Raw genomic sequence first — 72,089 nt, forward strand, 5'->3', positions numbered from 1 at the left:
GGTGGGAGCCGCTGGGCTGGAGATGAGCATCTCTGACCTGGTGGTCCACAGAAGACTGCTGATGGTCTTAGGAGCCGCTTTTTCACCAGTGTTTCTGCGGCAGTAGCACAGCCACGAAAACCCTTTCGGAAAGGCTACAGCTGACAGGGAATTTCTTCTCTGTCACTGGTAGACGACTCCTCCACCCCCCCCAGCAAGCACTAAATCCTGCTCCCCTGCTCCAGGCACAGTTCCCCCAAACCCCTCCATATACAGCATCCCCTCCCCCACACCTTCCTCCACACACAGCGCCCCCTCCAGACACAGCACCCCTCTCCCCAGCATACATCTACACACACACAGACACCCACACACACCACTCATACACTCACATACAAGCAATCACTCACACGCATCCAAACACGCATACTCATACGCAGACAAACACATATACCCACACGCAGTCAAACACGCATTCACCACAACACTCATACTCACATTCACCACAACACTGAGACTTGCACACACACATGCATACACACTTATATGCATACACACACTCATGTCTATATTCAGGCACGCATACAACAACGCTTACACACATTCATGCACACATGCAGACTACATACACTCACACATGCACAAACAACATCCAGCCCTCATTGCCACCCTAGCGGTGAGTGATAAAGTGGCTGTAATACCACCAACAGGCTGGCAGTAAGTACTGCCAAATTATGACCATGGTGGTGATAACTCCCATAGAGAGCCAATGTACCACACCAACTGCCAGGGCGAAACAACACTCACCACGGCAGTAGCCGTCAACAGCCAGGTGGAAGACAAAGTACAACCCACCATATTGAGACATATCAATCCGCCACCTTTTCCGGGGCGGTACCAACGCCATCAAAGCCCTGGTGGAAACGCATCACAGAAGAGAAAGGACTCACCATTGGAGACACAGGAAAGAACAACACCGCCATGGAACCCGAACTGCAAGTCTTTCCAATGATCTTCTACATAATGCTCCACCTGGAACACCAACACCTATGAAGACAACAATAGTGAGTACAGCAGCCTAGCACACAAGGGAGGTTGGGAGCAAAACGAGAGTGACACACACACACACACACGCACGACACACACCAGACACACACATACCACACACATGTCCAGCTGCACATGAAAAACAATTTGTCCCTGAAAAACAGCAGAATAATGCAAGGACAACAGGAATGGATGAAAGTGATTGTAATCAAATCAACATCAAAATAACTAATTTGATTTGTCAATGAAACAGTTATGTACACAAAGGGACACTGCCCAGTCCAATGCTCATAGGGCCCACATGGCCACATGGCACAGTCTAAGGCCCAACTCGAATCCTGACAAGTGCAGGATCCTTTCCCTTCTTGTCTGGTGGTGCTGCCTCCTTCCCCTTCTTGCCTGGTGGTGAAGTCTCCTTCCTCTTCTTGCCAGGTGGTGCAGCCTCCTTCCCCTTCTTCGATGGAGGTGTGGTATCCTTACCTCCATGAGTAAGTGGTACTACCACAGTCCCCGTGGACTGTTTGGCTGAGGTGCTGGGCTGTGTCCTTGGTACCCTGCTCATACAGGCAGGACAGAGGGGAGGGAAGAGGTCAGTTGGGAAAGGAAAAGCTTTTTAGGGATGTTGGTTCGGGATGAGGGAGGAGTAATGGGAGTGAAGGTTAAGGGAGTGGTTGTTTGAGGTATATGTCAGCTGGATTTGGGTGCAGGTGCATGGGCTGTATGCTGATGTGAGTTGGATGGCTGTTGGGTGTGTGAGTGCTTGTGTTTATGTCCTTTTGGAGGGGGACAGACAGGGTGGGAGAGGACAGAGGGGACGCATGCATGTCTGCTGTGGAGGTGTCTCTCGCAGTGAGGTGTGTGTCCTGTTTGGTGTGGTGATGCTGATAGTGGATGTTGATGTAGTGCATGCAGGTGTGAGTGTGGACGTGACTCAGAGGGAGATGGAGGAGGAGGAGGAGGAGGAGACAGTGGAGGCAGTAGATGTTGCTGTGTCTGCAACTGTATGGTGTTTGCGTGAGTGCTTTCAAGATGAAGTGTGGTGCTTGTGTTTGCCTGTGACACTCTTGGATGTTGGCTTGTGTGCATGCTCATCTGTATGTGTGCCTGGGATGGGTTGGGGTTGAGGAGAATGGGACTGGGAAGTGGGAGTTGCAGGGGGGACGGTAGAAACAGGGACAATGGCTACCATCAGAGAGGAAGCCAGAGCCTGAATTGATCTCTGTTGGGCCGCCAATCCACTGTGAATGCTCTCCAGGAATGCATTGTATTGCTGCATCTGGGATGCCAACCACTGGATGGCATTCACAATGTTTGACTGCCCTACAGAGATGGATCTCAGGAGGTCAAAAGCCTCCTCACTCATGGCAGCAGGGCTCACTGGGGCAGGGCCTGAGGTGCCTGGGGCGAAGGAGATGCCCACCCTCCAGGGTGAGTGGGCACAGAAAACTCACTGAGGGGCTGCTGGGAGGGCAGTGCTGGTACGGGGAGTGGCGGGTGTAACTGCAGCTAGTGTGGTCACCGAGGTGTCCACTACCACCAGGGAGCTCCCATCGGAGGAGGTATCTGAGTCTGTGTTGTCTCCTCCGGTCTCCGCCATGGTGCTCCCCTCACCCTCCATCCCACTGGTTCCCTCGGCATCAGTGGACTCTGCTTCCTGGGTCTTGTGGGATGCAGCTCCCTCTGTCCCTGGTGCCCCTGCTCCTCCGCCAGATGATGCTAATGCACACAAGGACAGGATGACAAAACAAGAAAGGGGGGGAGACAAAGGGCACACTGGGTCAATGACTGCACCAACACCACAGCTGGCATACACATCACCGTCACACACAGGGAACAGGCTTAAGCACTATGCATTGCACTACCAGTGATATGGCTAGTCACTGAGGCAAGATGAGGACCACACACTGCCAACTGCAGCACTCCTGGAACCCATGATGCCCTGGCTGAAATAGACTGCTAACAAGCTAGGTCACCTGTATTTGCCATACACCCATTACCCTTCAGATGACCCACGCTGCAATGTCTGGCCCGGCCCTAAGAGAACCCACTAACACACATCTACCACCCAGATACCACCCCACCAGCCAAAATATGTATTGATACCCACTGTACTCACCCTCTTGTGGTTACTGTGATGCCCTCAACTGCCCATCCAGCTCAGGGTAGGCCACCGCCAGTATGCAGGCCATCAGGGGGGTCAGAGGCTGACGGGCACCCCTTCCTCATTGGGAGGCGAACCCCAACTGAGTCTCCGCGGTCTTCCGTGCCCAGCGTCTCAGGTCCTCCCACCGTTTCCAACAGTGGGTGCCCGCCTGCCATAGACCCCCAGGGTCCGCATGCCCTTGGAGATGGCACGCCATAGTCCCTTCTTTTGATGGGCGCTAACCTTCAGAGGCAATACAGACAAGAGAACACCATTCAAAAAACAGTCCAGCCTGTCACACTAATGGCCCACCATACCCGTTTCCATCACCATTGGCACACACATAGCCTATTGCAAAACATGTACACCGCCAACAGACAATCCCCCCAAACCCCTCTTACACAAGGCATGCACACATATCTCCATGCATCCTTACCACATGCATCTTGGCCAAAGTGTACTCACCTGTTGGTCTGGAGGCCCATACAGCTGTCCATACTAGGGTACGACCCCATCCACCACTCCAACTCCTCTGAAGTGAAGGTAGAGGCCCTTTCCCCGGTCACAAGGGCCATGGTAGGTTCCAGACACAGGTCACAGCAGCACACACAGTGTAGGTGTTTTCCTGTCGAAGGTCAGGAAAAAAGTGAGGATTGAGATAGAAAATGGCGGTCACGTCCGCAGCGGTGTACACTGTCACAGCCGGCGTGGATTCCCATTGGCCACTGTACTCCATAGAGCCCTATATTATCGAATGAGGAATTGCACCGTGGTGCAAAACCGCCTTCCGCCACGACGTCCAACATCGGCAGAGTTACCTCATTTCAGGGGGTGAAACAGGCATATCGCCAATTACTGCGTCACAGATTATATTGGCACATACTCCGCCATTAACACTGTCCCAATACATAAGTGCACCATGTGGACTGCTGTTGTGGTTTTGTTGTTCAAATTGTGACAGCCTACTCACTCTTGTGTCCCATAGATACCTACCGCCGAGGATGAATAGGAGGTGGAGACATACCCTTGTGTACAGAGCCCCCTGGTGGACTTAGCTACACTGGAGGACAGGCACATTATACTCACCTATAGACTGGACAGGGCCACAATCACAGAGCTGTGTGCCCAGTTGGAGCCAGACCTGATCTCATCTATCCATTATGCGACTGAGATCCCCCCTCTTGTGGAAATGCTATCAGTGCTCCATTTCCGGGTGACAGGTTCTTTCCAAGTGACTGTGGGCTTGGCATCAGGAATGTCACAGTCAATGTTCTCAGTCGTGCTGGCAAGAGTGTTGTCTGCCCTGATAAAACACATGTGAAGCTACATTTCTTTCCCCCGGGTGGAAGATTTGGCCTCCGTGAAGGCCTCATTCTATGCAATGGGACATATCCCCAATATTATTGGACACCTATTGCGTTTGTCCTCCCGCCAAAATGACCAGGTGTACAGGAATCGTAAGAGTTTCCACTCAATGAATGTGCAGATGGTGTGCCTGGCGTACCAGTACATCTCCCACATCAATGCTAAGGATCCTGGGTCGGTGCATGATGCCTTTGTCCTGAGGAATAGCAGCATCTCAAATGTGATGGCTCAACTACAGAGGCACAGGGCGTGGCTAATAGGTGAGCCATGGTCCCCACCCACTGTATGTTAGTGTATGCCTCTGCTGTTGACCCCATAGGATTGTTGTCCCTCAATACCTGCAGGTGACTCTGGCTACCCAAAGCTATCCTGGCTGCTGACCCCTGTGAGGAATGCCAGGACAAAGGCTGAAGAACGTTATCATGAGGCACATGGGCGAACCAGACGGATCATCGAAAGGACCTTCAGCCTCCTGAAGGCCAGGTTCAGATGCCTTCATCTCACTGGTTGATCCCTGTGCTCCTCACCTGAGAAGGTCTGCCAGATAGTAGTGGCATGCTGTATGTTGCACAACCTGGCCTTCAGACACCATGTACCTTTTCTGCAGGAGGAGGAGACTGGAGATGCCCCTGTGGCAGCAGTAGACCCTGATGACAGTGAGGATGAAGAGGATGATGATGAGGATGAGGACAACTTCCAATGACACACAGGTGAGAGTGCAACTTCAGATATCTATGACTATTGGTGTATTCTGTGTGGCTGTGGCATGATGGCATTAACTTCCGTTTACCTCTACTTACTGTCACATATGGTTTATCAATTTACAGATGTTGGTGCTATGACAACTGTGTAGTGATGTGCTGACTACAGCCAGCTACAGGTCATTATTCCTATGCTCTCACAATGTACAGTTCATTTGCAATGTGTGTTTCCATAAATACACATTTTCAACACATGACATACACGTAGTCGAGTTGTGTTCAAGGATGTTTATTTTAGTGCTAACAAACTCAGGGAAAAGTGAAATGGAATGGGGTGATGATGGAGGAAAGTCCAGGGTATTGTTCCGGTCTGTTTGTAGCACAGGTGCAGTGTCCAAATGGCAATAGGAAGGAGAGCAACGGCAGTTCAAAGTGGATAAGGTGACTGAGTTTGACACAAGAGGGACAATCAGGAGAGTCTTATTTCCTGGTGGTGGTCTTGGCTAGTGTCTCTGGCTTCTGTCTGGGTTGCAGGGAACGTTTGCAGGGTGATTCACCTTCTGCAGGGGGAGGGATGCTGGTGGCCTGTGGGTTCTGTGGTGGGGCCTCCTGCCCACTAACGGCAGCGGAAGTGGAGGGCTGGTCAATGGACTGGCTAGTGGAAGGGGCCCGCTGCTTTGCTGTAGCCTCCCTCATAATGTTGGCTATGTCTGCCAGCACCCCTACTATGGAGATCAGGGTGGTGTTAATGACCTGCAAGTCCTCCCTGATCCCCTGTTATTGTTTCTCCTGCAGCCACCTGTTCTCCTGCACATTGTCAAGGATCTGGCCCACCGTGTCCTGGGAATGTGGTAGTCTCCCAGGACTGCGGAGAGTGCCTCTGGGAGAGTCTGTTCCCTGGTCCTGTCCTCCCCTGGTGCACAGCAGTCTTCCCAGTGTCCCTGTTGGCCTGTGCCTATGTCCCCTGAACGGTGTGCCCACCACCACTGACCCCAGGTCCCTGATTGTCTTGGGGACGAGGTGTGGACTGAGGTCCCTGTACAGGTGGGCACACTGCTGATGGACATAGGTGTGGGTATGCTGGGTGGGTGTTGTGCTGCTGGATACTGATGGGGGAGGCTCTGTGGTGGTCTGGCTGTCAAGTGGTCCCTGATGGGCCAGGGAGGTCATCCAGATCCAGAAGTCCAGAGTTACTGTCATCACTGGGGCCATCTTCTGTTGGCGAACTGGATAGTCGTGGCACCTCCTCCCCACTGACATTGGCTGGGGTATCTGTGGGGATGTAAGTGATGTATTCCGCTTCATGTGTATGACATTTGTACATCCCTGGCTTTCCCTCTATTTTTGGTGTTGCCCTGCCACCTTTTGCTTGTGTAGGGTGATGTACTGTGGGATTTATTGTGAGATTGTTAGTTTCCCTATGCTGTGCATGCTTTAGTGATGGGTGTCCGTGCAGGACTGGGAGGGCTGTCCATGCATTGGTATGGCATGCAGGGCCTGGCATTGTGGTTCGTCATATGTGTAGGTGCAGAATGTGGGATGGAGTGGAGTGATGGGAGTGAGGGTGGGGTGCGAGATAGCATGTAGGTTTTGGGGGGTGATAAGTAGTAAATATTGACTTACCTGTGTCCAGTCCTCTGGCTACTCCAGCGAGTCCCTCAGGATGCAGTATTGCCCGTACTTGCTCCTTCCATGCTGTGAGCTGTGGGGGAGAAGTCGCGGTTAAATACAAAGTGGAGCTGTGGGGGACGAGCAAGGTCCAGGAGGACTCAGTCCATTGGGGGAGTCCTAGGGGAAGCCTCAGCAAGGCAGAGCGTCCATAGAAGAAGAGTCAGCCCCCACAGTAGACCCACTGGAAGAGGAATCAGGAGTCGCAGAGGAGCCCAGGCAGCACAACTGGAGAAGGGTCCCACGCTGCAGGAGAAGCACACAGAGGGCTGGCATCACAGGGAGGAGTGCTGTGGGTTGGGGCTACACGGAGCCTGAAGATCCCTTGGAGGAGATGCCAACAAGCCTTGGTAGCTGCAAGAGGTGCGGTGCATGGGGTACTATACTGAGTTTGAAGGCAAAGGCTTACCTCCACCAAAGTTAGACAGCTGGCAGAGAGGACCAAGAGGACTTCTCTGGACCACCACCCATGATGCAGGATTAATGCAGCTCAGGATGAGAGGAGATCCATGCAGCTGGTCATCATTGCAGTTGGTGTCTGTGGATCCCGAGGAGTGACTGCTTCACTCCAAGGGAGATTCCTTCTTCTTTCTCATGCAGACTGAAAACTTGCTGCTCTCTAAAAATGCACAGCCAGGGAAATGTTGCAGAAGCTGGAAGGAGCCGTGGAAAGAATGTTGCAAGCAGAGTCTTCATTGTGGATGCAGATTGTCAGTTCATGGAGGGTCGAGTTGTGGTTTCAGTGGCTAGAAGTCGAAGTAGAGGTTGCAGAGGAGTCCTGCTGAAATCTTGCATGCCAAATCTGAGGACCCACCCAAGAGAGAGACCTTAAATAGCCCTGAAAGGGGGATTGGTCACCAACCAGGTGATCACCTATCAGGAGGGGGCTCTGACGTTACCTGCCTGACATGGCCACTCAGATGCTCCCAGATGTCCCTGCTAACCTTGGATTCAAGATGGCAGAACACATAGGACCAATGTGGAATAGCTCTGGGCACCATTGCAGGGGTGGTGGTGGACAGGGGAGTGGTCACTCCCCTTTCCATTGCCCAGCTTCTGCCAGAGCAGGGACTGTGTGTCCCTGAACCGGTGTAGACTGGTTTATGCATGGAGGGCACCAAAAGTGCCCTTCAAAGCATATCAGTGGTTTGGGGAAGCTACCCTTCCCAAGCCATTTAACACCTAATTCCAAAGGGAGAGAGTGTTACCCCCCCCTCCCAAAACAAATCCTTTGTTCTGCCTTCCTGGGCTTTAGCTGTTCAAGCAGCAGAAAGCCAGAAACCTGTCTGAGGGGTGGCAGCTGCTTGGGGTTCCCAGATAACCCCAGAAGGCTGGTAGGAGCAATGCTGGGGGTCCTCGAAGGAGCCCGGGAGTGCATGGAATCATATTTCCAATACTGGCAACAGTATTAGGGTATGATTCTGACATGTTTGATACCAAACATGCCTAAGTTCAGAGATACCATTATGTAGCTGGACATAGGTAGTGACCTATGTCCAGTACATGCATAAAATGGCGTCCTCACTTTCATGAAGTTCAAGAAAATGGAACTGGAGTTTGTGTGGGCACCTCTCCTAGTGCAGGGGTGCCCTCATATACAGTTACTTGCACCCTGCCCTCTGGGCGGCTAAGAGGGCCTTTCATAGGGGAGACTTACACTTTCAGTACAGGTCACCTGGTGTAGTGACCTGTAGTGAAAAGGATGCATGCACCCTTTCACACAGGCTGCAATGGCAGACCTACAGATATACTTTGCATGGGCTCCCCAAGAGTGGCATAATACATGCTGCAGCCCATGGGGATCCCCTGGTAGGCCAATGCCCTGGGTACCATATACTAGGGACTTACATGGGGGCACCAGTATGCCAAATGTGGGGTGAAAGTTGTTGAAGTAACCATGTTTGAAGGGAGAGAGATAATCACTGGGGTCCTGGTTAGCAGGATCCCAATGAACGCAGTCACACACACCAGGCAGAAAATAGGGGTAACAATGTCAAGAAAGAGGGAACTTTCCTACAAGGAGTGTACCAAGAAGACTCAGAGGCAGAACAAAAACAAGAGGAGTTTCACATTTGCCAGGAGTGCAGCACACACACTCAGCAGCATTTCCCACATCAATGCACCTCTCTCCATTCCACATAGCTGAGTACTGGGCCTCAGAGCCCTTGTCATCAGGGTTTCCCTTTGAAGTTGATGATTTCTTTCTTTTATCTGTTGAGGTAGTCCTCCCCTCTTCCTTCCATCCTCCTCCTGACTCAGAGTAACTCCATCCCAGTCCCGACCAGAGCGAGATACCTATGGTGCACTGCTGTTGAAGAACAAGTAGAGAAACAGAATTTAAGTATTTTGTGTAGATTTATGTTTGTTTAATAAAGTGACTTGCCTGGTCTATGAGTAACCAAAAAAAATGGGTGGACCCTGCAGATAAACTTTCCCTAAGTTTGAAAGGGCCAATCACCTTAAGGAAAATTGATCACTTATCAGGCACCAAACATTGCAATTAATTGAAATCAAGTTCACTAATTAGTTAAACACCCTCCCTCACTGTCTGCTACCACATAAATCCTTAATCATCACTCACAATCACTCAATAGTATATCATCCCCCATTGGTGCAATAGTTGTAGTTACTTTTTCCAATCCAAGCATGGTGGTAGTTACACAACTGTATGTCCTCTTTGATGCAAGTCTTGTAAATCAATGATCTTCTGGGGCAGCCCTGCTAGGTGACACAAAATAAAGGAAAGGCATGCGAGTGAGGTAGGCATTGTCTCTAGTGTCCTGAAGGAATTGTGGGCTCTCCTTCTCTGCACACTGGTCCAACTCCAATCCGATAGGTTTGAAAAAACGCTTGGTCCTTTTTAGTTCTTTCTTGTTCTTTATGTTTATTTCAGGTATTACCATGTGTGTAAACTGTTAAGAAACTATTAAAGCCACAACATCCCAGTTCCCAAAACTGCAATTACAGGTATGGGGTATTAAAAGGGAGGGAGGGATCTCAAGTCCTGAGGAAGGCCAACCAACTTAAGGGGTATGTTGAATGTCCAAAACATGTCGACGAGTGAGCACATGACAGCGCAGGGATGTTGTAGCAAGCCCAATGATAAAGCATGGCAATACTAATAGGTGAGGGCAATTTTTATGAACTTTGCGTAGTTTCTAAATGGATGATACTCTGAAATTTATATGAATATAATTTGCTCCTCCTTTTCCTATGTTGTGTGTGCCAACTCCAATCCGGCCATACATGTGACTATAAATGGTGAAGAAGCATAAACCAGACACAAACATAATGTTCCACTAGCTATAATTCTCTTGTTTTGGGCAAAGAAAGAAGTTCAATAATAAATAATCAAAAAGTTCAATGGTAGCATTCTCAGTTAGGGAAGTAGAGTTCATTCTCATACTCAGCTTCGCCCAGAGGTAGGTCAGCTAACAGACTTGATTCTGATGGATCATCCTCCTTTTCCTTCTGTGCTGTTTCAGAAACGATGTAATTGTGTGGGCTGACATGTTGATTCATTTTGATCATGGTCAATCTCTCCACACTTTGAGGTGAGAGACTGGTCCTTCTCAAAGTGCCAACTGTGTTAGCTGCAGTGAACAACCGCTCAGCAGACACACTGACTACAGGACAGGCCTGATACCTTACTGCCAGCCTGCTGAGCTCTGACCACTGGCACATCTTCCCATACCAATACACACATGGGTTTTGATCAACATAGACCTATTTTGGGTCATCCAGATACTCCTGCAACATCCTCTAAATGGTCATTGGTGCTGCCACTTGCTCTACCTCTTTTGCCTTCGCCGCCTCTGCACTTGACATACGACTGGCCACTTGAAACCAAGTCAGTGCAGAGGTTGGGGCCAATTCTTCTGTTCTGGTTGTTGCTGGTGTTCTTGTTGCTGGTCCTGGCTGCTGTGAGACAAGACTGCCCTCTCTGGATGTTAAAAGTGTCACTCCAGAACTTCGAAGCGGGACTCTAATTTCCGGCTGTTCTTCTTCCTCGTCTCCGGCTTGCTCAACAATCCACTTCTTGTATTTTGCTACATCCTCTTCAGAGAAAGGTATAAAAGTGGACAGAATTGTTTTTATACCATGGATCAAGTAGTGTGGCACAGATGTATTCTTTGGACAACATGATGTCCTTTTGTAGCCTTGCATTACAAGGTAAGTGAAGGATTAAGCTCTCACCCAACACTGGAAACCTTTCAGACACCTTTAGCTGGTCCTGTAACAGATTCAACAAAGGGATAGCTTGGCCCATCGAACTGTCCTTCTTGCTGACTTCCTATATAAAAACCTCAAAAGGGAGTAGCATCTGTGTCAGGCATTTGGCTAGGACCCATTTGTCTGCAGCCAAGGTCATACCTTTCCCAATTGTATCCCCTCCTCTTTGAATGACACATCTGGTCTGTCTATACTGCTAAAACAGATGTTGCAACATGTAATAGGTTGAGTTCCAACGTGTTGGTACCTCCTGTATTAGGGCTTTAACTGGTACTCTCTTAGCACACTGAATAATCTACAACTGCTTCCGGGCTTCAAAAGAATGGCTGAAATGAGGGCAGATTCTTTTGCAGGTGGTCAGTATATTCCTAAAATATTTCTTTGTTTTTTTAGAATATCCTGCACAACCAGTTTGATGGAATGCTTCAAACAAAAGACCCTGAAATAGCTGCCATCTGCCATGGCCTTGATTATATTACTGCATTGTCCATGGCAACAAATCCAATTCTGGGACCTCTGGGTCACAGCAAATTTACACACCTTGCTGTTAAATGTGTCCAAGATGTTTGCAGCTGTACTTCGTTTCTCCATGGCAAACATGGCTACTGTTGTATGCCGCTGAATGCCCTTAAAATATTCATCAGAGCCACGAAAACGATCCAGTGTGCAGTAATCCACATGTAATCAGTCACTTGACAGCTGGTCTACGTGTCTGTCATCAGGTGGATAGTCTGAACAGTACTTTGCTGCAAAACTTGTCCAACCATTTGCAGACATCGTGCTGGAGCCTTGGAACAGCAACTCTAGAAAAATAGGGTTGACTTCAAACCTTCCATTTTGGGCTGATGGCTGTCACAAATTCTATAAATCCACTCCTTCCACAATTTAAAAAGGGAGGAGGTTCAGTGCTAACATTTTTGCTAGCTTCACATTGTACAAGCCTGCCGTTGGGTGGTTGCAGTCATAGGGGTCCTCACAACTAAACATGCCTGTAATAGTAGCATGGATTTTCTTCTTTTCTGGGAACACTGATGCATGTGACTTCCGAGAAGTAGGAGGTGGTAGACTCAGTGTATGTCGTGGTGTCTCCATCTGACTCCGAGCCTTGTACCATTTTGAAGTCACTGAGGTGGGTGATGCTGGCGCACTGCTGGGGACAGAGCTGCTTTGCATGAAGATGTCACCCTCTTCTTCCTCATGATCTCCCACTGTGATTGAAGCTGATGTTTCCTGGCTGTCCTCACCTTCACCACCACCATGTTCAGCAATGCTTTTAAGGTGCTCCTCCCACCGGATTGCGTGATGTTTTTTCGTATAGGTCGTTTGGCCTCCAGAGCCATAGTGTGAACCAGGCTTAACTCAACAAAAACTCATATGGCAAATGGAGCATATTGCAAAGTTCTGCTGCTTGGTAAGTGTAAAAAAGTCCCTAATTGGGGAGGAGTACTTTCTTAGAGTGCCAGTGCCAATGCCTGAAGAAGAACTGGAGGTAGGTTGGTGTGTTGTCGATTGCCTGTGCTGATGTGCATACTTCTACTGAGGTAGGCGGAGGTGCAGGTCTCAACTGGGGCTTTACAAAGATGGGAGCTGGTGGTGCTACCTGTGCCACATCCCTCAGAACAGGTTGAATAGGAGGATTAATGCCGGACTCCACTATGCCAGCTTCCATTACAATGACTGGATATTCATCATAATCCTCCTCATCATCCCTTTCATAATTCTAAGGCTTTCAGGAACTTTTCTTTTCCCTTGCCCCTTCTGGCATCTCTTGGACTTTGCCAGGGTCCAATCCATGTCCAGGTCATCATCATCAGAAGGGGTACTTGGAGAAGATGGTGGAGTACCCTTCCTTTTTATTGCTGGAGATCTGGGAACTAATTATTCTAAAAGAGGAGGTTATTGCTCAGAAGGAAGCTCAACCTCCTGTTCTGCTCCAACTTCAGGAAGATCTACTATTGCTGGCTGCGGCAGCAATACTGAGTACTACTTTGAAAAAAGGAATAAATCCAATTCAATGTTACTGCTCGTCGGCATTGCCATGATTGCAGTGGCTGCCACACTGACAGACATGGGCTTGGGATTAGGTTAGGGTGGTGCTGTTGATGTGGAAGTGCTGCTCCCAGCCCCTCCCCCCCGGAGGCCAGTGCATCTCTTAAAAAAGGTTGTGGTCGGCACACCACTGGCGAAAAGCTGCTTCTTCTCACTGGCCAATTTCCTGGCAGCACTTTTCTTTGGGACCATCATAATGCTATCATTTTGGCAATGACACTGAGCTGCACAAGCGGAAGAGATTGAAGGACTGATGTCATCTTGTGTCAGTATGTGTTTTGGACATGCCTTCCATTTGGCAGTAGTGTGGATGATGTCTCTTCTCTTGTGCAACAAGAAGCAAATAAGCAAGAAAAACATTTAGTTAAACTTGGCATTGCTGCAGTTTGAATTAGTGCAAACAAAGGCAATATAATTAAGTTTTGTTGGCTACTTATGTAATATTAAACACCAATTTATCCAACCATTTTAAAGTCAAACCAGACCACCTTAGCATAAAATTTCATTTCCAGTCAGGATAACACAACATATCGATAGCTCTTCTCTTTATATGCATCTATTCTAAAGAAGACACCTGTGGCAGTCAGGGAGATGCATGGGTAAATGGTAATCCTTAATAAAATGAAGGCTAGTGAGCACCTACAGCAGGCAAAGTGGTCCAAAAGGAAATGGAATAATAATTAAAAAAATGTATGATGCTGGTGTGTGTGCAGTGCAGCTAATTTATGGCAGGCAGTGTGTCCAGGAAGGAATGAAATTATACCTAAAAAAAAATAATGCTGTTGTGAGGCTATGCACCTATGGAAATCAGGGGTTGGAAAGAGCAAGGCAAAATGCTAAAAAAAGAAGAATAGAAAAAAGACTAAATTTAAAATGAAACAAAAAATTAAAATTAAAATTAAAAAATATAAAAAAGTAAATAAAACATTTAAACCACAACAGCGAGCAAGTTGGCATAGGGAACATAGAACACATGCAAGCCAATGGGAAAAGCACACTTGCTGGATGACCAAAATGGCTACCAGCCAAATGTTCAAAGAACAACAGCAAGCAAGGAGGCATGGAGAACAAAGAACACATGCAAGCCTATGGCAAAAGCATACTGGCTGGCTGCACAAAATCGCCTCTGACCACATGGTCAAACAACAACAGCAGGAAAGGAGGCATGGGGAGCAAAGAACACACACAAGCCTATTCCAAAAGCACAGCGGCTAGATGCACAAAATGGCTGCAGGGCAACATGGTCAAACAATAGCAGCAAGCATGAGTCATGAAGAACAAAGAACACATGCAAGCCTATGGCAAAAGCACATCGGCTGAGTACACAAGATAGATCCAGCCACATGGCCAAACAACACCTGCAAGCAAGGAGGCATGGAAAACAAAGAACGCATGCAAGCCTATGGCAAAATCATACTGGCTGGGTGTACAAAATGGCAGACAGCCACATGGGCAAACAACAACAACTAGCAAGGAAGCATGGAGAACAAAGAACACATTCAGGCCTATGGACACAGACAGGACAAAATGACCCCTGGTCACATGGCATAGAGAACAAAGACAAATAGTGGCCTATGGCAACACACACTCACACAAACAATGGCCAGACAAAGGAGGCATGGTAACACTGAAGAAAGCTCTACCATTACTTCAGCTATGCTAAACAAGAAAATTAGCTGAGCTTTCCAAATTTTAAAACAAGACACATCCTCCCAAATGTTTTTGCATGAAATACAAACAATAGCCAACATTTTTCATTTAATCCAATGCCATCCCTAACCTAAATGATGTATTTTTTAAAACCTATACCACAGAAGCATTTCTTTCATGCACTGATGACTAGTAATGGGCCTATTGGCTGGATGGCCCATTGGAAGAATAGCCCCATAGTAAAATAAATGAATTGCAAATGTAACAATCATGGAGAAAAGGTACTGAACTGCACATTATTTTCCTTTACAAAAGGTGAAAAATGAAATGGAAAAAAGTAACTAGGTGTCAGACTCCGCTGTTGGTGCGGTTTCAATCCCATGTTATCGGAGGATAAACTGTGTACTTGTTCCATTCTGTCTAAACACAAAGGGTTCTCCTCCCGCCCCCTTTGTGGCAAGGTTCATTGGCCAGGGGGAAGCACTAGGTGGTGGCTGACTTGCATTCACCCTTCACACATTGTATCTGGGACTACATATCCCAGCAACCCTCAAGGTTAGCCATTTTTAGGGTGTGGCTCTGCTATATAAACCAGCCACACCCAATCTCCAGTGCACACTATTCTGGAGCCTTCATCAAGCTGACTCAGTTTCCAGACTCTGCTAACGAGTGTTCCAACTCATTCACGGTGAGCCCGTTCCATTAGGGTTTTCCCTAATGGTGTTTGTGTCAGTTACCAGTTACCTGTTGCCTTGAATACAAAGTATCTAAATAGCTGCCACTTTGCTAAAGAATAACATTTGTTCTTGTTTATTGATTTTCCAAATAGCTGCCACTTTGTTAAAAAAATAACATTTGTTCTTGTTTATTGATTTTTCCAAAGAGCTGCTTTTGCTAAAGAATTTGTTCTTGTTTATTGATTTTTGGATTGCTTGTGCTATTTATTTAACACATGTTAAATAGAAAAAGAGAATTGACCTCGTAATAGTTTTTCCTTTGCAGCATCTCATTTGTTCTTGTAATCACTAAAAAGAAAAAGAGTGGACTTCTATTTAGAACAATTTTCTTGTGATATTAACCCTTGATTTCCTGGTTTCTATTTTGGGACTTACTATTTCTCTTGAGTTTCTGAGTTTTCTAACATATGCTCTCTGGTATCTTATGGTGTTGGTTTGGAGAGCCAATTATTAGATTGTCAAGTGAGAATAGGGAGTTTAGTTTATTTAAAATGTTTGATGGAAAACATATTTACAATTTTATATTGTTTGATTTATAAATACTGTGATTGTTGTTCTATGGTAGGCCTAACAGTTTTTCCTTTTAGGTCTCCCTCCTGGCTGTTCCCATCCCAATTCCCTTCCCCCCGCCTGGCCGCTCCAATCATCAGTGCTATTACAGCATTCTGAGTTGGTGCTGCCTGGAGGTGGGCCTCTAAATCATCAACGCACAGACTCCGAGGAATTGGACCTTGACAGAATAGTCAACAAGTTTTTACATTTCTCTTGGTCTGTGTGGTTGGTGTTTAAGATGGCCACCTTAGATACAGTGATGCAAGCTATTACACAATTACAAAAAGAACTCCAAGACTCTAAAAACACCACAGCGGCCTTAGTCACAAAGGTAACGCAGTTACAAGCCAAAGTAGACGGTGCCACACCCCAACCACGTGTACCTCGTAGTAATATATCTGTGAATGTTCCTACACAGATTCCTCTTGCGGCTCCCGAACGCTTTTCAGGAGACCCTTCAAAAGTGCAGGTTTTTCTTACTCAGGTGGAGTTGCATTTTACATGCCGCCCTACTGCTTTTCCGGATCCACAGTCCAGAATAGCCTTTCTCATTTCGTATTTGTCTGGTGATGCTGCTTCTTGGGCAGTCCCTCTGGTACGTCAAGACAGTCGATTATTATATAACTGGCATCTTTTTGTTGAAGAATTAGAAAAAGTATTTGATCGACGTGCTGTTACCATGTCGGCTGACAGAGAACTTCTTGAATTAAAACAAGGTAATAAATACCTTATCTCTTATCTATCTCATTTCAATCGTTTGGTAGTAGAGACTTCTTGGCCAGAGGAGAAGAGATCAGCCCTTTTTTATCAAGGACTTAAAGAGGAATTAAAAGACATTCTGGCACAAATAGATCCACAACCCAAAACATGTACGGATCTAATTAACCTCACTTTGAGATTAGACCATAGACTTACTGAACGTAAGGGAAACAAAAAACGCCCTGAGCGTAACACTTGTTATCAAGATAGATACAGAACTCCATTATCTTCAACATCATCGGGAAACATGGGAGAACCTATGGAGATAGGAACTCTCCGTCAACCATTAACCAAGGAAGAAAAGGATCTTCGTCGTCGCAATGGACAATGTCTTTATTGTGGAAAGAAAGGACATTTTGTAAGAGATTGTCTAGCCAAACCAAGAAATAAAACAGATTCTATAAACACTCCACAGAAAAAGATAGCCATGTTAGATAATCCAGAGGAAAACTAGGACACCCAAGAATCAAAGAAGGGGACCTCTTGGGTAGTTTAATGATCCCTTCAGTACATTCTGACTCTAAGTGCCATATCAGACATCTACGGATCTCCATGCAAATCCTGGTTTTGGGGAAATGGCAAAAAGTTCAAGCCTTAATAGATTCTGGTGCAACAGGAAATTTTGTAGATTCACAAACAGTCAAAAGCCTACAACTTCCTTGTGTACGAAAAAAGTTACCGGAAATTGTGCAAGCCGTGGATGGGAGCGAATTATCCGGAGGACCAGTAACTATGTCTACTTCTTCCATTCACACGATTTGTCAAGATATTGATGGTCATAATCATTCTGAGAAACTCCTTTTTGATATAATTCAAGCCCCTCAATATGGCTTTATACTTGGTATGCCTTGGTTAATACTGCACAATCCTTACATAGATTGGCAAAAACAAACTTTAAAGTTTTCCTATGCATTCTGTTTAGAGAATTGTTTGCATGATAGACAAGAAACATTACCCCAATACATAGCCACCGCAACAGAAAAAGATATTGATTTACCTGACATATATTCTGAGTATGCCGATGTTTTCTGTGAGAAAGCTGCAAGTACTTTACCTCCTCATAGGCCGTATGATTGCCAAATAGACCTTTTACCTGGTGCTGCCATACCAAATTGCAGAATATACGCCTTATCAGAAAAAGAAAACTCTTATCTGCGAGAATATCTTGATCAATGTTTAGAAAACAAATTAATCCGCCCCTTACGTTCACCTGCAGCTTCTCCTTTGTTTTTTGTACCAAAGGCAAATGGAGAGTTAAGACCATGTATAGACTACAGAGCGATAAATAAAATCACTGTCAAAAATAAATATCCTTTGCCGTTAATCCCCGTCTTGTTAGACCAAGTCAAAAGTGCAGTGATTTATACCAAATTGGATTTACGTGGAGCTTACCATTTGGTCCGTATACGCGAGGGAGATGAGTGGAAGACAGCGTTTAAAACTCGTTATGGGCTCTTTGAGTATCAAGTAATGCCTTTCGGACTGTGTAACGCTCCTGCTGCTTTCCAATATTTTCTTAATGATGTACTAAGAGAATATCTTGATATTTTTGTGATTGTCTACATTGATGACATCCTGATTTATTCCGATTCCGATGATCTTCATAGAAAACATGTAATACAAGTATTACGCACTTTACAAAACCATTGTTTATTCTGTAAATTGAGTAAATGTGAATTCCATGTCAGAACGGTAGAATTTCTAGGTGTAACTCTAACTCCTGATGGGATGCTAATGACAGAACGAAAAATTCAAGCAGTAGTTGATTGGCCTACACCTAAATCAGTAAAGGACGTGCAATGTTTTCTAGGTTTTGCAAATTTCTATTGCCGTTTTATAGACCATTTTTCTTTAAAAGTAGCTCCTATCACTAGATTGTTACGTAAAAACATTCCTTTCCAGTGGTCTTCTGAAGCCAATGAAGCTTTTATTGAACTCAAAAAGGCCTTCACTACTGCCCCAGTTCTAGCCCATCCTAGAGTCACAGAACCTTTTATTGTAGAAGCAGATGCCTCTGATGTAACAATAGGAGCTATATTATCACAGCGTTATCCCTATACAGGGCAGTTACATCCTGTAGCCTATATGTCACGAAAGTTAAATGATGCTGAACAAAACTACACTATTGCCGAAAAAGAATTATTAGCAATTCGAGACGCTTTTAAGGAATGGAGGCATTATTTATCTGGGACACAGCATAAAATCACAGTATACACTGATCACCGGAACTTACAGTTCATGAGCTCAGCTAGGGTGTTAACTCCTCGACAACTACGATGGATGTTATTCTTCTCAGAATATGATTTTATTGTAACCTTCAGACCTGGCACGGAGAATAGAAAAGCAGATGCCTTAACAAGACAAGACTCTTCTCTCTCGCACGAAAGAACAAAACCACAACCAATCATAGATCCTACAAAGGTTTTATGTTTTATAGCTGCAGAAGACTTTCTTGACCTCATTCGTTCAAACTTTCATATTACAGAATGGAAAAAATGGTTACAACAAGGTACCATGTATACCATCCAACAAGGCTTACCATTATATGCATCTCGAGTTTTCCTACCAACTTTAGATTTAAGACATACTGCCTTTCAGTGGTTACATACCCATCCAATAGCAGGACATCCAGGTCCTCAAAAGACTATAGATCTAATGAAACGACACTTCTGGTGGCCCTCCTTTTCTAAAGATATTAAATCTTTCATACAATCGTGTGAAGTTTGTGCTCGTTGTAAAAACACTCACAATAAACCAAAAGGATTATTAATCCCCTTGCCAACTCCAAGTCATCCTTGGGAACATATTAGCATGGACTTCATCACTGGACTTCCAGAAGCCTGTCATCAGAATACCATTTTAGTGGTCATAGACAGTTTCAGAAAATATGCACATTTTATCGCTTGTAAAGGTCTACCAACATCTAGCCATTTAGCCACCCTTATCCTCCACAATGTCGTCCGTCTTCATGGACTCCCCAAGACCATTCTCTCTGATAGAGGAACACAATTCTCTGCCCGTTTCTGGCAAGCATGGTGCAAAGGATTACAGATAAATTCTGCTCTATCCACCAGTTACCATCCACAGACTGATGGTCAAACAGAAAGGTTAAACCAAACTTTAAAACAGTACTTGCGCTGTTACGCTTCTGACGCCCCTACAACGTGGCCTGATCTTCTTTGGCTCGCTGAATTGGCATATAATAATTCGTACCATTCTTCCATTAAAGAAACCCCTTTCTATGGAGTATATGGCAGACATCCTAAAATATTGCCAATTGATTTGCCAATCACAGTTCAAACTCTACCCGCGGTCCAAGATGCATTATCTCACATGATCAAAATACATTCAAGATTAAAAACCAATTTGCAACAAGCAAAAGCAGATTACAAATTGCAATATGATAAGAAACATCAAACCGGTCCAATATATAAAGAAAAGGACAAAGTCTGGTTATCTACAAAAAGAATTATGTTCAAAGATCATAACATGTTTAATCCTAAATTCATCGGTCCGTATGAGGTGATTCGTCAAATCAACCCAGTGACATACAAATTGAAGCTACCACGCTCTTTAAAAATACATCCGGTCTTTCATACATCCTTATTGAAACCCGCCAATTCCTCTAGCATAACTCGTCCACCTCCAATATTGGTGAAAGGGCAATGGGAATATGAAGTGCGGGCCATTTTAGATTCTCGATTTCGAGGGTCCTCGTTATGGTATCTAGTGGCATGGAAAGGATATGGACCTGAAGAAAATTCCTGGGAGCCCGCCACTCAAGTACATGCTCCACAACTGATACGGCGGTTTCATCATCTTCACACCACTAAGCCTGGCTTTCAACCGCGCTCGGGGAGGGGGTGTACTGTCAGACTCCTCTGTTGGCACGGTTTCAATCCCATGTTATCAGAGGATAAACTGTGTACTTGTTCCATTCTGTCTAAACACAAAGGGTTCTCCTCCCGCCCCCTTTGTGGCAAGGTTCATTGGCCAGGGGGAAGCACTAGGTGGTGGCTGACTTGCATTCACCCTTCACACATTGTATCTGGGACTACATATCCCAGCAACCCTCAAGGTTAGCCATTTTTAGGGTGTGGCTCTGCTTTATAAACCAGCCGCACCCAATCTCCAGTGCACACTATTCTGGAGCCTTCATCAAGCTGACTCAGTTTCCAGACTCTGCTAACGAGTGTTCCAACTCATTCACGGTGAGCCCGTTCCATTAGGGTTTTCCCTAATGGTGTTTGTGTCAGTTACCAGTTACCTGTTGCCTTGAATACAAAGTATCTAAATAGCTGCCACTTTGCTAAAGAATAACATTTGTTCTTGTTTATTGATTTTCCAAATAGCTGCCACTTTGTTAAAAAAATAACATTTGTTCTTGTTTATTGATTTTTCCAAAGAGCTGCTTTTGCTAAAGAATTTGTTCTTGTTTATTGATTTTTGGATTGCTTGTGCTATTTATTTAACACATGTTAAATAGAAAAAGAGAATTGACCTTGTAATAGTTTTTCCTTTGCAGCATCTCATTTGTTCTTGTAATCACTAAAAAGAAAAAGAGTGGACTTCTATTTCGAACAATTTTCTTGTGATATTAACCCTTGATTTCCGGGTTTCTATTTTGGGACTTACTATTTCTCTTGAGTTTCTGAGTTTTCTAACATATGCTCTCTGGTATCTTATGGTGTTGGTTTGGAGTGCCAATTATTAGATTGTCAAGTGAGAATAGGGAGTTTAGTTTATTTAAAATGTTTGATGGAAAACATATTTACAATTTTATATTGTTTGATTTATAAATACTGTGATTGTTGTTCTATGGTAAGTCTAACAGTTTTTCCTTTTAGGTCTCCCTCCTGGCTGTTCCCATCCTAATTCCCTTCCCCCCGCCTGGCCACTCCAATCATCAGTGCTATTACAGCATTCTGAGTTGGTGCTGCCTGGAGGTGGGCCTCTAAATCATCAACGCACAGACTCCGAGGAATTGGGCCTTGACACTAGGCCTCTGCTGAAATTCCAGGCCACCCAGTACAATGACATTTTAAAATCAAATAAAAGTACAACGAAATACTGGTGCATGCCCTATCAAACAAACAACATCCTTATACAATAATTTTTTTACTTACTTGTGTGATATCACAAAAAGAAAGTTCTTAAATCCAAAGGTATATATTTAGCAGACAAAGAGAGTGATCCTTCCACCTCGACATCTATGTGTAAAGTGACCGTGAGATTGACAAAGCACTAGGAATAGCCTGCTGGACAGGAGCAGGAAGTTAGAGTCTCTGAGGCATTCCTTCCTGTTGGAAAAAAAGACAAAAAAGGCTTATTGTACTAAAAAACAACATGTATTTTCAAGTAGATTTAGCTGCTTCTCTATCACTCGCGAGCAGCACTTTAATGGCGCAGTCATGGCTGGAAGCCGTGCGAGCAAGAATAAAATCTCACATGAGCTCGCAAGCGGCCTGAGATTATCATGGCACAATCAGGTGCCTAAAACAATTCTCACACAAGCTAAGGGAAAGAAAGAATTCCGCTGCATGCCAAATGGTGGAATTTAGGAACTCTGTGTTACTCAGCATAGCACAGAGTGCCCGAATTCCCAAAAATTTGCGAGCAGTGCAGATTTTACTGCAATAATACATCCAGAATGTCAGCCCCCTGAATCACTTTCCAAGTATGATTTCTTTTAATTTTTTTCATCCTTATCTCCTTGGGCTTTTGTATTTTTCAGGTTCTCAGATTTCTCATGAGTAGTTTGCTGGATACAGTGTAGCTCCCTTAACTACAGCTTTCCTCCATCTCTGCTGTTGTTCTTCTCATTGCGCATCTGCATAATAATGCACTGTTCCCTTAGCCTTATTCATGTATTTCTCTCTCTCCTTAGCATGAGCAACCTTCTCCCAAGCATTTAATATTTTATACTGTGTAAATCTAGGGGGTGGCTTCATTTCATAAAGCTTTTCTCTCAACTTATCAATAATTCTCAATTCAAATGTACCATGTCTCAAGAAACTCAAAGGAGCTTCCTTGTCAGTGATATTGTACTATTGACAAACTCACAAACATGTATGTAACCCTGCATTCTTCACAACATAATGTACTGGTGTGCCCTCAGGAGGTGCCATTTCACTTTTGCATATTGGACCTGTCACATCACCTCTCACAATACTTTTAAAAGCTTTGAAACATTTCATGATTTCAGATTAATTCAACAAATGGCAAACAACATGAGGTCAAAGTTTTGATTCAATTCCGTGTACGCCAATTTCTTAGCAAGTCCATCCTCCAAACACAGTGTGGCTCGGCACACAGATCATCCAATCACTATGTGGCGTTTCACACTCATCAACCAATCCCAGCACAGCACAAATGATATGACAACTAACTTGTTGCAGCAGTTCACCGTTCTTTACAGTTTTCTCATACACACACAATGTTACAATTTTAAAACTCTCTACAAATATAAAATAGCAATCTTTGCCTGCTCTTCTAAAGAAACCAAAAAGGCTATTAGACAACTGGAAAATATAGTTTTTTACACCCTCTGACTTTTTTCATTTAAAAAGATTTTTCACACACACAAATGAAATCTCAACCAGAGGGAAATCACCTTAATCAAAGCAGCTTCACTTTTGAGCATTAGGTTCCACTAACATGAATCAATATTAGAATAATCCCAACAAATTATTATAGTCCCTGTCTCAATTGTGCAGTTGATTCTACCTCACAGCCTGCACCACAAAACGTTAGAATACAAGAAAACCATAAACAACTGTTATTTATCTTTATCTATCTCAGGATCTTGGACTACTTCTTAATCCGATAACCTCTTCATCTTCTTGACAATAAGTGCATGAAAATCATTAATTCATTCAACACACATACACCAATATTCAATAACTAAAGCAATTGCAGCACATGACCCCATTGATACTCACAACTCCAATTTTACAACCAGTTTCAGAACCACACTCCATCAGTCTTCGAAATTCGGGCTTGGGCTATTGTCCTACAATTTCAATTATATTCTTAGTCAATAATGAGAGTTAATGTGAGTCTAAAAGCTTTATTATTCAAATCTTTTAGTAGCTCATCGTTATTGAGTCAGTATCAAAAATTTCAATATCAATCATCAGTTTAGTCAACAATTAAAAATTAGCAACCAATAATTCATAATCAGTGCATAAAGCTCATTCCATAAAGGAAAGAATCACTACTTTAAGAATAAGGGTGGTTAGGGGATAAAAGAAAAAGTTGTCAGTCAGAACCCATAAAGAGCTCCAATTAGAGAGGTCAAAGCATAAAGCTTCAGTGTCAAATATCAGAATCAATTAAAGCAGAACTTCCCATAAAGCGAGGTTCAAGAAACTCAGTAGAGTCTCAGCATGAGTAAGCTAGATTCGGACAGGGAAAGTGGCATACAAGAGAATCTCTGACCTACTCTAGAAGCATACATTATTATAGGCAGTATAATCTGAAAATATTTGTTCTTCAGTCAGCCAATCAGCTTTTGATATCTTCATGGGAACATGAACACTCCTTTGTCTGCACACCAAGACTACAATAGTCCTCAGGCAGCAATCACAACAAAAACAATTTTATCAACTACATTGTATAAGCTCACAAGCCTTCTCAACATTTATTTGCCTTAATAAATTGCATTTTCATGTTTAAGCTTCTACATTGCCTCATTAAAATACAAGCTACTTATTCAGTCATTCTAGTTTCTTTGTGTAAGTAAAAATATTTGCAGGGTTAAACAACATTTTAATTCATATATTGTAATATTATGATAAATGTGCCCATGGGAAGGTCAGGAAACAAAGTTTCATATTCTTGAACCAGATCAGTTTGTCAGAAAATGCTGCTTCTGCTATTCAAGCTTACTATGTGTAACTATGGCTGCCTATTACGTTTCTCTGCAATTTAAGGCATTCTTTTTCTTCCAAGGCCTACATTTTAATTCTACACGTTATTTCATTACTGTCTAAATATAAAAAATGTGCTTGCACACACCTCCTGTACCTCCCCTCTGTCCTTTACCTGGTTGAGCACACCACCCCCATCTTGATACAATCATCTTAGCCCACTGACCTGGCCCTGCATCATATGTCTCTACTATGCCCATATTCCCACTGCTTCCTGGGTCCTTGTAGGTAGGTAGCCTCCATCTAGCATTGTTACCCCGACTTTTGGCCTGTTTGTGAGTATATGTCAGTGTGTTTTTACTGTCTCACTGTGATCCTGCTAGCCAGGACCCCAGTGCTCATAGTGAAAACACTATTTGTCAGTGTGTTTTATATGTCTCACTGGGATCCTGCTAGCCAGGACCCCAGTGCTCATAGTTGTGGCCTGAATGTGTGTTCCCTGTGTAGTGCCTAACTGTGTCATTGAGGCTCTGCTAATCATAACCTCAGTGCTTATGCTCTCTCTGCCTTTAACATTGTCACTGCAGGCTAGTGACCATTTTTACCAATTCTAATTGGCACACTGGAACACCCTTATAATAGCCTAGTTTATGGTGCCTAGGTACCCAGAGTATTGGGGTTCCAGGAGATCCCTATGGGCTGCAGCATTTCTTTTGCCGCCCATAGGGAGATCAGACAATTCTTATGCAGGACTGCCACTGCAGCCTGAGTGAAATAACACCCATGTTATTTCACAGCCATTTTACACTGCACTTAAGTAACTTATAAGTCACCTATATGTCTAACCCTCACTTGGTGATGGTTAGGTGCAAACTTAGTAAGTGTGATGGCACCCTGGCACTAGTCAAGGTGACCTCACATAGTTCAGGGCAATTTCCCCGGACTTTGTGAGTGCGGGGACCCCATTACAAGTGTGCACTACATATAGGTCAATACATATATGTAGCTTCACAATGGTAACTCCAAATATGGCCATGTAACATGTCTAAGATCATGGAATTGTCCCCCCATGCCAAATCTGGTATTGGGGTGCCAATCCCATGCATCCCCGGGGCTCCAGCATGGATCCCGGGTACTGCTAAACCAGCTCTCTGGGGTTTTCACTGCAGCTACCGCTGCTGCCAACCCACAGACAGTCTTCTGCCCTCCTGGGGTCTGGGCAGCCCAGTCCCAGGAAGGCAAAACAAAGGATTTCCTCTGAGAAAGGGTGTTACACCCTCTCCTTTTGGATATAGGTGTTAAGGGCCTGAGAGGAGTAGCCTCTCCTGGCCTCAGGGAATGCATTGAAGGGCACAGATGGTGCCCTCCTTGCATAAACAAGTCCACACCGGTTGAGAGATGACCCAGCCCCTGCTCTGGCGCGAAACTGGACAAAGGAAAGGGGAGTGACCACTCCCCTGTCCATCACCACCTGCAGAGGTGTGAGGGCACAATGGAGGACTCTGAGTGGCCAATGCCAGAAGGTGACATCAGAGACCCCTCCTGATAGGTGCTTACCTGACTAGGTGGCCAAACCTATTCTGAAGGCTATTTAGGGTCTCTCCTGTGGGCTTCTCTTCAGATAATGAATGCAAGAGCTCACCAGAGTTCCTCTGCATATCCCTCTTTGACTTCTGCCAAGGATCGACCGCTGACTGCTCCAGGACGCCTGCAAAACTGCAACAAAGTAGCAAGAAGACTACCAGCGACATTGTAGCGCCTAATCCTGCCAGCTTTCTCAACTGTTTCCTGGTGGTGCATGCTCTGGGGGCTGTCTGCCTTCACCCTGCACTGGAAGCCAAGAAGAAATCTCCAGTGGGTCAATGGAATCTTCCCCCCTGCTAACGCAGGCACCAAACTTCTGCTTCACCGGTCCTCTGGGTCCCCTCTCATCATGACGAGCATGGTCCCTGGAACACAGGAGCTGGATCCAAGTGACCCCGACAGTCCAGTGGTCCATCTGTCCAAATTTGGTGGAGGTAAGTCCTTGCCTCCCACGCCAGACAGTAATCCTGTGTACTGCGTGAACTGCAGCTGCTAGGGCTTCTGTGCACTTTTGCAAGGAATCCTTCATGCACAGCACAGTCAAGGTCCCCACCACTCCGTCCTGCATTGCTCAACTCGCTGAGTTGACCACCAGCTTCGTGGGACCCTCCTTTGGAGTGTTGAGACGACTGCCATGCTAATTTTTCTTGAACCCATGTTTAAGTACTTCTGTGGGTTCTGCCTGCTTCTGTGTGGGCTCTCTGTGTTGCTGAGTGGCCCCTCTGTCTCCTCCTCCAAGGGGCGACCTCCTGGTCCTTGCTGGGCCTGGCCAGCACCCATTTTCTTCATCCATGACCTTTGCAGCTGGCAAGACTTGTTTGTGGTCTTTCTGCATGGAAACAACTCTGCTTCCTTCAGCACACCGTGGGACCACTTCTGTGGAAAGGCGAAGTTCCTGGCATCTTTCGTTGTTGCAGAATCTTCAGCTTCTTCCACCCAGAGGCAGCCATTTTGCACCTTCATCCGGGGTTTAGTGGGCTCCTGGCCCCCCTGAACTCTTTCGTGACTCTTGGACTTGGTCCCCTTCCTTTACAAGCCCGCAGGTCCAGGAATCCGTCCTCAGTGCTTTGCAGTCAGTTGTGGTCTGCAGAATCTCCTATCACGACTTTAGTGTGTTTCTGGAGAAGTAGGGTCACTTTACTCCTACTTTTCTGGGTCTTGGACACCCATAGTGTTTTCTTACACTCCCAGTGACCCTCTACACACTACACTAGGCCTGGGGTCCCTACGTGGTTCGCATTCCACTTTCTTAGTATATGGTTTGTGTTGCCTCTAGGCCTGGTGCATCCTATTGTATTCTACAGTGTTTGCACTACTTTTCTAACTGTTTACTTACCTGATTTTGGTTTGTGTGTATATTTTTTGTATTTTACTTACCTCCTAAGGGAGTATATCCTCTGAGATATTTTTGGCACATTGTCACTAAAATAAAGTACCTTTATTTTTAGTAACTCTGAGTATTGTGATTCTTATGATATAAGTGCTATATGATACAAGTGGTATAGTAGGAGCTTTGCATGTCTCCTAGTTCAGCCTAAGCTGCTCTTCTATAGCTACCTCTATCAGCCTAAGCTGCTAGAACACTACTAATCTACTAATAAGGGATAACTGGACCTGGCGTAAGGTGTAAGTACCATCAGGTACCCACTATAAGCCAGACCAGCCTCCTACAGTCCTGGCATAATAAACACCTGATTCACCCCTCTAACATGCCTATGCTGCTACCTATATGCTAATCCTACCATTACATTCCACCTCATGTCTGCTTTTTGTTTGCCAGCCCTGCCAGCACAGATCATCGGTGCCCCTGATTTGTGCCGCAAATGTATGTTTTCTACCCATATTCATCACCCGTCAACACAAGAGGGGGTGGTAGTAGGAACACGGGCACAGCCTGCCATGGTTGATCATTGGTTAGATTTCCAGAATACGGCCTAGTCACTGGCTGTTGCTGATGTCTTTCATTCCATGATGAACTTCTATACAGAGGCCGAGTATAGCAGACTCCAGCACCTTTTCCCCTTGTTTCCTTTCCTCATCCTCTGTTCCAATTTATCTTCCCTACCCCGAGAGGCCATGATCAGCACCCACTAACCTGGTGCTAATGAAGGTCTATATTGGAATGACTTTTGCCTTGATGTACTTTATTTCTGTTGATCCACGACATTTTCAGATATTTTGTGCTTGTTCTTGGGCTTTTGCCCCACAGTGGAAACGAAAGCAAGGGGCGAGTCCAACTTTGTTTTGATGGGAAGACTGCTGTCAAATTTTATTTTTCCCCTTGGTTTGTGGGAAAAATCCTGCAACCAAGTACAATCATTCAGATTTCCCCAATGGCTTGCGCAGTGCTGATGCTGGAAAGTAGAATGCCAGAGAAAGAACGGTGCTGGGAAGAGGGCTGTATGTTGGGTGGAATATAGGGTAGAAAAACCCCAAGAAGGTACAAGTTCATATGTATGCACGTAAGGTGGAGAGTATAGAAAAGGAAGGGGGATCTGCTGAGGGGACCAAGAAGCGACGGGATTGATATATTGGACATGAAGGTGTCAGGTAGGGTAATTGGCTTTCTCATTACCTTTTCTCATTGGGCATGGATCTCAGTGGAGACAGTGTAGGGCATGGGATATTGACTGAGTGAACACAGAGGAAGCTGCAACAGAAGTAGCTCGCAGCTTGCAACATAAACCAAAACAAGAGAGAAACCTATTTGTGCAGAGCATAGGAACCAAGAGAATGCAAGACTAGGGTGGGGGTCTATGGTTGGATAGTGGGTGGATGAAGGAAGCTGACACGAACAGAGAGTGCTGTGCTAAGTGAAGAAACTGGGATATCATGTGGGGCAGGTAGTGCTTTTCAGGCAGGCCATGTGGATATTTGACACCCGAAGCACGGCATACTAAGTGGCTATTCAGGGGCTGTATAGCTGGAGTATGTGGCGCAGAACAAGTAGCAGCTGGAGTTAAAAGGTAGAGGACTCAGGGGCACCAGGAAGTACAGGTGGAAGGGCACGGGGAGACAAGGGAGGGAGGTGCAAACATGAGGTGACCACCTGGGGTAAAATGTACACAGGCAGATGAGGATGTGAAAGTCTCTCTCATGCTGCTTTCATTCCTCCATTATCAAACCTATACCTGCATCTGAAAAGCTTGACGTCTCTTTGGGTGCATGGTTTCAGAACCAACATATATCATACATTTGGCATGAAATGTTACTTTTTTCCATTATCATAGCATCACTGGATTCACATCAAAAGAGCATCTGGTGCTCATTATTACTGGATACCGAAAGAAGACTATCGATTTTAACAGAGAAACCCTTGAACTTCCCAACATATAGTTAAGCGAGAACTACTGAATCTTCGGAAATGCTTTGAAAACATGGCTCATTATTAAGGCAGAATGGCATGTTCATATCTCAAGACATACCCATATCCAGAATGTACAGCTGTAGGCATGTAATCTTCGCTGGAGCAATGAAGATTCATTTTTAATCATCTAACACTCACTAGGCAATTATTGCTATGTGTGACTATCTATGAGAGCCATTAGCGTGAATAACTAGATTCTAAATCCAAGAATTCACTGCGATGGCATCGCAATAATGGGTAACAGAAGTTGTTACCCACGTTGCTATGACATTAGGAAATTCTAGGCTGATCTGGCTGGGCTTTCTGAAATCCTGTCTGAGCAGTCCTGGAGAGCAGGGAGAGAAGCAACTAGAGGGGTGAAAAGGGAAGGCCCATAGAGTGGTGAGGGTGGTCGGTAGGAGGCCAAATTAGTTTTTACTTTAGATACTGGGAGAAGAGATAATGTTATGTATGGCTAAGCAATTACTTAGCTTCCTCTGTCTAACAATTGAAAGCAGGGGCAGATGAGTTTGGCAGCCATTGACACAACATAAAATTATAGGGGGGTAAAAAGAATCTTGGGGTTCTGAGTGACATCATAGACAGCTTGAGCTTCAGTGAAAAAAACGGTATTCACAGGTACCCTTCTATAATTCTATATATTATTTATAGTTTATAAGACACACAGTGGCCCTGAGGTGATTAACAAATAGCCAAGGTGTCAAAAGGTTCCTAATTTTTTGTGAAAATTAACTGATTTGATGGAACAATTAAGGTATTTGCAAGACTTAGCTATAGACACTGAAAAAGCTCTTCCTACAGATCTCAATTTTTTCAGTTCTTTGAATTTTCATTACATTAGCTCTGGACAATCTAAAGGCTTTGAATGGCACACATGAAACAAATTTCGATTTTCAAAAAGTTGGGCCTGGCTGATGTTCATCTTTTTGATAGACACCAAAGCATTTAAACCAAACTCTTTAGGATATGTGGTGAAACTGATTTGCTGTGCGTAAAACCCAAAATGAGCTTCACAGCCAAATCTTACATTGCCTGTTGTAAGAAATTAGGTTGTGGGTTGACTGAGGTGTGAGCCCTGGTCAATCAGCAACCATAATCCTTGTCACGGTGAAGCACAGACCAACAAAGGGGCTGGCTTTGCATATTCCGGCGTCGAGGACCCGGTTCGCAGTCAGAGTGATGATTTGGTTCCAAAGATCTATGAAGCTGCAATGTGGACTCTAGTGTCATTGTCAAGGCTTCAGTTGACGAGGGATGAGAGTGCCTACACAGATAATGTGTTGTGCAGTGGCATTTCTGACTGGCAGCATTAGCTGTCTTTGAGACAGGTCCAAACCAAGCAGGAGCAACAATGCTTTGGTTCTGCTCGGGTGTGCGCCACACATCAAAGGAGATGCATTGGCTCTGCTGGTTCCACAGAGACTGTCAGAGCATTTGAAGCCCAATTCCAAGAGTCCAGGACTGGGGTGGCAACACTTGGCAGGGTAGACTCACAGATGACAGAGTCCAGGTGCAGGTGTAGGTGTAAGGTTGTAATAAGCCAGTTGTCTCTAAGGCTTCAGATCAGGAGGCCAGCCATCTAGCCCATGTGGTCACCCCGGGTCCTGGGTTCAAGAGATACAGATCCAGTTCTTTTCACCCAGGCAAGAGGGCTTCAGACAGCGGTCCAGCACAGCAAGGCAGCAGTTAATTTAGATCAGCAGTCCAGTAGAGTGGCAATCCTTTAAGCAGCATAGCAGTCCTTCTCCCTGGCAGGGTATCCACAGATTCAGAGGTTTAACGAAGAGTTGATGTCTGAGGTTGAAAATGTATACCCAGTTGTGCCTTTGAAGTAGGGAAGGAGAAGTTTCTAGAGGCATGCCTTTGAAGTGTACAGGTGCCCAGCCTTCTTTGCTCAAGACAAATTACAGGGGGTATGCAGCCCTTTGTGTAGAGACAGGACACAGCCTATTCAAGTGTGAATGGGGCTGGGCCAAGCTCCTCTCTCCCATCCTAGCACTGATGGCCAATCAATCAATAAATCAATCAGGAATTTGTAAAGCGCACTACTCACCCGTGAGGGTCTCAAGGCGCTGAGGTTGGGGGGGGGGTGCTGCTGTTGCTCGAACAGCCAGGTCTTGAGAAGTTTCCTGAAGGTAAGGAGGTCTTTGGTTTGATTCAGGTGGGTGGGAAGAGTGTTCCACGTCTTGGAGGCGAGGTGCGAGATTGATCTGCCACCGGTTGTAGTTCTGTGGACACATGGGACGGTTGCGAGGTTGGCGGAGTGGAGATGCTGGGTCGGGGTGTAGCAGGAGAGCTGTCTGTTGAGGTATTCTGGTCCGGTGAAGTCATGCCTAAGCCCTCCTTGTGTGTCGCTGTCTAGGAGAAATACACAAAGCCCACCTGTAAACTACACCTAGTCATGTGACCCTGACACAGGCAGCAGACACAAAATCGCTAAGGCAAGAAAATGTCAACTTTCTAAAAGTGGCATTTTCAAAATTGTAATTTAAAATCTCAGTTCACCATGAGTTAAGATGTTCAAGAGACACCAAACATGGACTGCCTGTTCCCTTTTGAAAATGACACTTAGAAAATGTAATAGGATCATTATAATGTTATCCTATGGGAGAGGCAGGCCTTGCAGGAGTGAAAAATGAATTTTAGGGTTTTTCACTATTAGGACATATAAAACTTAAAAGTACTCCTCCTACTTTTTAAATACATTGCACCCTGCCCTCTGGGGTGTCCAGGGCCTACCCATAGGTTGACTTATATGTATAAAAATGGGAGAGTCAGACCTGGCATAAAGGTTGACATTGCCAGGATGAAACAGCAGTTTACAAGCTGCACATATAGGATGCAATGGGAGACCCAAGACCCAAGGTGGTACTGAAGTAGGTAGCACAATTAGTTCTACAGGCCCACTAGTAGCATTTAATTAATAGGTCCCGGGCAGACCCATGGAGTAGGGAATCTCCTTAGGTGGAAGACACCTGCACCTAGATTTGCTATCATTCACACCATAGATTGATGCATGATAAAATGGAGTGATATGTTGTGCAAGACGAAAAAAATAGTGCACTACAAGATTTAGAATTACTCACCCACTGCTTATGTCATCTTCGGTGCTCATGCTGAAAATGTTTGTTTTGTGTGACACTTAGCATTCTGCTGTGGAACAAAGAAGAAGCAGTGATGTCTAGTATAGGATTTATACTTGAGGTACACCTTCCAGTAGAGATTCCTGTATGTAGATATCCACACAGGGTTTAGATGTGGAACAAGTATGCTTTAGTGCAATGCACATGTTCCATGTACATAAACCAGGTGTTTTACCATTAGATCCCTTTCTTGCTTCTGGGTTAGTACGTATTAGGATTTGATGCAAAATCAGATCATGCTACCTTAGTAGAATCTGGCTTTGTGCCAAAACCTATGCTAGTTTGTAATGTTCCACCTCAGACATGCACCCTTTGTTTTAAATTAAAAGCCAAGAAAGGGAAGGATCCCACTCCACCAGCCAGGAAAGGGAAGGATCCCACTCCACCAGCCAGGAAGGGTAAGGTTCCCACTCAACCACCAATGACAGCAGTGGCTCCCACTCAACCACTAATGACAGAAGAGGTTCCCACTCAACCACCAATGACAAAAGAGGTTCCCACTCAACCACCAATGAGAGTAATAGTTCCCATTCAAAAACCTATGACAGGGTAATGGTTCCCACTGAAACACCAATGAAAGGCAAGAAGCCCCCACCGCCAGCTGAGACACAGCAGCCCTCACCTCCAGCAGAGACTGCCCAGGAGACACTCCCCTCCCCCCAGCAGAGACAATGCAGCCCTCACCTCCAGCAGAGGCTGCCCAGGAGACACCTCCCCCAGCAGTGACAATGCAGCCCTCACCTCCAGCAGGAGCTGCCCAGGAGAAAACTCCCCCAGCAGAGACAATGCAGCCCTCACCTCCAGCATACGCTGCCCAGGAGATGCCTTCCCCAGCAGAGACAATGCAGCCCTCACCTCCAGCAGAAGCTGCCCAGGCGATACCTCCCCCAGCAGTGACAATGCAGCCCTCACCTCCAGCAGAGGGCATGTAGCCCGCCCTCCAGGGACTGTTGTACAAGGAGCGCCCTCCAGAAACAGTGGGCGAGTTCCCCACTTTAGAGACTGTGACCTTGCACTCCCCAGCATTGGGAAATAGGCATGGAGCCCCCTCCAGAAGCAGTGGGAGAGTTCCCCACTTCAGAGACTGGGACCTTGCACTCCCCAGCATTGGGCAATGGGCACTGAGCCCCCTCCAGAAGCAGTGGGCAAGTTCCCCACTTCAGCTTAGGTGTACCCACCACCATCCCCCTGAGGTGCCTGCCCACTTTCAACATGTTGCCCCTGCAAAGTTTGGTGCGGTGAATGTCAAGATCAAGATGGACACTGCTCTGTGGCCTTGTGGGCCTTTTGTACTTTGGACTGGCATTGGCTCTTTCTGGACATCGGTTCATGTATAATATTTGTCACTTCGGTACTATTGGTGGTTGTTGTCATGCAAATACATTTTCAATTCTGCCTTACTGTTGTCCTTGCATTATTATGACGTGTGTCCTGTGACATTGTTTTTCGTCTGCAGCTGGTTGTGTGTATGGTGTGTGTGTGAATGGTGTGTGTTGTGCGTGTGTGTCACTCTCATTTTCCTCCCTTCCTCCCTCCCTTGTGTGCTAGGCGGCTGTACTCACCGTAGTCATTTTTGTTGGCGTTGGTGTTCGAGGTGGTGCATGGCATAAGAAAGCATCGGGAAGACCTGCAGTTCCGGTTCCATTGGGGCATTGATTTTCTCTGTGTCTCTAATGGTGAGTCTTCAGTCTTCTGTATTGTGTTTCCGCCAGGCTTTTGATGGTGGTGGTACCGCCCCGGAAATCATGGCGGTGTGCTGTGTCATGTGGTGGGCGGTACCTTGCCTTCCGCCTGGCTGTTGATAGCTACTGCCGTGGTCAGTGGTGTTTACCCCCTGGCGGTTGGTGTGGTACATTGGCTGTCTATGGGAGTTGTCACCGCCATGGTCATAATTTGGCAGTAATTACCACCAGCCTATCGGCGGTATTACCGCCACTTTATCACTCACCGCCAATGTCATAATGACCACCTAAATCTTTCAAGATACTGTTTTTCTTGTCTCTATGTGATCAGGGGTTTTGCTTGACATGGAGAAAAAGAACAAAGCAAGAGCATTACGGACTATGAACTTCAGAGAAAATTAACCCCAGAGATTTGGAAACGCAAGGAACCAAATTTAGAGACTAGACCCTTCGGATACATCCCAAATTGATGCATGTACCCCGTTAGGGCTCCATTTTAGATTCACCTTTTATCTTGACATAATTTTCAAATGGTGACTTTTCACATAGATTCCTACTAACATGAGAATGTGCTGCTTATGCATTTATTCCTGGTAGGCATTGTCGCCCTGTAATCTGCACATCCAGCCCAGGGATATACAATCGGTACGGAATGCCTTTGTTTTCATTTTCTGTGCTTAATAGGAGACAACTGTTTTTTGCTGGCCAAACCAAACTGGTTGTTTTGCACCTCTCCACACTGTTATAGGAAGAGAGTCCGTGCTACACTTGTTGAGAGGAGAACTTCATACCAGCTGATCATGGAGCCCCTGTGAACTGTGACTGAGATGCAGTGCTGCTAACTCCAACCTCCATTCCTAATGAAGATAACATGTGCAATTTGACTGGCTTCCTTACACATAAGACCAAGGTATGGGGTTTAGACTTTTCCACCTGATCTGGCAGAAGGACACTTCCGCTATGTTCTCAAGAATAGTATTAGACACAGATAGGAGTGAGACAATATTAGTAGCAAGTAACATGGTTGAAATGTTTATATTATTTACCATTCTAAGAATGCTGATTACAGTAATATGTGTAATATGTGTCATCCTTCTAATTATCCTAATCATCATGTCTTTTTTACAAGAATACGATCATTTCAGTAAATTTCAGTAAATGTTTCAAAATGCATTTTTATATCTTTCTTGTGTTTACCTTGGCATGCAAGAGTGACCAAATGAAAGGGTTAAATCTGTTTTTATAGATTCCTTGGAATCAGAGTATAATGTTCGAGGTTGCTGATAACATCTATTACTCTGGTAAGTTTGGGGGCTTGGATGTGATACTGTCATCTAGCCGAAACAAACCAACAATTACTGATTACATAGGTAGACTAAAGGCCTCATTATGAATGTGGCAGTTCCATGTCTGCCACACTAGTGCTGATGGTCAGACTGTCACACTCCAGGTGGTCCGACTGACACATTACAACCCTGGTGGGTGGACCCGCCAGGAGATCACCGTCATCACCAGGAACATCATTCCCTATGGGCTGACAACTCACAACTCAGCTTTCTGGCATGGGCAATGCAGTGCCCCCCCTGCTCAGCACCATCAGCATTGGCCTCAGCTGCCTTAAAAGAGCTGAGACCAATACCGTAGCACTGTTCCCGCAGGGCGTAATATAATTATTCTGCCGGTCAACCCGGCGGGAACACTGTAACAAACTTGTGGGAATGTCATCGCCACGGCGGTGGAGACCTTCCTATGAATTTGGCAGTTTGCTCATCTGATCGCCAAACTCATAATGGGGCCCGAAATCTCTATATTCCAAAGTTCTTGTTGTTATATACACAGTCCTACTAACTTGGTAGAAACCATATAACATCGTGCCACCAAGATTTTAGGTCAAATCCTTATTTAACCCCTTCTGTGCCGAAGACGTAGTGGTTACGTCCTTCGGCACAGTGCTGCTGTGCCGAGGACGTAACCACTACGTCCTCGGCACACAGCCCAGAGGGAGCGCTCTCGCTCCCTCTGTGTGCTTCCCCCCAACCCCCCAAAGTCAGGGATGGAAGGGGAAGCCCTTCCCCTCCCACCCCCAACCCCCCCATTAGTCACAGGGTCTCCCCCATCGCGCTGGAAGCTCTGCTTTTGCATTTCTCTTTCAATCCCATGGGGGAGGCCCCGAGAGGCTTCAAAGGGAAGGAAATGTATTTCCTTCCCTTTGAAGTCTCTCACAGGGTTTCAAAAGCCGGATTGCTTGCAAACCCCACTAGACACCAGGGATTTTTTTTTTTTTTTATGAAACTGTCAAATGGGAGTGAACCCTTGGGCAAGGGTGGCTCCCAGGGGGGGCATTTTTTTAGGAAGGCCTTTTCTGCCCCCCCTGGCCTATTATTAGGCCGATCTGCCCCCAGGGGGGGCAGAAACCTCTAGGCACGAGGGAGCTTTTTTTTTTCTTCTTTTTTTTTTTGTGATGTTTTCTTTTTTTTTAGGTGGGTAGCGACCCCTTAGGCAAGGGTCGCTCCCCTAGGGGGCAATATATATTTAGGCCATTTCTGCCCCCCTTGGGGGCAGATTGGCCTATTTTGATGAGGCCAATCCGCCCCCAAGGGGGGCAGAAACCATTAGACACCAGGGAGTTTTTTTGTTTCGCGAATTTCACGCAACAGGAGTGACCCCTTGGGCAAGGGTCGCTCCCAGGGGGGGCATTTTTTGGGGAAGGCATTTTATGCCCCCCCTGGGGGCAGATCGGCCTACTATTAGGCCGATCTGCCCCCAGGGGGGGCAGAAACCTCTAGGCACCAGGGATCATTTCTTTTTTTTTCTTTTTGTTATGTTTTCTTTTTTTTTTAGGTGGGGAGCGACCCCTTAGGCAAGGGTCGCTCCGCTAGGGGGCAAATTATATTTAGGCCATTTCTGCCCTATTTTGATGAGGCCAATCTGCCCCCAAGGGGGGCAGAAACCACTAGGCACCAGGGATTTTTTTGTTTTACAGATGGGGAGCGACCCCTTGGACAAGGGTCGCTCCCCTGGAGGGGCAAAATGTATTTAGGCCGGGGGGGGCAGAAACCTCTAGGCGCCAGGGCAATTTTTTTTTGTGTGTTTTTTTTTTTTTTTTTTTTTTTTTTTTTTAGAGATGGGGAGCGACCCATCAGGCAAGGGTCGATACCCTGGGGGGCAAATTGTATTTAGACCATTTCTGCCCCCCTTGGGGGCAGATTGGTCGATTTTAGGTCAATCTGCCCCAAGGGGGCAGAAACCACTAGGCACCAGGGATTTGTTTTTTGGCACCAATGTCACGCAGGGGGAGCGACCCCGTAGGCGAGGGTCGCTCCTGGTGGGGGGGTGGGGGTTGGGGATGCAAATTTATTTTAGGCCATTTCTGCCCCCCCTGGGGGCAGATCGGCCTATTATTAGGCCGATCTGCCACCAGGGGGGGCAGAAACCTCTAGGCGCTAGGGCAAATTTTTTTTGTGTGGTTTTTTTTTTTGTATGTTTGTTTTTTTAGAGATGGTGAGCGACCCATCAGGCAAGGGTCGCTCCCCTGGGGGGCAAACTGTATTTAGACCATTTGGTCGATTTGAGGTCAATCTGCCCCCAAGGGGGCAGAAACCACTAGGCACGGGGATTTGTTTTTTGGGGCCAATGTCATGCAGGGGGAGCGACCCCGTAGGCGAGGGTCGCTCCTGGTGGGGGGGTGGGGGTTGGGGATGCAAATTTATTTTAGGCCATTTCTGCCCCCCCTGGGGGCAGAAACCTCTAGGCGCCAGGGCAAATTTTTTTTGTGTGTTTTTTTTTTGTATGTTTGTTTTTTTAGAGATGGGGAGCGACCCATCAGGCAAGGGTCGCTCCCCTGGGGGGCAAACTGTATTTAGACCATTTCTGCCCCCCTTGGGGGCAGATTGGTCGATTTTAGGTCAATCTGCCCCCAAGGGGACAGAAACCACTAGGCACCGGGGATTTGTTTTTTGGCGCCAATGTCACGCAGGGGGAGCGACCCCGTAGGCGAGGGTCGCTCCTGGTGGGGGGGTGGGGGTTGGGATGCAAATTTATTTTAGGCCATTTCTGCCCCCCCTGGGGGCAGATCGTCCTATTATTAGGCCGATCTGCCACCAGGGGGGGGCAGAAACCTCTAGGCGCCAGGGCAACATTTTTTTGTGTGTTTTTTTTTTGTATGTTTGTTTTTTTAGAGATGGGGAGCGACCCATCAGGCAAGGGTCGCTCCCCTGGGGGGCAAACTGTATGTATTTAGGGGGCAGAAACCACTAGGCACCGGGGATTTGTTTTTTGGCGCCAATGTCACGCAGGGGGAGCGACCCCGTAGGAAAGGGTCGCTCCTGGGCAGGGGGGGTTTGGGGGGGTGGGGGGTCAAATTTATTTTAGGGCATTTCCCCCCCCTGGGGCCGGCTGAGCTAGAGGCCAAAATCCACAGGTAGGCACTTTGCAAAAAACACCTCTGTTTTCTGTGAAAAAATATGTTGTGTCCACGTTGTGTTTTGGGCCATTTCCTTTCGTGGGCGCTAGGCCTACCCACACAAGTGAGGTACCATTTTTATGGAGAGACTTAGGGGAACGCTGGGTGGAAGGAAATTTGTGGCTCCTCTCAGATTCCAGAACTTTCTGTCACCGAAATGAGAGGAAAAAGTGTTTTTTGGCCAAATGTTGATGTTTGCAAAGGATTCTGGGTAACAGAACCTGGTCAGAGCCCCGCAAATCACCCCATCTTGGATTACCCTAGGTCTCTAGTTTTCAAAAATGCGCTGGTTTGCTAGGTTTCCCCAGGTGCCGGCTGAGCTAGAGGCCAAAATCCACAGGTAGGCACTGTTTTCTATGAAAAAATGTGATGTGTCCACGTTGTGTTTTGGGCCATTTCCTGTCGCGAGCGCTAGGCATACCCACACAAGTGAGGTATCATTTTTTTCGGGAGACGTGGGGGAACGCTGGGTGGAAGGAAATTTGTGGCTCCTCTCAGATTCCACAACTTTCTGCCACAGAAATGTGAGGAACATGTGTTTTTTTAGCCAAATTTTGAGGTTTGCAAAGGATTCTGGGTAACAGAACCTGGTCCGGGCCACACAACTCTCACCCCATCTTGGATTCCCCTAGGTCTCTAGTTTTCAGAAATGCACAGGTTTGGTAGGTTTCCCTAGGTGGCGGCTGAGCTAGAGGCCAAAATCTACAGGTAGGCACTTTGCTAAAAACAGGTCTGTTTTCTGTGATGTGTCCACGTTGTGTTTTGGGGCATACCCTGTCGCGGGCGCTAGGCCTACCCACACAAGTGAGGTATCATTTTTATCGGGAGACATGGGGGAACCCTGGGTGGAAGGAAATTTGTGGCTCCTCTCAGATTCCAGAACTTTCTGCCACAGAAATGTGAGGAACATGTGTTTTTTTAGTCAAATTTTAAGGTTTGCAAAGGATTCTGGGTAACAGAACCTGGTCCGAGCCACACAAGTCACCCCATCTTAGATTCCCCTAGGTCTCTAGTTTTCAGAAATGCACAGGTTTGGTAGGTTTCCCTAGGTGGCGGCTGAGCTACAGGCCAAAATCTACAGGTAGGCACTTTGCAAAAAACACCTCTGTTTTCCTTCAAAAATTTGGCTGTGTCCACGTTGCGCTTTGGGGCGTTTCCTGTCGCGGGCGCTAGGCCTACCCACACAAGTGAGGTATCATTTTTTTCGGGAGATGTGGGGGAACGCTGGGTGGAAGGAAATTTGTGGCTCCTCTCAGATTCCAGAACTTTCTGCCACAGAAATGTGAGGAACATGTGTTTTTTTAGCCAAATTTTGAGGTTTGCAAAGTATTCTGGGTAACAGAACCTGGTCCGAGCCACACAAGTCACCCCATCTTGGATTCCCCTAGGTCTCTAGTTTTCAGAAATGCACAGGTTTGGTAGGTTTCCCTAGGTGGCGGCTGAGCTTCAGGCCAAAATCTACAGGTAGGCACTTTGCAAAAAACACCTCTGTTTTCCTTAAAAAATGTGGCTGTGTCCACGTTGCGCTTTGGGGCGTTTCCTGTCGCGGGCGCTAGGCCTACCCACACAAGTGAGGTATCATTTTTATCAGGAGACGTGGGGGAACGCTGGGTGGAAGGAAATTTGTGGCTCCTCTCAGATTCCAGAACTTTCTGCCACAGAAATGTGAGGAACATGTGTTTTTTTAGCCAAATTTTGAGGTTTGCAAAGGATTCTGGGTAACAGAACCTGGTCTGAGCCACACAAGTCACCCCATCTTGGATTCCCCTAGGTCTTTAGTTTTCAGAAATGCACAGGTTTGGTAGGTTTCCCTAGGTGGTGGCTGAGCTAGAAGCCAAAATCTACAGGTAGGCACTTTGCTAAAAACAGGTCTGTTTTCTGTGATGTGTCCACGTTGTGTTTTGGGGCATATCCTGTCGCGGGCGCTAGGCCTACCCACACAAGTGAGGTATCATTTTTATCGGGAGACGTGGGGAAACCCTGGGTGGAAGGAAATTTGTGGCTCCTCTCAGATTCCAGAACTTTCTGCCACAGAAATGTGAGGAACATGTGTTTTTTTAGCCAAATTGTGAGGTTTGCAAAGGATTCTGGGTAACAGAACCTGGTCCGAGCCACACAAGTCACCCCATCTTGGATTCCCCTAGGTCTCTAGTTTTCAGAAATGCACAGGTTTGGTAGGTTTCCCTAGGTGGCGGCTGAGCTACAGGCCAAAATCTACAGGTAGGCACTTTGCAAAAAACACCTCTGTTTTCCTTCAAAAATTTGGCTGTGTCCACGTTGCGCTTTGGGGCGTTTCCTGTCGCGGGCGCTAGGCCTACCCACACAAGTGAGGTATCATTTTTATCGGGAGACGAGGGGGAACGCTGGGTGGAAGGAAATTTGTGGCTCCTCTCAGATTCCAGAACTTTCTGCCACAGAAATGTGAGGAACATGTGTTTTTTTAGCCAAATTTTGAGGTTTGCAAAGGATTCTGGGTAACAGAACCTGGTCTGAGCCACACAAGTCACCCCATCTTGGATTCCCCTAGGTCTCTAGTTTTCAGAAATGCACAGGTTTGGTAGGTTTCCCTAGGTGGCGGCTGAGCTAGAGGCCAAAATCTACAGGTAGGCACTTTGCTAAAAACAGGTCTGTTTTCTGTGATGTGTCCACGTTGTGTTTTGGGGCATATCCTGTCGCGGGCGCTAGGCCTACCCACACAAGTGAGGTATCATTTTTATCGGGAGGCTTGGGGGAACATAGAATAGCAAAACAAGTGTTATTGCCCCTTTTCTTTCTCTACATTTTTCCCTTCCAAAAGTAAGACAGTATGTTAAAAAGACGTCTATTTGAGAAATGCCCTGTAATTCACATGCTAGTATGGGCACCGCGGAATTCAGAGATGTGCAAATAACCACTGCTTCTCAACACCTTATCTTGTGCCCATTTTGGAAATACAAGGGTTTTCTTGATAGCTATTTTTTACTCTTTATATTTCAGCAAATGAATTGCTGTATACCCGGCATAGAATGAAAACCCACTGCAGGGTGCAGGTCATTTATTGGCTTTGGGTACCTAGAGTTCTTGATGAACCTGCAAGCCCTATATATCCCCGCAACCAGAAGAGTCCAGCAGACGTAACGGTATATTGCTTTCGAAAATCTGACATTGCAGGAAAAAGTTACAGAGTAAAACTTAGAGAAAAATTTATGTTTTTTTCACCTCAATTTCAATATTTTTGTTTTTCAGTTGTTATTTTCTGTAGGAAACCCTTGTAGGATCTACACAAATTACCCCTTGCTGAATTCAGAATTTTGTCTACTTTTCAGAAATGTTGCGGTTTCTGGGATTCAGTGTTGGTTTCATGCCCATTTCTGTCACTGACTGGAAGGAGGCTGAAAGCACAAAAAATTGTAAAAATGGGGTATGTCCCAGTAAAATGCCAAAATTGTGTTGAAAAATTGGGTTTTCTGATTCAAGTCTGCCTGTTCCTGAAAGCTGGGAAGCTGGTGATTTTATCACCGCAAACCCTTTGTTGATGCCCTTTTCAGGGAAAAAACCACAAGCCTTCTTCTGCAGCCCATTTTTCCAATTTTTTTAAGAAAAACGAAATTTTCACTGTTTTTTGGCTAATTTCTTGGCCTCCTTCTGGGGAACCCACAAAGTCTGGGTACCTCTAGAATCCCTAGGATGTTGGAAAAAAAGGACGCAAATTTGGCGTGGGTAGCTTACTTGAACAAAATGTTATGAGGGCCTAAGCGCGAACTGCTCCAAATAGCCAAAAAAAGGCTCGGCACAGGAGGGGGAAAAGGCCTGGCAGCGAAGGGGTTAATGGGTCTCCTGAGTAATTTTCTTACGTGTGCCGAGGCTACTTTTTCACCTCTACACAGAGACATCCTCGGTGAAAAGGATTCAGCTTCCTCAGCTTCGTAGGAGGCATCTATTTATGTCTGTAAGTTGTTCAAGCTTGAACATTTTAAAAGGATTAACCCACCATAACTTTATCTTTCTTTGAACTCAATTAATTTAATATAGCGTAAGCAGTGAATGTTTCTGTTCATTTTAAACAGGCAGTACAGTAACTTCACATATGACTGCACATGGGCTTGTCAATGGTGGGGGAGATGTAACCTTCATGGCCAAAGCACACAAAGCTGTGAAGTTTTATATTCCTGGGTTACCTTTCCTGCAGTTGATGCCAATACAATGACATTTCACACATACACTGAGGAAGCAGTTCCAGCTGCATATAGATCTTATGAATATTTAGAAATACCACTAACATAGCAGGAACATCAAAATTGGTTCCAAGGCACCCTCCCTCATGCACTACAACATTTAAGACTGGGTCCCCTCAGCAATGATGAGGCAATCTGGCCAAATTTAGCTGGCTACACACCATATGTTATGTACTGCGCTGGACTTCTCACCTCTGGATACCGGGTTGACAAATACACCAAGGCCCTCATTACAACATTGGCGGTAAATGCTGCTTACCGCCGTGCAGAAGAGCTCCAACACACCGCCGCGGCCGCGGAATTCCACCACAGCTATTACGACCCACAGCTCAGAATCCGCCAAAATCTAGACACCCACACAAGTCCGCCACACCAAAGGTCAGTGATAAACTGGCGATAACAAAACCTCCACCGTCACGCCAACAGGAATACGACCACACTATCACGACCCACGAATCCACGCAGCGGTCTTTCAACCGCGGTATTCCATTGGCAGTACACGCCATCACGCTCAAAATACACATACATTTACAAAACACAACCACATTGGACAAATCGAAATACACACACCTGATACACATACACACACCACTCCCACATACCCAATATAATATAAAACACAGACCCACAAACCCTTACTACCAAACATTTTGAAGAAGGCCAGAGAGACAGCAAAGCAAACACAACACCAGCATACAGAGGCACACAACACCATCACACATACACATCCACGAACAAAACACCACACACACCTAAACATCACCCAACACATCACAACAAACACCACCTCACACATCACCCACACCACCCCATGGCACCGCAAAGACACCCCAGGTTTTCTGAGGAGGAGCTCAGGGTCATGGTGGAGGAAATCATCCGGGTAGAGCCACAGTTATTCGGATCACAGGTGCAGCACACCACCATAGCTAGGAAGATGGAGCTATGGTGCAGAATCGTGGACAGGGTCAACGCAGTGGGACAGCACCCAAGAACACGGGATGACATCAGGAAGAGGTGGAACGACCTACGGGGGAAGGTGCGTTCTGTGGTCTCAAGACACCACATTGCGGTTCAGAGGACTGGCGGCGGACCCCCACCTCCTCCCCCACAGCTAACAACATGGGAGGAGCAGGTCTTGGCTATACTGTATCCTGAGGGCCTCGCAGGAGTAGCTGGAGGAATGGACTCTGGTAAGTCAAATCTTAAGTACTTCATCCCCCACCCTACCTGCATGCAATCACATACCCCCACCCTTGCCCTCACCCCATCACTCCAACTCCTCACATATGTCCCACTATCACAAACCACACATCCCAACACCAAGCCCTGCATGCAACAACAAAGCATGGACACCCATCACCAATGCATGTCCACTACACATACCCACACAGACCCCTAAACAATTATCACACAAGGTCCTGCACAGGAATGGAAGCACTGGGGTACAAGGTTACCCACCCATTGCACACCATTGCACACACAGATGCAATAATCCTGCCTTTACACCCCTGCAGGACCCCCTACCCAACATCACCAAACAGGAGGGTCCAGACATGTCCACTCCACCCACAGAAGAGGCCCACAGTGATGACAGCAGGTCTGTCCAACTGGATCTAGATGACCAGCCCGACCCATCTGGGACCTCGGGACAGTCGGTTTCTCTGACACAGTCACAGGCCACCACAGAGCCTCCCCCCTCAGGAAAGACCAGCACAGCACCCACCCAGCGGGCCAATACTTCTGTCCCCAGGACACATCAAGCAGCAGTGTGTCCACCACTACAGGGAACCCAGGCTAACCCACCACCCCAAGAACAGCAGGGGGCAGTGGTAGTGGGCACACGGTTCAGGGGACAGAGGCCCAGAAAAAACGGGGAACTGGGAGGGCTGCTGTGCGACAGGGGGAGGACAGGCCCAGGGAACCCACTCTCCACGAGGCTCTCTCCAACATTATGGGAGCCTACCATCATTCCCAGTAGACGATGGCAACGGTACTGGCCAAGTTTCAGGAGACCCATCGGCTGCAGAAGGAACAGTATTTAAGGTTCAGGGAGGAACTCAAATCCATCAATACCAACCTGGGCATCATTGTAGGGGTGCTGAAGGACCTTGTGAACACCAGGAGAGACACTGTGGCACAACAAGGGGCCCCTGACACTAGCCTGGACGATGAACTGCCCACCACCTCCACCGGCGCTAGTGGACAGGAGGCACTGCCACAGGACCACAACGCCAGCACCCCACCCCCTGCAGATGGAGAACCACCCCGCAATCGGTCCCTGAGATCCAGGACAAAGACAGAGACCAATGCCAAGACCCCCGCCAAGAAATGAGACCACCCTGAATGTCATCCTTCTGTCCCACTTTGTCACCCTGTCCATTCTTAAACTGCCTAGCTCCACTTCCTATGCCCCTTTGGACATTGCACCTGTGAGACAAATAGACTGGACTCTGCCATGGACATTCCTCCACCATCACCCCTGACAATTTTACAACCCCCTCCACTATTTTTCACTTAAATAAACACCCTTAAATCACAAAACAATCTGGAGTCAGTCTGCTTTCACAATTGTGTATTTGCAATAACTGAGGGAAATAGCAATGTCCATTGTATTGTCAACATACCTATGTCACACAGCTCTAGTCCATGAGGTAACATAGCAGAGGTCACACAGTGAGACACACATCTGTGAAATCGAAAGGGAAAGTGACAAATCAGAGTCCATACACTGGGTGAAAGTGACAGACAGATGAGAGGTTGAACAATTTTATCAGATGTAGGAGGCAGTGATGTCTTCTTACCTGTGTCTCACTGGAAGTATTGATGGATCACAGTGTTTCTGTTGTCTATGTCCTCTTCTTCTGCCTCCTCTTCTTCACTGTCCACATGCTCCACAGCTGCCACAACAACTCCTTCAGGACCATCCTCCTGCAGAAAAGGCACCTGTTGTCACAAAGCAAAGTTGTACAGCGTAGAGCAGGCCATGATGATCTGGCACACCTTCTTTGGTGAGTAGTATAGGGAACCACCTGTCATATGGAGGCTTCAGAACCTGGACTTCAGGAGGCCGAAGGTCCTCTCTATAACCCTCCTAGTTCGCCCATGTGCCTCATTGTAGCGTTCCTCTGCCCTTGTCCTGTGATTCCTCACTGGGGTCAGTAGCCATGACAGGTTGGGGTAGCTAGAGTCTCCTGCAAATGTCGAAGGACAACTGTTAGACACACACTAACCCTTAGGGACAACCCCAGACAACTGTTCACACTGTATAGGGTCCATGTCCTCACCTAATAGCCACACACAGTGCCTCTGGAGTTGCCCCACACATAAGGGATGCTGCTATTCCTCAGAATGTAGGCATCATGCACTGAGCCAGGAAACTTGGCGGTCACATGGGAGATGTACTGGTCAGCCAAACACACCATCTGCACATTCATAGAATGGTAACTCTTCCGGTTTCTGTACACCTGTTCACTCCTGCGGGGGGACCAAGGCCACATGTGTCCCATCAATGGCACCTATGATGTTGGGGATATGTCCCAGGGCATAGAAGTCACCTTTCACTGTAGGCAAATCCTCCACCTGAGGGAAAACGATGTAGCTGCGCATGTGTTTCAGCAGGGCAGACAACACTCTGGTCAACACGTTAGAGAACATTGGCTGTGACATCCCTGATGCAATGGCCACTGTTGTTTGAAAGGACCCACTTTTCAGGAAATGGAGTACTGACAGGACCTGCACTAGAGGGGGATTCCTGTGGGATGGCGGATAGCTGACATCAGGTCTGGCTCCAACTGGGCACATAGTTCCTGGATTGTGGCACGATCAAGTCTGTAGGTGGCAATTACATGTCTCTCTTCCATTGTCGACAGGTCCACCAGCGGTCTGTACACAGGAGGATGCCGCCATCTCCTCACCTGCCCCAGCGGACGTGCTCTATGGATGAGAACAGCGATCAGAAGGTCAGCCAACACTGAGGTACGAAATAAACAACTTTATTGCACACATTTGTCAATCCGCTATGTGCCTGTCTTAGTGTGTATGCAAGGCCTATATATGTGTGACACATTTAAAATTAATGCCATGTGGCCCCCTGAAATGGCGGCTGCCTGACCTGTAATGTGAGACAAGGGGATATGAGGTAACTGCGCTGGCGTTGTACACCGTTGCGGTAGGCAGTCGAAGACCGTGGTGCAATCCTGCATTGGTTAACATTGCACCCTATGGGTCACAGGAGCCAATGACAATGTACGCCGGCGGTGACGGTACGCACCGCTGTGGACGTGACCGCCATTTTCTGTCTGTTCACTCACTTGATACCTGATCTTCGACAGGAGAGGACCTACACTGCAAGTGCTGCTGTGACCTCAGTCTGGAAGCGACAATGGCTTAAGTGTCTGGGGAAAGGGCCCCTGCCTTCACATAGGAGGAGTTGGAGAAACTAGTGGATGGGGTCCTCCCCCAGTACACGCTACTCTACGGTCCTCCAGACAAACATGTGAGTACACTGTGAGCATGCTGTATGGGCAATGCCTGTTTGGAGTGGTGTGGATGGGAGATGGGGCGGGAAATGAGGCGTGCATGAAACAACGGTGAGTGGATGTGCGTCAGGGCAAGGGTGGGAACGTGGGCCACTGACTGTGACGGTCCGGACGGTTAATGTTGTTCCTTTTCCCCTGTACTATTCCTGTAGGTCAGCACCCACCAGAAGAAGGATATTTGGCGTGCCAACGCCAAGGACGTCCAGGCCCTGGGGGTCCACCACAGACGGAGCACCCACTGCTGGAAAAGATGGGAGGACATTCGCCGCTGGAGCAAGAATACGGCGGAGGCCCAGCTGGGGATGGCCTCCCAATGTCGGAGGGGTGCCCATCGCACCATGACCCCCCTCATGTTCCGGTCCTGGCGATAGCGTATCCGGAGTAGGATGGGCGCTTGAGGGCATCACAGCAGCCACAAAGGGGTGGGTACACACACATCCATCTGATTCAGCGCGCATTGGAGGTGTCTGGGTGGGAGAGGCGGGCTGTGGGTTCCCCTAGGCTAGGGCGAGCCTTGTAGGCAAGGACCCTTTGTGAGGCAGGCTCAGTGGCACCCCATCCCCACCAGTGGTAAGAGCCATCTACACCTAGTCAGGCTCCTGTGACTTGCATGTGTGCAGCAATCGGGCATAGGCCTTGTACCTCATGTCCCTGTGATCAATTAGGGAACTCAAAGTGCATGGCGTAGTGCAGAGGGCTGCTGTGTCTGTAGTGTCTGCCAACGGCAGGGTATTGCATGCACTGAACATGTCTTTCTACTTCCTTCCCCCCCCTCTTTGTGGTCTCCCTGTTCTTGTGTGCATTAGCATCATCAGGCGGAGGAGCTGTTCCACCGGAGCAGGAGGGAGCTGCATCCCACATGGCCCTGGAGGGCGAGACTACGGACTCAGAATTCTCCAGTGGGACGGAGGGCGAGGGGAGCTCCACGGCGGGGACAAGAGCTGAGACCTGCAACACCGACTCCTCCTCTGATGGGAGCTCCCTTGTGGTGGCGGGCCCGTCTGTGCCCACCGCATCTACAGGTACAGCTGCCTCCCCCCTACCTGCACCGCCCTCCCAGCAGCCCCTCAGCCTGTGCCCCGTGGCCACTCACCCAGAAAGGTGGGCATCTCCTTTGCCCCAGGCACCTCAGGCCCTGCCCAAGTCAGCCCTGCTGCCCTCCGTGAGGAGGCCATTGACCTCCTCAGATCCCTCACTGTTGGCAGTCTACCATTCTGAATGCCATCCAGGGTGTAGAGAGGCAGTTGCAACAGACAAATGCATACCTGGAGGGCATTCATTCTGGCCAGGCAGCCCAACAGCGAGCATTTCTGACTCTGGCCTCAGCACTGATGGAAGCCATTGTCCCTGTGTCCAACCTCCCCCCTCCAAGTTCCTCCACACAGGCCCAATCCCCAGTACCTCAGCCTATCCCAAGCACACCCTCAGACCAGCATGCACATACCTCAACACACAAGGGTAGCTCTGGCAAACATAAGCACCACACATCCCACAGACACTCACACAAGCATCATACCCATGCACACATACCAACATCCACTGCCTCCACTGTGTCCCCCTCCTTGACGTCTCCCTCCTCCCTCTCTGTCACGTCTCCACTCACACCTGCATGCACTACATCTTCAGCCACTACCTCCATCACCAGCACGCCCATCACCACACACCGCTCATGTGCACTCACTACCCCACTACCATTCACACATCCCCAGTGTCCTCTCCCAGTGTGTCTGTGAGCCCTCCTCCCAAAGTGCACAAACGCAGTCACACATCCACCCAACAGCCATCCACCCCACGACAGCCTCCAGCCCATGCACATTCACCCAAAGTCAGCAAATGAACACCTCCTACAACCACTACCTCTTCCTCCACTCCCAAACCCCCTCCATCTACCCGTCCCACTGTGTCTAAAAAACTTTTCCTGTAAAACCTTGACCTCTTCCCTTCACCTCCCCCACCCCTTCCGTCCCCTAGGACCTGCCTTTCCAGGTCCCAACCCAGCACCTCAGCCACCACATCATCGGGAACAGTGGTGCCAGCACTAACTGGCTTCTGGAGTGCGCCAAGCAGCAGGGCAAGCAGTGTCCCAATGAGCGAGGCCAAGGACATTCCCCCACCTCCAAAACAAAAGAAGTTGCCCACAGCCCAGAGGGAGAAGGCCAAAACACTTGCCAACAAGGGCTCAGCCAGGACAACAGTTGGGAGTGACAAGACAGCTGCACCACCATCCAAGGTGGGGAAGGGCCAGAGAAAGAAAGGGAAGTCGCCGCCAACCTGTACGGTGGACAAGACCGCCACCGCCACATGCACCGCTGCCACGTGCACCGCCCCCAGCACCCAGGATACTGTGCCCTTCACCTGCACCGCAGACACTGTGCCCTTCAGCAGCAGCAAGCTCAGTGAGGCCGCCGCCAGCACTGCCGCTCAGGACACCGCCGCCAACAGCAAGCTCAGTGAGGCCCCCACCAGCACTGCTGCTCAGGAGACTGCCGCCTGCACCGAGGTCAGTGAGCCCCCCACCAGCACCGCCGCTCAGGACACCGCCACCAGCAGCAAGCTCAGTGAGCCCCCCACCAGCACCGCCGCTCAGGACACCACCGCCAGCAGCAAGATCAGTGAGTCCCCCACCAGCACCACCGCTCAGGACACCACCGCCAGCACCGAGGTCAGTGAGCCCCCACAAGCACCGCTGCCCAATGAGCACCACAGGCACCGCCGCTACTGAGCCCGCCACCAGCACCACCAGCGGCCACGCCACATCTTGTGCCAGTGGCACCACCGCAGACATGGCTGCCATCCCCAGTGGTCATTCGTACAAGGCTGGTGGTCAGTTCCAGGGGCCTGGACAGCTTCCATGTTGCCCCACCATCAGTGGAGTGTCATATCCACTACCTCAGTCCTTGGCAGGATGAAGCACTCTGGGCACAAAGCCCCCTCCAGAACCAGTGGAGTATCACATCCACTACCTCAGTCCTTGGCAGGATGAAGCACTCTGGGCACAAATCCCCCTCCAGAACCAGTGGAGACTGTTATCCACTTGAGAGACTGTGGCTTTGCACTCCCCAGGATGAAGCAGTGGGCAAACCACCCACTGTAAAAACTTGAGAGACCTTAGCTTTGCACTCCCAAGGATAAAGCAGTGGGCAAACCACCCACTGGAGAGACTTGAGAGACTGTGGCTTTGCACTCCCCAGGATAAAGCAGTGGGCAAACCACCCACTGTAGAGACTTGAGAGACTGTGGCTTTGCAGTTCCCAGGATAAAGCAGTGGGCAAACCACCCACTGTAGAGACTTGAGAGACTCTGGCTTTGCACTCCCCAGGATAAAGCAGTGGGCAAACCACCCACTGTAGAGACTTGTGAGAATGTGGCTTTGCACTCCCCAGGATACATCAATGGGCATGGAGCCCCCTTGGGGAGCTGGCGTCGTGCACTCATCCGGCTGAGGTGCCCCCCCTTCCCTTCCCCCTGAGGTGCCTGTTTTATTTCGATCTGATGCCCCTGGAGTATTCTCTCCGTTTAGATCGGGTATCTTGTATGGGCCTCGCCCATGCATTTGGGGCCCAGTGGTCCACGGACTATGTATGTGCAGTACATGGAGTTGAATTCTTGGTGTACATATTTGTTAATAGTGTATAAATATTTTGGACTAATGGATTTTTCATGATTACAATCGTTCAACTCATTTCCTTTTGTCCTTGCGTTCTTCCAGGGGGGACTGGGGGGGGGAATGTAACGTTTCAGCATGTATTGGTGTGTGTGTTGTTGTGTGCGAGGGTGGGGGTGTTGCGTGTTGCGTGTGTGTGTCACTCTCTTTTCCCTCCCCCCTCCCCTGTGTTCTAGGTGCAGTACTCACCATGGTCATTGCCGCCGTCGGTCGTGCTCCTGGTAGAGGAGCAGGAAGACTATTGCAGGGAGAATTTGGAGTTCAGGCTCCATGGCGTCCTGGTTCCTTGTGGGGTGTGTAGAGGTGAGAGTTTTCCCTTCCAAGTCCTGTTTCCGCTGTGTTTTTGTTCACGTTGAATCTGCCCCGGAAAAGGTGGCGGATTGGCCTCTCATAATGGTGTGGGCGGTACATTGTCTTCCGCCTGTCTGTTGGTGGTGACCGCCATGCTGTTTGTTTCTACCGCTGTGGCGGTTGGAGTGTTAAAGTGGCTGTCTATGTTGGCGGTTTCCACCGCAGTCATAATTCCATTTTTTTTACCGCCGGCCTGTTGGCGGTCTTACCGCCGCTTTAACACTGACCACCAGGGTTGTAATGAGGGCCCAAGTCTTCTGCAGGTTCTTGATACTCCCAGATAAGGGCAACCCTTTCTAGTAGCCACGGTGCTGCTTGACAGGCTACGCCAAAGCAGACTGTACCTTCCAGAAGGAGTCCCAGAGGGAAAAAACCCCAACACTGGGGGGAAAACCTCAAACAGGAACTACTGAAGAAAAACAAGAAAAAACAGGACTTGACAGCAGGAAACAAAAATAGGCAAATCTCCCAAGGCAAAAAGCAGGAACAAAGAACAGGCAAAAATCTCCCAAGGCAAAAAGCAGGAACAAAGAACAGGCAAAAATCTCCCACGCAAAAAGCAGGAACAAAGAACAGGAGAGACCAGCACAACTAGAAGGAAGTGTTTGCAGCGCAAGGTGGAACAAGACTGACTGACTTATATACTGAGAAAAGGGAAGTGACATCACAGGAAAAGGAAAGAACACCATCTTGAATTGGGAAGAGCCCATAGACCAGTATAGGAAAAAGAAAGTAGTATAAAAGAAAAAACAGAGCATGCTGAGACAGAAACACGATCAAGACAAGATGGACACAACATGGACAGAGACAGGCAAAAAGACCAGACAAACCCACCACCAACAACAAAAAGAAGAAAAAAGTGCTACAGGTAAGTGTAGCGTGACCGGGAGCGAAATATAAGCTTCCCAGAATGTGTAGTCAAAAAACGCGGGGAACGGCGCTCCAAGTATCGGTAGCGCGTTCCATCCTCGAGCACAGAAAGAGACGCCGCCCCTGAGTGCGGCGTTATACCATATCCAAATAATGTTGAAGTGTTTTGGTTTATAAACACATTTAGCTAGACTGTATCAAAGTCTAATGTAGGTTGTTATGCACACAATAACATCTATACCAGGAAAAGCTGTTTAAGCTGTGGAGTCACACTTAGCTGTGCCTGCTATGCTATGATGGGTAAAATACCCACAAAATGGGAGGAAGTTTAATTTTGGATTGCACAAAAAAGAAACTAGTTTGAAACAGGGTTTCCCCATACAGAAGCCCGAGACAAATTTGGAATTCTCACTATGTATCTTCCGCTTTGTATGGTTTCTCTGTGGAAGATTGTGCTACCTGAGTTCTGTTTTTGATGCTGTATATACCATATCACACAGTACCCAATCAATTGCTGTTTTGGCTGAAGTGCTAGAGCAAATTCAAAATAAACACAGGCCGCCTCTGCCCTAGATGTGGGGATGAAATGAATTAGCAACTTTGCCTTGGTATCCTCAATGAGTTTAAGTACATTGAAGGGGAGGCAGCATCTTTGGCAATATGCTGGTGTCTTGTGACTGTTCACGTTGCGGATCAGGAATGTGAGCTACCTAAAATTATTTCTGAGACCTATGTATCTTAGGTCATGACAATTTGGGAATCAGGTCTGGTAAGCCTTAACTTAAAGCAAAATCTGATACAGATACCACTAAACAGAAAAAAATAAAGCAAAGACACGGAGTAGATCTCTACAACTAAGTCAACTGAGAAACGTTACAACTTACTCACCTGTAATATAATTAAACAGCCTGATAGATGGCAGTATTCTGATACACATCCTTCTGGTTCCTTTCAGGACTCTTCAGGCAGAAAGTCAGAGAGAGGTGAACTCAGACTGAAAGAATATGTGAAACCGAAAAAGGACTCACAATGTTCTTCTGATCTCATCATAAACAAGGAAAGAAACTTCCTCATAGAAAACCCTGATTTAAAAAGGAGAAAGTGGCAGGGATTTCCACTAAATATGCCACGAATACTCAGAATACTTCTTCTGACCAAGACATGGGCAAAAACACTGCTCGACAGCGCAGCAGCAGTCATGAGTTCACCAGACTCTTCCAGAGTTTCTGACAGTGAGACTGATTATTGATTTGATTCAAGCTGAAACTCCAGACCAGCGGCTAAGCCCTCCTGATAGACTTTATGATTTAAATATCCAAATTGAGGATGACATAAAGGCCGTCAATATGACATTGGCAGTAAGTCCCACCTACTGCAGCGGCGACGGAAGCCAAAAGACCGTCGACGCGGCTAACTTCCGTATGCCATACTATGACCACAGCCGGATTTCCACCACAAGAAAGGCAGAAATCTGGCTGTTGCCATGCTGCCAGATGGTGTTATCACCAGCAGCGCCACGCCAGTAGACCGCCGCCAGCCGTATTATGATAAATAATTGTTCTGCTGGTGGGCACTGCTGGCGATAGCAGTGCGCCATCCCGTCCCCTGCCGGAAGACCCCATGGATTCAGGTAAGTCGGGTTTCCAACAGGGGAGGGGTGAAGGTGTTGTGTGTGGGTGTGTGCTTGTCTGTGTGAGTGTGTGCGTGCATGCGCATGAGTGTGTACTGTTGTGTGTGTGTGTGCCATGTGAGAGAATGTGTGAATTAATGGAGAAGTGAATGCGTGTCTGCATGTACGTTTGGATATATGTATAAATGTGTGCATGAATGAATGGATGCATGCGTGTATGAATACCTGTATGCCTGTGTGAGTGTGTGAATGCATGGTGTGTGCCTGCATGTGTGTGTGTATGGGTGAGTGGATTGGAAGGTGGAGAGCATGGATGGAGGGGGGAATTGGGGATTGTATGGGGGGTTTTGGGGGGGTGAGCATCCTACCAGTGACAGGGAAGGAATTCCCTGTCACTGGTAGGGCCTACCACCATGGTTTTCGTGGCGTTACAAATGCCACAAAAACCATTGTGGTAGGCAGGGTCATGATGCCGCAGGCGGGAGAGTAGCGGCCACCGGGTTGGAGATTGTTATCTCCAGCCCAGCGGCTGCTACCACCATGGCGGTCGGTGTGGTACATTGGCGGTTTATCTCCAGCCATCCCGCCAATGTCATAATGTGGCAGTATGTACCGCCAGCCTGTTGGCGGTACTACCGCCACATTGACACCGACCGCTGGGGTCATAATGGCCCCAAAAGTGTACTATTAAAGTAATATTGTGGCAGAACTTGTCTAACGCTTATAATATTCTCTTGGCTGAGGTAGTTTAGGCACCTAAGTTTATTAGAAAAGTCACACAGGGAGGATGTAATATTACCATCCTTTTCTGTTCTTATTCCCAAGAAAGTTAAAGAAGCGTATGCCACAGAATGGGCCCATCATTGTACCATAGTCAAGCACACTGGAATAAATACTCAACTTATCAGATTATACCTATAAGGTCCAGCCCACAAGTGCAATCACAATACCCCATTAAACATGAAGCTAAACTTCCTTTTAGGGAAATTATATCACTACTAGAATATCAAGGTGTCATTGAAACTTGTATCTCTCCTATGAATAATCCTTTATTTCCTGTATCATCCTAGATGATTCTTACCAAATAGTTTTAGACCATACACTTAAACAGTCATACCTGCACCTTTGCTATACAAAATTCACATAGCACACCTTTAATGAAGAACATTGTTTATAAAAAATTACAAAACCACATTGGACATTTCCAATGGCTTTACCTGTCAAAATGTAGTGCCTGAAAGCAGAAATTTGACAGTGTTTACCAATTTAGGGAGCCAGAGAGACTTCTGTAGGCTCCCTCAGGGGTGTTAGAACAGTCCAGGACTGTTTGTTGCCCGTGTAACGTCAATTTTATAAGAAATTGACTCAGATGCGTTATCTTATGTTGAAGGCATTTACCTTACAGATGATGATTTAAATGCAGATTTGGCCAATGTGGATCACATAATCCTAAAATTTGCAGATCATGCTATACATTCAAATTCCAATATGAAATTGTCTATCCTAGTGTCCTATTTCTCAGATACGAATTATCAAGTGAAGGCAGAAGGTTTGCTCCCCACTTTCTAGAGAAGTGTGTTCTCCTACAGCCTCCAAACACATAAAAAAAATACAATTACTTTTAGGCTTTCTGAACGTTTGTAGAGCAGCATGCCAGATTATGTGCAATGGATTAAACCATTGTGCAATTTAATTTGACCTGATTTTTTCAGTTAACTATAGGAAAACAGAGCATACCACAGTCATCAGAACATTGCATACAGCCATACATGCATCCAAACACTTACACACCTGTGTCAACACCACTAATATAGCTAACCGCATAACTGCAAGTTCCACTGGGTACACATATATCACCTTTAACGAAGGTGAGACAGTACTGATTGCATGTGAATTGCATTCATGATCCCGAGACGATCCCACCACGGAAAGGTAAAGATACAAGGCCAATGTGTTTCGTTCACTCTGTGAACTTCTTCAGGGCCTCAAAATTCTTGTAAGTCATAACTGTTTATATTAACACAAAGATGTGTGATTCCATTTTCCAAAATTGTTATACATATTTAAAGTCCCAGCTGTATTGCAACTCAATGTCCCACTCTATAATCTGTGTCAAAGTGTTAAGCTCTTAGCACCAGCACCACACCAATCATGAAAAAGAACATCTGAAGAAGTTCACTGAGTTAACAAAAAGTGTTGACTGTGTATCTTTGATGATACGTGGCGGAACCATGAAGTTGTAACTACTGTTTTCAAATGGAATAAAGATGGTGTGGAATAATATACGGCTTAATTCAACTCTCTCATATTTGATGCTTTTCTGTTGGTGCACCATTACATTAATGTTTATGTTTGATTTGCTTTTGCAGTGTACTATAGAGCTGCAGGTATTTGTAACCTGTGGACAACAGTTGTGAGACTTTATTTGAGGGTGGAGGGGAGTGCAGTTCATTTATACCTGCTGCTCAGAATTAGCATTTGTGATAAATCACATTCATATTCTAATACAGAAATGCGTTTTGCATCGACAGAAAGTATTTTGACCATAGTTCAAACAGCTGTCCTAAAGGAATATCCATTGGCTTAGAAGAAGCAAATTATTGTCGTTTCTCCCATTCCAGCCATAGAGGCTGTTACAAAAGTGAGCGTTCCTAACGCCAAAGCCTTACATCCACGATGGACCAGTGGGCTACTTCCTCGACAGCTACTGATGTAGATTATGGTGGTTATTATGACATTGGCGGTGAGTGATAAAGTGGTGGTACTACCGCCAACAGGCTGGCAGTAAATACTGCCAAATTATGACCATGACTGTGATACCTCCCATAGACAGCCAATGTACCACACCAACCGCCAGAACGTTAACACCACTGACCACGGCGGTAGCCATCAACAGCCAGGCGGCAGCCAAGGTACAGCCCACCATATTATGACATAGCAAACGGCCACAATTTCCAGGGTGGTACCAACGCCATCAAAAGCCTGGCGGAAACAGAACACAGAAAATGAAAGACTCACCAACAGGTGCACAGAGGACTCCGCCCCCACCATGGAACCAGAACTTCAAGTCTTCCCAATGCTATTCAACGCCATGGCCCTCCTGGAACACCAGTGCCGACGGTGAGTACAGCCACCTACCATACAAGGGAGGGAGGGAAGGAGGGAGGAAAAGGAGAGTAACACACACACACAGACACACAACATACACCAGACACACACAAACCATACACAGAACCAGCTGCAGAGTTGAACCCATGTCACAGGACGCACGTTAGAATAAAACAAGGACAACTATGAGAATCAGCAATCAGTGTAATTTGATGCCAACAGCCACCATATTGTCCATTCAATCCCAAATACAGGTGACAATGTTCAGAATGGGCCAATGACCATTACAAAGTACAAAAGGGCCACATGGCCACAGGGCACAGTCCAAGGCCCAACTTGACTCCTGACAACTTCCGGAATCCCCTGTTCAGGGGCATAATGTTGGAAATGGGCAGGCACCTCAGGTGGAAGGGAGAAGGGTAGGGGGCACCTCAGCTGAAGTGGCAAACTTGTCCACTGGTTCTGTAGGGGGCTCTATGGCCAATTTGTCTTTGCTGGGGAGTGCAAGGCCACAGTATCTGAAGTGGGGAACTTGCCCACTGGTTCTGGAGGGGGCTCCATGCCCATTTGTCTTTGCTGGGAAGTGCAAGGCCACATTCTCTGAAGTGGGGAACTTGCCCACTGGTTTTGGAGGGGGCTCCTTGTACAACAGTCCCTGAAGGGTGGCCTACATGCCCTTTGCTGGAGGTGAGTGCTGCTGTGTCTCTTCTGGAGGTGAGGGCTGCTGTGTCTTTGCTGGAGGTGGGGGCTGCTGTGCCTCTGCTGGAGGTGAGGGCTGCTGTGTCTCTGCTGGAGGTGAGGGCTGCCTTATCTCTGCTGGAGGTGGAGGCTCCTTGCCCTCTGCTTGTTGAGTGGGCCTCTTGCCTTTCATTGGTGGTTGAGTGGGAACCTTCACTTTCATTGGTGGTAGAGTGGGAACCTTCACTTTCAATGGTTGTTGAGTGGGAACCTTCAACTTTATTGGTGGTTGAGTGGGAACTTCACTTTCTTTGCTGATGGAGGGGGATCCATGTGTCCCCTCTTGTGATGGGTCCCCTTGGCCTTAGACATGTCACTTGTGTCCTTGCCTCCAGGACTAGAAGGTGCCTCCACTGCCCCCGTCTCACGTCTCTTGCTTTTCACCACCCTAGTCCTCCCTTTCTGAGCCAGAGGTGTGCCCTCAGTAGGAGTGGCAGCCATCACAATCTGGGGCCCCTTTGTGCCAGAAGCTGAGGATTTGATGGGAGCAGTGGCAGACTGTTTGGCTGAGGTGCTGGGCTGGGTCATTGGGACCCTCCTCTTATGGGCAGGACGAGGGGTGGGGGGAGGGAAGAGGACAAGACGTGCAAGGAAAAGCTTCTTAGAGGAATTGGGGTGGGATGTGGGAGGAGGGTTGGAAGTGGAGGTTGAGGGAGTGGTTGTCGGAGGTGTATGTCTGCTGGACTTGGGTGCAGGTGCATGGACAGTGTGCGTGTGTGAGGTGGATAGCTGTTGGGTGCCTGTGTGCGTGCGTTTATGTCTCTTAGGAGGTGTCAGACAGGGTGGTAGAGGACAAAGGGGACGCATGGATGGATGATGTGGAGGTGTCTGCAAGTGAGGTGTGTGTGCTGCATGATGTAGTGATGGTGGTGGTGGCTGTTGATGCAGTGCATACAGGTGTGAGTGCGGATGTGACTGTGAGGGAGGAGGAGGAGGAAGAGGAGGGGGAAACAGTGGAGGCAGTGGATGTGGTTGTGTGTGCAAGTGTCTGTTGTTTGTGTGAGTGCATGTGGCTTGACGTGTGCTGCCTGTGTTTGACTGCGCTACTTTTGTGTGATGTTTTGTGTGCATGCTTGTCTGTATCTGTGCCTTGGATAGGTTGGGATTGAGGAGACGGGAAGTGGTAGTTGGAGGGGGAACGGTAGGAACAGGGACACTGGCTGCAGTCAGAGAGGAGGCCAGAGCCTGAAATGATATCTGTAGGGCCGCCAACCCAGCGGGGATGCATTCCAGGCATGCATTGCATTGCTGCATCTGGGATGCCAGCCCCTGGATGGTATTCACAATGGTTGACTGCCCTACAGAGACAGACCTCAGGAAGTCAATAGCCTCCACACTGAAGGCAGCAGGGCTCACTGGGGCAGGGCCTGAGGTGCCTGGGGCGAAGGAGACGCCCACCCTCCTGGGTGAGCGAGCACGGACAACTCGGTGGGGGGCTACTGGGAGGGCGGTGCTGATACGGGGGTGGTGGCTGTACCTGTAGATGGGGTGGTTCCAGAGGTGTCCGCCACCACCAGGGAGCTACCATCGGAGGAAGAATCAGAGTTACTGTTGTCACCTCCTGTCTCCGCCGTGGTGGTCCCCTCGCCCTCCGTCCCACTGGTCCCCTTGGCGTTGGTGGACTGTGCCTCCTGGGTCCTGTAGGATGCAGCGCCCTCAATCGCTGGTGCCCCTGCTCCTCCGCCAGATGATGCTAATGCACACATGGACAGGATGACAGAAGAATAGGGGTGGAGAGAGAAAGGGAACACTGGGTTCATTACAGCAACAACACCACAGTTGGCATACACATTACCATCACACACAGGGATCAGGATTAAGAACCATACATCACACTGGCATTACATTGTCTAAGTGCCACAGCAAGATGAGAGCCAACCACCGCCAACTGCACCCCTCCTGGGACCCACTAAGCCCTGTCTGACATGGAATTCTACCTATCTAGGTTACTGGCATTAAGGGGCACCCACTAACTGAAACCCACCACCAGGATCCCATGTCACCCAAAAATAATTGTTGTCATGCTCACTATACTCACCCCCTTGTGGCTGCTGTCCTGCACTCAAGCACCCATCCATCTCTGGGTAGGCCACTGCCAGAATGCGGGCCATCAGGGGGGTCAGGTTCCAATGGGCATCCTGCCCTCGTTGGGAGTCCATCACCAGCTAGGCCTCTGCGGTCTTCAGGGCCCAGCGTCTCAGGCTCTCTCACCTTTTCCTACAGTGGGTGCTCCGACTGTTATAGAGCCCCAGGGTCCGAACGTCTTTGGCGATGGCACAACACAATCCCTACTTCTGATGGGCACTGTTCTTCATAGGTAATACAGACTGGAGGACACCATTAACCATACAATCCAGCCAGTGACACATATGGCTCAAAATACCATTTCCATCTCCATTGGCACACACATCACCCGTAGCACTGCATGTACACTACCACCAGACATACCTGCACCCAAATTATACACTGCTAGCACACACATCTCCATGGAACCTTGTCACATGCATCATGCCCATGGTGTACTCACCGGTTGGTCTGGAGGCCCATGCAGCTGTGTATACAGGGGTAGGACCCCATCCACCAGGCGCCTTAACTCCTCCTGTAGGAAAGTCCTCCTTTTTGCCCTGGTCACCCCCACACTTTTTGGACAGGTACTGGTGGTTACTGACTCTTTGCTGTGCCCTGGGTACTACTTACCGGTCCCAGGGCCAGTGCTCTGTGTAAAATGAATATGCAAATTAGGCTAATTATAATTGGCTAAGTTAACCTACCTATAAGTCCCTAGTATATGGTAGGGCATGTAGGTTTAGGGACCACAGCATAGGTAATGCACCCATTGGTACACTGCTGAGATGCCCAGTGTCATATTAAAGGCAGGCCTGCCTTGCTGGCTGCTTTTAAATTAAAGTTATATGGAAATTCGACTTTGGAATGAAAAGTAATTCCAAAGTCTTAAACTACCTTATTTTTACATATAAGTCACCCCTAAGGTGTGCCCTATGTGCCCCTAGGGCTGGGTGCCATGTAACTATAACCAGGGACCTTATAAAAATAGTTTTATAAGCCCTGGTGAGGTAAAAACAGCCAAATTCCCTTTTCCCTCATTGTAGTGAATGGCCTCCATAGGCTAGAATGGGGAGACTTTATTTTAATTTTTAAATTCCCCTTAAATGATGGATACCCAGAGTTTGGTATCAAATTAATTGTTATAATAAACCCCACAACTTCCAGTCGTTGGATTTAATATAACTTGTTCAGGTAAAGAGTTTTAAACTTTACCTGAAAAGTTGCAAATTTCAGCTCTGCATTGTTTTTGCTGCTGTGCTCTGATTGGCCAGCCTCTAGCAGCCTGACCAGGCTGCCTTGATGAGGTGCGAAGTGGCCTGGCTTCACACAAAGGAATGTGCCTGTGGGTGGGAATCTCCCCTCAGCAGATGGTGAGGCAGGAAGGGGGAGGGCTGCCAAACTTGTCTTCAAAGGCAGAGAAGGACATTTGGAGCAACCAGCAACACCCCCACATCCTGCAACCCCAGACAACTGGGTGCCCCCTTGATTAGATTAGGAGAGGGCAGGAGAACGGTGTGTTTATGATTTTTAGCCACACCAGTGGGTGGGCTCAGCCAGATGTAACCTCCAAAAAATCAGATTCAGCCATGATGGATTTTTGAAGAATGTTGCCTCCTGGGATTGATTTTTGCCACACTTCCCAGGAAGTGGTCATCACAGGGGGAAGGACTCTGCACCTGATTGGAGAACCAGGAACCCCCTGCTTTTAACCCAGGAGCAAGGATAAAACTGGCAGACCTCCATCCACATCTCAGATCCCCATCAGATTCCAACAAGGAAGAACCAAAGGAGAAGAAGGACTGCCCTGCTGGACCCCTGCCCTGCACCTGGAACCTAAACTCAGAAGGACTGCACCAGCTGCACACTTGGGCTTCACCACAAGAAGAACTTTGCCTGGCTTCAACTGGTTCAAGGAGGGACTCCCTGTTTGCTACAGGTGAAAAATTGCTAACCAGAGTCCCCTGCACCAACTCCTGAAGAAATCAACCAGCTGGCTCCTGCCCAGTGGCCAAAAAGGAGTTTGCACCAGGTGCATTCTGGGAGTTGTAGTCCGCACCCCCAAGGATCATCTCAGAGCTTCTGGACCCTTGGTGTGAGCTGTGGACCCCAACAGAACCTTAAAAGGACATCTGGGAGAAGCCCCAGAAGTTTGGAGAAGTTTTGAGAAGTTTTGAAAAAAAGCTCCATAGAGGGACCGACCCGCCGCGGCAACTCTAGCCGTCTTGCCTCAACCGCGACCTGGTCTGATTTGCAGGTTCGTCCCGGTAAAGAACATCTCCAGAAAAAGAGACAAAGGGGGTCATTACAACATTGGTGGTAAAAGCTGCTTACCGCCGTGCAGAAGACCGCCAACACACCGCTGCGGCCGTGGAATTCCGCCACAGTTACTATGACCCACATCTCGGAATCCGACAAAATTCAGACACCCACACAAGCCCGCCACACCAAAGGTCAGTGATAAACTGGCGAAAACAAAACAGACACCGTCACGCCAACAGAAATACGGCCACACTATCACGACACACGAATCCACGCGGCGGTCTTTCAACCGTGGTATTCCATTGGCGGTACACACCGCCGCGCTCAAAATACACACACATCTCCAAAACACCACCACATTGGACAATTCGAAATACACACACCTGATACACATACACCCATCACTCCCACACACCCAATACAATATAAAACACACACCCACAAACCCCTACGACCACAATTCACGACCGAAGGCCAGAGAGAGACACCACCATCCACAAACTAGCATCCACAGGCACAAAACACCATCACCCACACAACTTCCACGCACCTCACACAACACACCACTACATATCACCACACTTATCACCACACACTCCACCCCACACATCACCTACACCACCCCATGGCACGGCAAAGACACCCCAGGTTCTCAGAGGAGGAGCTCAGGGTCATGGTGGAGGAAATAGTCCGGGTAGAGCCACAGCTATTTGGAGCACAGGTGCAGCACACCTCAATTGCAAGGAAGATGGAGCTATGGCGAAGAATAGTCGACAGGGTCAACGCAGTGGGACAACACCCAAGAAATCGGGAGGACATCAGAAGGAGGTGGAACGACCTACGGGGGAAGGTGTGTTTCGTGGTCTCAAGACACCACCAGGCGGTACAGCGGACTGGCGGCGGACCCCCACCTCCTTCCCCACAACTTACAACATGGGAGGAGCAGGTCTTGGCGATTCTGCATCCTGAGGGCCTCGCAGGAGTCGGTGGAGGAATGGACTCTGGTAAGTCAAACCTTTAACTACCATATCCCCCACCCTACCTGCATGCTATCACATACCCCCACCCTCGCCCCCACCCCTATCACTCCAACTCCTCACAAATGTACCAATATCACAAACCACACATCCCAACACCAAGCCCTGCATGCAACACCAATGCATGGACACCCATCACTAAAGCATGCCCACTGGACATACCCATACACCCCCCTAAACCATCATCACACAAGCCCCCACACAGGAATGTCAGCTCTGGGGTACACGGTCACCCACCCATTGCACACCATGACACACACAGATGCAATAATCATGCCTTTACACCCCTGCAGGACCACTACCAAACGTCACCAGACAGGAGGGTCTAGACATCTCCACTCCACCCACAGAAGAGGCCCACAGTGATGACAGCAGCTCTGTCCACCTGGATCTAGATGACCAGCCCGGACCATCAGGGGCCTCGGGACAGTCGGTTTCCCTCACACAGGCACAGGCCAGCACAGACTTTCCCCCCTCTGGAAACACCAGCACAGCACACACCCAGTGGGACCATACCTCTGTCCCCAGGACACGTCAATCAGCTGTGTGTCTACCACTACAGGGAACCCAGGATAACCCACCACCCCAACAACAACAGGGACCTGGGGGCAGTGGGCACACGGTCCAGGGGACGGAGGCCAAGGAACACAGGGGAACTGGGAGGGCTGCCATGCGACAGGGGGCGGACAGGCCAAGGGAACCCACTCTCCACGAGGCCCTCTCCTCCATAATGGGAGCATATCACCGCTCCCAGGAGACAATGGCAACGGTACTGGCCAAGTTTCATGAGACCCAGCGCATGCAGGAGGAACAGTATTTGGGGTTCAGGGAGGAACTCAGAACCATCAGCTCTGCCCTGGGCACCATTGTAGGGGTGCTGAAGGAAGTACTGAACACCAGGAGGGACACTGTGGCAGTACAAGGGGCCCCTGACACTAGCATGGAAGATGAACTGCCCACCACCTCCGCCGGCGCTAGTGGACAGGAGGCACCACCACAGGACCACCACACCAGCACCCCACCCCCTGCAGACAGAGAACCACCCTGCAAACGGTCCCTGAGATCCAGGAACAAGACAGAGCACGATGCCAAGACCCCCGCCAAGAAATGAGACCACCCTGATTGTCATCCCACTGTCCCACTTTGTCACCCTGTCCATATTGAAACTGCCCCACTTCCACTTCCTATGCCCATATGGGCAATGCACCTGTGAGACTAATAGACTGGACTCTGCCATGGACACTCCTCTGCCATCACCCCTCACCATTTCACTACCCCCTCCAATATTGAGCACTTAAATAAACACATTGAAAGCACAAAACAATCTGGAGTCTGTGTGTGATTTCGATATAGTGTATTAGCAATTACAGTGACAAAATGCTCTTTCAATTGTAATACCAACATACCTATGTCACACAGCTCTAGTCCATGAGGAATCTCAGCAGATGACACACGTTGGGACCCACATCTGTGAAACCGTAAGGGAAAGTGACAACTCAGTGACGATACACTGGGTGAAATCGACAGACAGGATAGAGGTAGAAGTGTAAAAGTACATGTAGTAGGCAGGAATGTATTCTCACCTGTGTTTCACTGGAAGTATTGCTGGATGACTGAGTCCCTGTTCTGCATGTCTTCTTCCTCTACTTCCTCCTCATCACTGTCCACAGGCTCCACAGCTGCCACAACACCGCCATCTGGACCATCCTCCTGCAGAAAAGGCACCTGTCGTCGCAAAGCCAAGTTGTGAAGCATACAGCAGGCCACGATGATCTGGCACACCTTCTTTGGTGAGTAGAATAGGGATCCACCTGTCATATGGAGGCACCTGAACCTAGCCTTCAGGAGGCCGAAACTCTGTTCGATCACCCTCCTAGTTTGCCCAAGGGCCTCATTGTAGCGTTCCTCTGCCCTTGTCCTGGGATTCCTCACTGGGGTCAGGAGCCATAACAGGTTGGGGTACCCAGAGTCACCTAATAGCCACACACAGTGCCTCTGTAGTTGACCCATCACATAAAGGATGCTGCTATTCCGTATGATGTAGGCGTCATGCACTGAGCCTGGGAACATGGCATTCACATGGGAGATGTACTGGTCTGCCAAACATACCATCTGTACATTCATGGAATGATAACTCTTCCGGTTCCTGTACACCTGTTCACTCCTGTGGGGGGGAACCAAAGCCACATGGGTCACATCAATGGCACCTATGATGTTGGGGATATGTCCCAGGGCATAGAAGTCACCTTTCACTGCAGGCAAATCCTCCACCTGAGGGAAAACGATGTAGCTCCGCATGTGTTTCAGCAGGGCAGACAACACTTTGGACAATACGTTGGAAAACATAGGCTGGGACATCCCTGATGCCATGGCCACAGTTGTTTGAAAAGACCCACTTGCAAGGAAATGGAGCACTGATAGCACCTGCACTTGAGGGGGGATTCCTGTGGGATGGCAGATTGCTGACATCAGGTCTGGCTCCAACTGGGTACACAGTTCCTGGATTGTGGCACGGTCAAACCTGTAGGTGATTATCAAATTCCTTTCCTCCATTGTCAACAGGTCCACCAGCGGTCGGTACACCAAAGGATTCCGCCATCTCCTCACATGTCCCAGCGGGCGGTGCCTATGAAGGACAACAGCGAGCACAGAGTCAAACAACTCAGAGGTATGTACCCACAGTCTACACAGAACACCATTCATACACAAAACCTGTATGTGTGTTGAGACTAGGCCTAGGTATGTGTGACGCAGTTGGTAATTAGGCCATGTGGGCCCCTGAAATGGCGGCTGCCTGACCTGTAAAGTGGGACAATGGGATGTGAGGTAACTGCGCTGGCGTTGTACACCGTCGCGGTAGGCGGTCGAAGACCGCGGCGCAATGCTGCATTGGTTAACATTGGACCCTATGGGTCCCAGGAGCCAATGACGATGTACGCCGGCGGTGACGGTACGCACCGCCGCGGACGTGACCGCTGCAGACGTGACCGCCATTTTCTATCTGTTGAATCACACGATACCTGATCTTTGACAGTAGAGGACCTACACTGCAAGTGCTGCTGTGACCTCGGTCTGGAAGATAAAATGGCTTGTGCGTCTGGGGAAAGGGCCCCTGCCTTCACATCGGAGGAGTTGGAGAAGCTCGTGGATGGGGTCCTCCCCCAGTACATGCTACTCTACGGTCCTCCAGATCAACAGGTAAGTACACAGGGAGCATGTTGTATGGGCTATGCCTGTGTGGAGAGGGCTGGTTGTAAGAAGGAAGGGGGCAGAGTTCTGCGTGCATGAAAGACGGTGGGTGCATGTGCCACATGGCAGGGGTAGGGATGGGGGCCACTACCTTCGACGGCGCAGTTGGTAATGACTTCTCTTCTTCCCCTGTACATTTCATGTAGGTCAGCGCCCACCAGAAGAAGGATATTTGGCGTGCCATCGCCAAGGACGTCCGGACCCTGGGGGTCCACCACAGACGGAGCACCCACTGCGGTAAAAGATGGGAGGACATTCGCCGCTGGAGCAAAAAGACGGCGGAGGCTCAGCTGGGGATGGCCTCCCAACGTGGAAGGGGTGACCTTCGCACCATGACCCCCCTGATGTACTGGATCCTGGCGGTGGCATTTCCTAAGTTGGATGGGCGCTTGAGGGCATCACAGCAGCCACAAGGGGGTGAGTACACTCTCATTCAGCTGACTTTGTGCGCAGTGGAGGGGTCTGGGTGGGGGAGGAGGGCTGTGGGTTTCCCTAGGCCAGGGCGAGTTCCGTAGGCTAGGCCCCTTCGTAAGGCATGGCCCTGTTGCCCCCCAGCCCACCTCTGTAGAGTGCCAAGTACAGCTATTCATGCACCTGTGTCATCTATGTGTGCATATGTCGTCCATAGCCTTGTAGGCCATTTCCCAGGAATTGCACTGTAGAGCCCAACAGCGCGACGTAGTGCAGGGGGCTTCTGTGTCTGTCATGTCCACCAATGGTAGCGGTAAACCATGCACTCAACATGTCTTTCTTCTGTCCCCCCCCCTTTTTTGCGGTCTCCCTGTTCTTGTGTGCATCAGCATCATCAGGCGAAGGAGCGGTGGCACTGGAGCACGAGGGAGCTGCATCCCACATGGCCATGGAGGGCCACACTACGGACTCTGAATACACCAGTGGGACGGAGGGCGAGGGGAGCACCACGGCGGGGACAGGAGCTGAAACCAGCGACACGGACTCGTTCTCCGATTTGAGCTCCCTTGTGGTGGCGGCAACATCAGTGCCCCCCACTTCTAAAGGTACAGCCGCCACCCCCCATACCAGCACCGCCCTCCCAGCAGCCCCTCTGCCTTTGCTCCGTGCCCGCTCACCCAGGAGGGTGGGCATCTCCTTTGCCCCAGGCACCTCAGCCTCTGCCCCTGTCACCTCTGCTGCCCTCAGTGAGGAGGCCAATGACCTCCTCAGGTCACTCACTGTTGGGCAGTCTACCATTTTAAATGCCATCCAGGGTGTAGAAAGGGAGTTGCAACAAACCAATGCATTCCTGGAGGGCATTCATTCTGGTCAGGCGGCCCTTCACTGAACCTTCCAAACTCTGGCCTCAGCACTGATGGCAGCCATTGTCCCTGTGTCTAGCCTCCCCCCTCCAACTCCCTCCATCCAGACCCAATCCCCTGTATCTCTGCCTATCCCAAGCACACCATCACACCAGCCTACACACACCTCACCAAACAAGAGAAGCACAGGCAAACAGAAGCACCACACATCCCACAGGCACTCACGCAAGCATCACACACATACAGACACACCAACATCCACTGCCTCCACTGTGTCCCCCTCCTCGTCGTCTCCCTCCTCCCTCCCAGTCTCGTCTACACTCACACCTGCATGCTCTACCTCTACAGCCACTACGTCCCGCACCAGCACACTCACCACCACACTCTGCTCACGTGCAGTCACCACCCCCACTACCATTCACACGTCCCCTGTGTCCTCTCCCAGTGTGTCTGTGACGCCCCCTCCCAAGAAACACAAACGCAGGCACACACCCACCCAACATACATCCACCTCACCACAGCCTCCAGCGCCTGCACCTGCACCTGCACCCAAAGCCACAAAACTTACACCTCCTACAACCACCACCTCTTCCTCCACTCCCAAACCCCCTCCAGCTACCCGTCCCAGTGTCTCCAAACAACTTTTCCTGTCCAGCCTTAACCTATTTCCCACCACCCCCCCGTCCAACTCATAGGTCCCGAACTAGCACCTCAGCCACAAAATCTCCGGGACCAATGGTGCCTGTTGTCACAGGTATGTGGAGTGCACCGGCCACCAGGACAGCCAGTGTGGCACGGAGCCACAGCACAGCCAGTCCACCCCCTGTGAAGCACCAGAAGTTGGCCAGTGCCCGGCGGGAGAGGGGGAAGACTCCAGCCACCCAAGCCGCTCCCAGGGGTCCCGGTGGGAGTGTGGACTCAGCTGTGACTCCTCTCAAGGTGGGAAGGGCCAGAAGAAACCCGGCAAGTCTGGGAGGAGCAGCACTGCGGAGAAGACCGCCATCATCCCCGCTGGCCAGATGGCTGCCGCCAGCCCCATCCCCGCTTGCCAGGAGGCCGCCGCCAGCCCCATCGTCGCTGCCCAGGAGGACCTCGCCAGCCCCATCGTTGCTGCCCAGGAGGACCCCGCCAGCCCCTTCGTCGCTGCCCAGGAGGACCCCGCCAGCCACAGCCCAGCTGCCCAGGAGGGCCATGCCAGCCACAGCCCAGCTGCCCAGGAGGGCCCCACCAGCCACAGCCCAGCTGCCCAAGAGGGCCCCGCCAGCCACAGCCCAGCTGCCCAATGAAGGACCACCAGCCCCAGCCCAGCTGGGCAATGAAGGACCGCCAACTCATGCACCGCTGCACAGGGCAAGGACCGCTGAACAGGGCAAGGACTGCCAAGTCAAGCACCGCAGAACAGGGCAAGCACCGCTGAACAGGGCAAGAACCGCCAAGTCAAGCACCGCTGCACAGGGCAAGCACCGCTGAACAGGGCAAGGACCGTCAAGTCAAGCACCGCTGCACAGGGCAAGCACCGCTGAACAGGGCAAGGACCGTCAAGTCGAGCACCGCTGAACAGGGCAAGCACCGCTAAACAGGGCAAGGACCGCCAAGTCGAGCACCGCTGAACAGGGCAAGCACCGCTGAACAGGGCAAGGACCGCCAAGTCAAGCACTGCTGAACCGGGCAAGCACCGCTGAACAGGGCAAGGACCGCCAAGTCAAGCACCGCTGAACAGGGCAAGCACCGCTGAACACGGCAAGGACCACCAAGTCAAGCACCACTAGCCCATGAGCGCCAGGGGCACTGACGCAACAGGGACCGTCACAGGGTAAGTGATGCACTCTGGGCACCTGTCCACCTCCAGAGCCAGTGGAGAATGACATCCACTACCTCTGTTCTTGCCAGGATGAAGCACTCTGGGCACCAGTCCCCCTCCAGAACCAGTGGAGAAAGACATCCACTACCTCTGTCCTTGCCAGGATGAAGCACTCTGGGCACCAGTCCCCCTCCAGAACCAGTGGAGACATGCATCCACTACCTCTGTCCTTGCCAGGATGAAGAACTCTGGGCACCAGTCCCCCTCCAGAACCAGTGGAGAATGACATCCACTAACTCTGTCCTTGCCAGGATGAAGCACTCTGGGCACCAATCCCCCTCCAGAACCAGTGGAGAAAGACATCCACTACCTCTGTTCTTGCAGGAATGAAGCACTCTGGGCACCAGTCCCCCTCCAGAACCAGTGGAGACATGCATCCACTACCTCTGTCCTTGCCAGGATGAAGCACTCTGTGCACCAGTCCCCCTCCAGAACCAGTGGAGACATGCACCCACTACCTCTGTCCTTGCCAGGATGAAGCACTCTGGGCACCAGTCCCCCTCCAGAACCAGTGGAGAAAGACATCCACTACCTCTGTCCTTGCCAGGATGAAGCACTCTGGGAACCAGTCCCCCTCCAGAACCAGTGGAGACATGCATCCACTACCTCTGTCCTTGCCAGGATGAAGCACTCTGGGCACCAGTCCCCCTTCAGAACCAGTGGAGAAAGACATCCACTACCTCTGTCCTTGCCAGGATGAAGCACTCTGGGCACCAGTCCCCCTCCAGAACCAGTGGAGACATGCATCCACTTGAGTGACTGTGGCTTTGCACTCCCTAGGATATGGCAGTGGGCAACCCACCCACTGTAGAGACTTGAGAGACTGTGGCTTTGCACTCCCCAGGATTGAACAGTGGGCAACCCACCCACTGTAGAGACTTGAGAGACTGTGGCTTTGCACTCCCCAGGATTGAACAGTGGGCAACCCTCCCACTGTAGAGACTTGAGAGACTGTGGCTTTGCACTCCCCAGGATTGAACAGTGGGCAAACCACCCACTGGAGAGACTTGAGAGACTGTGGCTTTGCACTCCCCAGGATTGAACAGTGGGCAACCCACCCACTGTAGAGACTTGAGAGACTGTGGCTTTGCACTCCCCAGGATTGAACAGTGGGCATGGATCCCCCTCGTGGATCTGGCGTCGTGCACTCATCCGGCTGAGGTGCCCCCCCTTCCCTTCCCCCTGAGGTGCCTGTTGTATTTCTATCTGATGCCCCTGCAGTCTTCTCTCTGTTTTGATCTGGTATCATGTGTGGGCCTCGCCCATGCATTTTGGGCCCAGTGGTCCACGGACTATACATGGTGCAATACCTGGACTACTAATCTTGGTGTATATTTTGTTAATATTGTATATATGTATGTATTTGCTTACTGATTTTATATATGTATGTATTTGCTTACTGATTTTTGATATATTACAATGGTTACACTCATTTCCTTTTGTCTTTGCATTCTTCCGGGGGGGCTGGGGGGTGTTACTCTGATGTATTAATATGCATTAGTGTGTGTGTTGTAGTGGGTGGGGGTGTTGCGTGCTGCATGTGTGTGTCCCTGTTTTTTGCCTCCCCCCTCCCCTGTGTCCTAGGTGCAGTACTCACTGTGGTCTTCGCCGCCGGCATTGGTGCTCCTGATACAGGAGCAGGAAGACTATCGCAGGGAGTATGTGGAGTTCCGGCTCCATGGTGTCGTCATTCCTCGTGGAGTGTGTAGAGGTGAGCATTTTTCCTTTGAAATTTCTGTTTTGCCGTGTTTTTATCCACGGTGTATCTGCCCCAGAAAAGGTGGCAGATTGGCTTGTCATAATAGTGTGGGCGGTACATTGTCCTCCGCCTGTCTGTTGGCAGTGTCCGCTGAGCTGTTTGTTTGTACCGCCGTGGCGGTCGGAGTGTTAAAGTGGCTGTCTTTGTTGGCGGTTTCCGCCACGGTCGTAATTCCAAAACATTTACTGCCAGCCTGTTGGCGGTCTTACCGCCGCTTTAACACCGTCTGCCAGGGTTGTAATGACCACCTAAGTCCGAAGGTAAAAAGCTGAACGGGACCTCCCGCGACTTGTATCCGGAGAAGGGCTCCAGGAGGTCGGATTGGACTGGCAGGTTCGTCCCGCTGAATAAAATCTTCAGAAAAATGACTAAATCCGAAGATAAACTTTTGAACGAGGCCTCCTGTGGCCTGTAGCCGAGCAGGGCTCCATCGCGGTCGGCCTGAAACTTTGACTTTGCCCTGGTCGAGATGCAACCA

This window comes from Pleurodeles waltl, chromosome 3_1 (genome assembly GCF_031143425.1).
Source record: "Pleurodeles waltl isolate 20211129_DDA chromosome 3_1, aPleWal1.hap1.20221129, whole genome shotgun sequence".
NCBI classification, from domain to species: Eukaryota; Metazoa; Chordata; class Amphibia; order Caudata; family Salamandridae; genus Pleurodeles; species Pleurodeles waltl.